A 72,089-nucleotide genomic window follows, 5' to 3' on the forward strand; every position below is an offset into this window, starting at 1 on the left:
TTTAGATAAGTGTCCCTTCATTTGGAAAGACTTTGCCAAACGCGGATACAACACTGGCTTTTCGGAGGATGAGATTGGAATTGGAATTTTTTAGCCTAAACTGGAAAAAGCCTTTCGTGAAACCACCCACAGATTTTTACATCCGTCCATTTTCTTCCTACATGGAAACGAACCTTGTAAGTCGGAGTATAAGAATTGAGCCACCTTTCCATTTTTTGGTACACGTTTAAGCTGATGTCAAAATTAAATTCCTGATGTTACAAATTTTCAGGGGAAAGGTGACGACAACATGTGTTACGGGACTCGCCGCTCTTTCAAAATGTTGTTGGATAACATCGAGAATATCGCAGTTGCTCAAAAAAATCGCCCCTACTTTCACTTCACATGGGCCACAAAACTGTCTCACAACAACTTCAACAAACTTCATCAGGGTGATGGCCCACTACTAGAATTTCTTCAGTTTATGGCCACCAATGGCTATTTAAATCATACAGCTCTCCTCATTCTCGGGGATCATGGTAATAGGTCGCCTACCCAGGCGCAGATGAATCCTGCTGGAAAAGTCGAGGTTCGGATGCCCGTCTTCTACCTCGTGCTTCCCGACTGGTTCAAAGCCAAGTATTCACAACCCTTCAAGAACCTTCAGTACAACGCGGATTCGCTCACCTCCCCTTACGATGTGTACGAAACTCTGAAACTTTTCATGAATTTGAGTCAACTACGAGACACACAGAGTTACAAGAATGCTGATACAATAATAAACGTACGAAAACCAATGAGTTTGTTTCAGAAAATCCCGTTCGACCGTTCATGTCTCGAGGCTGGAGTTTCGCTTCATTGGTGCGTTTGTCGAGGTGCTCGTGATGAACGACCCGCCCCAACCACCACGCCCGAAGTCAGAAACGACGTCACAGCCTCGGTTGACTTTATGAACGTCAAGTTGAAACCTGTAAGCACAAAATGTCACCCTTTGGCCCTGAAGGAAACGGTTTCTGCATACCACATCGATAATAGTGTGATCTCTACTCTCTAGCATATGATTGTATATGAACATTGCTTGCAATTATGTAAATATTTAACAGAATATTGTACTATTAAGGTTGTCACGTTGCTGTCATACTGTCACATACCTGAAAATATCTATTTTTTTAATTTCAAATTTTTACTATTTTCCAAAAGATCTTCAGTGATTAAAACGGGAATAGATCTTATATTCTGATGCATTATGTATGGTTGCACATCCATGCACCTAACCCAAATTGCAAATGTGTCTAGCAAAATTTGACGGAAGTATGGAGTAATGAGTGAATCTTGTGGTGGAGATAATTAATGTAGGGCGATAAATAATGTGAGAACTTGGACTGCTCCTGTGTAATTTTCTCCCCACTTTTTCATTCGCCCTCTTCACCCAACATGGGAAAAAAGGTCCGTTCAGCGTGGTCAAAATCGTCAAAAGTTGACCAAATGTCATTTGTACTCTGAAATTTTGTTACATTGCTAGATTTCATACAATTACAAAATACATCGAACGTATATAGTGGGTTAGCTAGGTCCTGGGAACAGATCCCAAGTATCCCTAGTAAGTACAGGCCGTATTGGTTTCTTGTCCAGTCTGAAGGGTAGGATCACGGTCGAGCCTTTTATATGGAAGAAACTCATTCAAACCTTCAATTTAATCCTATACCGTGTAAGCAGGCTTAGACCTAGACACTACTCCCCAGGCTAAACCAGTACATGTAACCTTTTTAAGTACCTATGAATGGGTTAGTTAGAATTATTGTTTTTTTTGCCATCGTAAAAAAATGCGACCCTTTCAATGACAGAGTTGATACTTGGAAAGTGAGCTCCCCTCGTAAGCCATGCATTATTGCTTCACATTGAATATGAATCGAGGGAAGTAACAAGTACTACATTCTTGATCAAGCCAACTGGTCGTTTGCCCATATTTATGTATAGATTGCAAAAAAATGTTCAACTCTAAATTACTACAATTGTACTTGCGTTTAAATATTTAAATAAGTTTTACATACTTAACAGTGAAATGATTTTAAGGTTTAGAAATTATTAAACAGTTAATCAACTGTTGAACAATACAGGTATATGTAGGGCGAACGTATTTCGGAGTCTATAATAATAAACTTTAAAAATATAATGGACCCAAGTCAACTAAAAAAATACGACTGCCCACATTGCGCGAAAACATTTAAGACAAAACCACATTTAAATAGACACCTCGTCACTCATGAACCTGATGGACAAGTTAAATGCCAGGTTAGTTTTTTCTTCACACTATACATAATCCACTGAACTAGATGTTAACAATTTAAGTATATTTTTCAAAATAATAACACTCCCCAATTGTTAACAGATTTGTGGAAAAATTCTAAAAAATAGAAACTCCATCCCACTCCATCTCTCCTACACCCATGGCAATCAGAAGAAAGTACGTTGTGATATTTGCGGACGAGAGTTTACCTTCATCGGAAATTTGCGGAAACACGTTAAGCTTATTCACAGCACTATCCCACGCGACCGTACATCCTGCCCGTTTGTAGGGTGCGACAAATCATTTCTAAATAAGCGCCATGTCACACGACATTTGAAAATTGTGCATGACGACAGTCCAATCCGATACCCTTGCCCAAATTGTGATAGGAAATTCAAATGTAAGGAATACCTAGGGAAACACATGCAGTCTCACTCCAGGGTTTGGCTACCATGCAGGTTTGTAGGGTGTGAAAAAACATATCTAAGCCAGACCGGTCTTCACATCCATATCAAAATGAAACATGCCGAAAATCCTGTACGATTTCCTTGTCCTCTTTGTGGAAAGGAATTTAGCCTTGAAAAAACCTTACATGACCATATCAACACACATACGACAGAGAAAACCCATAAGTGTCCGACATGTGGGAAGAGCTTCCTTCACAAGAATAACATGATACGACACCAGGTAAGGATCAATAATTAATTTAGTACTATTTTTCATAGCTATTTTGTCGTCCTAATTCTAAAAAGACCCATGATCCATGTACTCTTAATGGAAGATAGGTCTTTGTAAAATTAAGCACACTCTATGAACTGTGGTAATGAATTGAAATGATTCATTACTGTTCGGTGTCTATATATGACTCTACCGCGCTTGGTAATGAAATCAATATTGCTCGGTGTACTTTTGGTAATGAGGTTATACACCGCGCCATATTGAATTTCTACCTACTTGCATTAAATAATTACCGAAATCATTACTGCTGTGTAGTTTATATATGACTCTACCAGTTTCGGATAGTGCATCCATGGAACTTAGGTCTTTTTAGAATTAGGACGACGACTTGCTATCATGTAATTACAAAATTATAAACTAATCTTTCTTTTGCAGGCTACCCACTTGGAAACTGTTGCTCGAAAAAAGTTTCCTTGTCAATTATGTCCTCGCACATTTCTCTCCAGACCTGGCGTTCGGACTCACAAAAAAAATTATCATACCATCAAGAAAAGACATTCGTGTCAGTTATGCCGTTATAAAACCAATTGGTCGGGCAACTTGACGGACCACGTGAAACGTATGCATGAAATTGATTCGAGATCCGTGGAATGCTATTTTTGTGGGCATAAGTTTTTTCATTTTAGTGAATTGGTCAAGCACAGTAAAAGGCATACTTTAGAGCTCGGTAATCCTCTTTTACCACAAAATATTACATAGTGCAGACAAAAAAGGTGGCAAGAAATCCTAACTGAAAGAAATGACTAAGTACATATCTCTACCAAGTTGGTATTAATTTTATGTCAAAATGGTACGAATACTTCGCGCCGAATTCATATTTACTACTACATATGTTTGTAGTACATACAGAAATTATTTCCTTATCAACTTGTTTTCTTTTCTGTATACTTAGAATTATGTGTTATTTGTAACCAAGATATTAATATATAAAAAACATGTAACTAATTTGTGTGTTGATGTCGTGTTTTTCTATCTGCTCTTTTGTAAACGCGAGAACAAGTTCTTGATAGGGAAAGATTTTTTTATGGTGGTATCGGATGTATCCATTTCGCATACATATATCTGTTTATACATTTTCGTAGTAAACAGTGACTTACACCTGGTACCCCTTGGTAGAAAAAATACAAAATGTGATATCTCAAAAATTACTGGACAGATCTTCCCAAATTATTTAACACATCTTCTCTAATATGTAGTGGACCCACCAATGTTACTTAGAATAGAATTAATTCGCTTGGAGACTGACGGTATCAGGTTATTTAATACCTGCACCAATAGCGATTTTCACTTTTTTTGAAACCTTTAGATTCAGTGGTGGTTGGTTCAAGTATTTTATATGTCGCATCCTTGAGAATAGATTAAAAATTCTCCATTAGGTTGAGGTCCTGGATAGTATTAAGCTACACCCCCGTCCACGACATGCGAGACCTTGTACTTTTATAAACTAGCCAACCGGTCATGAAAGGATGGTGTGTGGCACCATCTTGTGGAAGGGTGATTTTTCTTTGTGATCGAAATAAAGCTTTGTCATGCAGGGATAAGACGCACATATGTAGAATTTTGTACTTGGAATATCCTTTTTTTTACCGGCTTGCTTTGCAGGACATAAGGTGGTGTGACCCAATGAGTACAAATCCAGCAGCCACCCAAGTTTTGATGCCATGTTTTGGAGTTCCGACTTCCGCCAAATTTCCTTCCTTCTCTGTATAATATCTCTTATTATGTCTATTGTCTGTGGGGTACAGCTAAACCAATAACCCACCCGTAAACAGCACCTGGGATCCTTTTTGTTGCCCACTATTTCCAGCATGCAAAAATCCTCCTTTTTTGAGATTTCTTCAAATCGCTAGCGGTTTGTGAGGTTGTATTGGCTTCGTTATGTATGTAGAAGCATATGTAGAAGCATTACAATAATTATAAATTCCTGAATAATAATAAAACGATTTTAATATTTTGCTCTTGATTTGTTCTATAATTCTTTGATTATATGATTTTAAGATATTGTGATCTTATTATTTTTAAATTTTGAGATTGTTAGACTTTGAGATTTTGGGATTATAAGATGTTGGGAATTTGAGATTTAACGAATGTGTCAACGGTGACTCGTCTCCCTACATATTCATCCTCTACAAATACAAATGCATGTGCCCATATATCCACATACTATGTACAGTCAATTCATAACCTGGACACACTTATGAAGCAGAACGGCGTTGTTCGTGTTTGTTGCCGTATATCACTCTTTATCATTGGTGTGATAAGATAAACAGCAATTTAAGTGTTAAGTAAATATAAGCGACAGTGCATATTATCTACTTCGGATATAACCAAACCGAAACTTTTTTCGTTAACTTGTTCACGTTCTTGTTAATAAATAATTGTGAAAAAAGACACGTTAGAATATCATCAGACTATCACAGTTACAATTAATCAATTTAAAATTAACGTCATACATAAATACCTTATGGGTTGATGCATGTAAATAAGATTGAAATCAAAATTGATTAATTCTGGTTAGAAAAATACAATCTGTAACATTAGCAAAATAAATAAGTTCATACCCACACACTACGATATGCGTGTAGATCTTGTTTAAGACTGGTATCTTTAAAATACCCGTATACTTATTGTTATTTTTTAAATGACAACAATTATGTGTAGCTTTTAACTATACAATAAAGATTTCAGTGTCTACGACCATCAATCAATAAGTACATACATACATCACTTACATAATAATCAACAATTTACAACACCGCCATGTTAAAATCACGACGAGCCAGGATTCTAACGAGTGTCGTCATTCTGTCCATATTTTACTACCTCGCCTCCTTTTACGGTCATTGGGGTAAACGCCACTGCCTAACCTTCTGGAACGAACATATCACACCCCACATGTTCTCTGCGTGGCGACTAACTTGCAACCTCGATGAGGAAAAGTCCAGGCTAGCTGATATTTACTTACATACAATTGTGTCTTAATAGAATTTGGTTTTAAGAATTTCTAATTGTTTGATACTAAACCAATTTCAGATTGGAATCTTTTCTAATTCGAGGAAAAAATATATATCGTCCATTACTTAATGCAAATAAGGCTAAACCAACTGTCGAATTACTATCAAATCTTGTAACTCATCAAATTGACGCCATACAACAGAAACCATGTGACCAGCCCAATTTCGTTTGTGGACATCGCGACAGTAAGGCAGCATTTGTCCCGAGTAAAATATCTATACGTATATGAATAAATAATTTCATACAGGTTGCGGACTAGCGTGCCAACTTCACCATAGGATTGGCTGCCTTTTAATTTCTTACGTAACAAGTATGCCACTAATTCATACCGTGGAGAGTGACAATTGGCTATATTCGAACAAATGGAGTGACGCCTTTATCCCGATGGGATCAAATTGTACTCCGTGGAAAAATACGTTTCGATGGGATTGGCTTCCGGATGAGAAACCTTGTAAAGTTCTGTTATATGTGCACTCAAAAAAACGTAATAAAGTTATTATTGTTTGAAGTGACCATATGACTCTACGGCGTTCGTAAAAATTTGTCTCAAAAACAGTAATAACAATTGCAATAAAGAACTAAATTTATTATAATAAAGTAAGGAAATGAATATCATCAAGTAACGAATTTCAAGTTCGCTGCAATTATTATTACTGTTTTTGAGACAGGTTTTTACCAACGCAGTAGGGTCATATAGTCATTCCAAACAGTAATAAATTATTACCACGTTTTTTTGAGTGTCGATACTCTACATAATTTATTTTCCCTACATCTATCGAAATCTGATAAATGTAGTGTCAAAGTGTCACAATGTCCTGCTTGACCACGCCGGGACAGCAATTCCATACCCACTCACCGGGGGAATTCCTATATCTCCAGAATTCCAATATATACTCGACTCTGTCAAAGACCAAATTCCTGACCCCTTTATCTGGATGATTGGCCAGTTTGCCAAACATGCGATGAGATTAAACCAAACGCTTGAGCAGGAAATAATACGATGGAAGAAAGAGATAGGATTCTACCCAGAACACGGAACAATTGTGGGGTAATAAATTTATTTTCCGTTCTCATATCATATATGCGTACGTATCTCAAAATTATTACGATGTTGGAATAATGCAATTTTTTTCTCTAGCCTACAAATCAGACGGACCGATAAGACTGAGGAAGATTCCGACACGCTGCACGATCTACAAGAATACTTCACGCATGCTGAGACATATTTTAGAAAACTGGAAACATCTGCAGATCTCGGGGGGGGGGATATCGCTCCCCAGAGTTGCTTACATTTCATCGGATGATACCACCGTCTTGTATGAGGCCAGAAGAAGGTTAGGTGTCAACTATCGCACAAAATTATCTGGTCAGTTTGACGTATTTAAAATGATAATTTTAATTATGGCCTAAGGTATCCTTCCTGGACAATTGTGGGATTTGAGTCCACCCTCTCGGAATCCTTGACTAATAGGAAGCACGGCCTTTTCGAAATCGTCCGAGATATCGTTCTACTTTCCCAGTGCGAATACATAGTTTGTGGATTATTATCAAATGTAATGTTTGCCTTAACAACTATTTACCACATGTACATCTGCAGTAATTCTTTCACCAAAATTATAATACGATATTGCTTTATAATCTTCAGGTGTGTCGACTCTTGTACGAAATTCAGGCCGTTCAAGATTTCCGGTACGATGGTCCACATCTTAAATCGTTAGATGGCACTTACAGTTTCTTATTGCAAGGAAGGCATACCATGGCGAGAGAAAATATGAAGGTTTGGACTGTAAGCGACAAATTTGAGGGGATATGTATGTAGTTGGATGTCAAGTATAGCGGTGCGTAGGTATATGATACATATATATGTAATCAAATTATTGAAATATATATGATATTCTGCACAAGAAGTCTTAATTTATTGAGATAGACTTATTGCCGTCTGTGGTTGCATGTAAATAGAAAAGATTTAACGCCATGAGGTATACACGGGCAAAAATATCTTTTAATAAACTTCTGTCATGTGTGATTGAGCTTTATTTATGCATTTAAAAAAATATCCAATCAGTCAACATTTTCGTGTCAAATCGTCATACTAATTCTGTAACAACCTAAGTGCAGTCGATGCTTAATAACGAAACAAGCTAAGTGAAGTTCTTTTACAATATGAAACTGAATGGTCTCGTTTCTTCCATACCCCCAACTGTTTAACAAAATCAGTGACACGGTTTCATTAATGCAGAAATTTTCAATAACCAAAGGCGTCCCCTTATCTAGACTTTGACGCTTGTGATACATAAATTTGTCACTGGTGATGATAAATTTAACACCTTAGGTTATAACATCGTCACCAGCGGTGATAAAGTTTATAACCTTTGTGGTAGGGTCGTCGTATGCGTTTAAATGTGGGAATCATCATTAAAGGATTTCTGTAAGTGTATTAAAAATTTCGAGATTCATACATTTTCCAGGCATTTTGACAACATTTTCCATGCGTACTTTACGCTTCCGGACACCAACCCTGTAAATTTACATATGTAGCATTTGTGGGTTACAAATACGTTTTCACATCTCCTCCCAAAATTATTAAAGAATTAAAAGAGCTGAAATCAAAATTTAATTAATTAGTTAATCAATCAAATTATAAAATTTTGTTTCTTGGCTAATTACTAATTCATTCCGACGGCTGTGTCAAAGGTAAATTGGCCAACTTACCTCGGAAATTTTGGAAGGTCTTCAACATTTAAAATTTCATGTAACTGATAGCATTAAATTTTGAGATATTATAAAGCCGGGAAGGATTCCGTAATAGCATTGCCTATGATTTTGAGAGCTTTACTTCCAGGTTCCCAGCCACAATCGGTCTCCAGTTTTCTTAATTTTGGGAAAACCACGCCACTAAGTGGAGAAAGCTCATAGCCAGGAGTGCATCGAAATTTTAGTTCAACTAAAGATGGAGCTGACGTGAGTAATATTCTGTCACGTAATTTCTTCTCCCACTCTAGATTTTTGTTTGTAGTTATCCCGATAGAAACTGATCTTATGTTTCTGACAAATGGAAAGACTTCCAGACCCGTTAGCGGCATATTCAATGAATGAGTTTCTGAAATTTCCAGAAGAATATTGACCGGGCTGAAAATCAGTCTTTCTGCAATATCTCTCCATCTCATTTGTTCTCCTTTAAAATGATCACCATCCCTGGAATCCTCTGGATGCAGCTGCAAGACCAACTCCTCTTTAGGACGAAGGTTGCTTCATAATTCCACAATTGGGATACGAGTCGACACTGCTTGATTTCTCTGATCCAAAGGTATTTGCAAAGATGTTGGATTACCTACATACACATGTACAAAGTCTGAATCAACGAAAATAAACTCAGTTAAGACACCCAAAATGAAATTTATAGCCGGGCAGTGCTTTTACCTCTCAGTGAGAAATTAATATACAAAATTCAGAGTTAATTTAAGAAAATCAGAATGCGTAAATCCCAAATGCCAATTTATCAGGTTTCACTTCTCATACCGTAAATGAACATGCTGTTGTCGTTTCTTCTAAATATTTATCTGTTCTAGACAATAGCGTAAATATGTGTTATATAAGTTAATTCAGTTTAATATATTGAGATATCGTTAAATCAAGATTTAAATAAATAAGCCCAGAATCGCTTGGTGTGAATAAAACTGGCAAATTTTAAAGTAATTTTTAATCTAGCTGACAAAATCTTACATCTTCAATCAGCATCAGTGCTGAAAAGATTATCTTAACATGTTTATCTCTATTTTATCTTTATTTACAATACACAATTATTTGAAATGTTGAATAATCGAATCCCTCGCATTGAGGAAAACCTTCAACAACCTCTCGTATATACATGGCTTTATGTGCTACTTTGTCACCATCTTTCTTTCAATCTTTCAAAATGTCAACTTCCTTCACCCAGTCTTAGTAATGGTCGAAAATTCGAGATATCATTTAAATCTGTCACATCAGCTATTGGACATTTATTTGGTAACTTTGAATACCCTATGATGGTATGTTCGCCAATTACTCACTCAAGATCCGTTTTTTTTCGGATTTTTCGGATGACAACGGATTATCCGTTGTCCCACATAATTATATTTCTACGAAATAATCACGTATTAATACTTGCAAGTATTTTCTTTCTTCATTTTTCAAGTTGCACATTACCCGACTGGGACCTTCTATCCTGTCCGCTTTTGCCTATATTTTTAGGACCCGTATGATCTAACCCGAAATAAAATATTACCTAATAATATGTTCACTTCAATTTTACCAAAAATACTAAGGATAATACCGAGAAAGCGCATACATACAAATCTTTAGGTGAGAGTAAACTTTTGACGCGCTGAAATGAACGGTCGAAATCCGTTATGGGGTTAACGAGATTTGACCATATCCTCTTGTGAGAGCAAACTTTTGTCACGGAGTGTATTATGCATGTAAATATATTCCTACCTTGGTATTTGCATGTATTTGCTTGGTACGTACATACACCATTGTATTTATCTCCGAGTTTTAATGGGTTTGGGTTTTAATGGGTTTTAAGGGTAGTAAATGAGTAAACCCCACTGGGTTTTACTATGTAACATAGTCATAACATATGTTAGATGGGCTTATTCGGGAGATTTTAATTATATTTTTCGTTAAATCATATTCCAAAACTTAAATACATCTATCGAATGTTACATGACATTATTTCACTCCGGTTAGAAAGTTTATTAAACAAGAATTGAAACAAAAATTTTTTATAATAAAAAAAAATTACATAATTTCTTGCCATCACAAATTTCAGGCGACGCAAAAAAAAATTATATGGTTGGGAGTGTATTTGCAGTAGTTGCGACCTTTACTCTTGCGTATACTACGAAAAACTCAATAAACCCATCAAAACCCGTGGGTTGTTAATTTTTGATAAAAACCTTTTCCGAACCCTACTCCGTACTCTAGTTTGAGTCATGCAAACATTATATTTACATGATTAAATTTTTGACTTGTATAAGCCTTTATGTGTAATTACTTATGTAAGTCTAATCTATTTTACTTTTACACAAGATTTTTCTAATACAGACATATGCATATGTACTCCTTGTAGCTACGTGTGTGCCCATAGTCTTCAACCTTTTAACTAATCATGTCTACCATTCCTACCTGTTTAACTACCTTGGGGTTTTGCTCGGAAATATATTTCCTTCCCCCACACGTAGTTTATCCCCAGAATGATATCGATCCACAAAAATACTTCAATGTACCCCTGCTCGTGACTACGCTATCATTTGCTTATCACCGATTTGATGCAAATGATACGCACCCCATCTGGAAACATTCCTGCAGCTCGACAACCTTATATGTCGATCATAGTGCGACCTACAGTCCGTTAGTTAACCACATAGTCTCAAAGCTTATACAAAACTCAAATACCATCCTAATCATACAAGCTCGGAAAGACGACCATCCCAGCAACTCCAGTTACTTCAAAAACTTTTGCAATTTATTCTACCATCACGCCAGAAACATGTCAATAATTCGGCCACAATACAATATAGTCCCGTGTAAATTTCCTCCTCCAGATAGAGCCCTCTTATTTAGTCCGACTGCAGGTGAGGCGCACGACATCAAAAATCCAGCCTGCACATCTCAAGATTTCTACAGGTATCGCCCCTTTACCTGCTTCACGACACACATCAATTTAGAAATTGTAAGAAGAAAGATGAACATTTCGTTCGACGCAGTTGACCATCCCGTACCAGTTCAGGAGCATGGGGAAGATTTTAATGCGTCAATAGGCCTCCATATTTGTGCAGTTTGCCACCCAACAGATTTCTTGGAGGAGCTCGACGAACACAATCCACTCTTCTACATCGCCAACTCGAGACTTATAATAATAATAATGAACTTATAATATTGTTTATTGCTTTATTAAACCAACATACGAACCGGCCTCGTTGTCCATGTTGACAGCACCGTTGATGGCTCAAGTATGGTTTCTCTTTATTCTATGTGTGACCCTAGTTTGGATCCTAAGTAAGCGATTAGATGGGCAGGTTTCACTTGCGAAGATATTCATATTTCAAGCCAGAAGTAATAGGTCTTTTATAATTGCATTGTTTTCCTTTTTGTATGTTCAATTAAGTATCTTATATCAGGATAGGATATCATCCGACGTAATTTCCCCACCTCAGGAGAAACCGATAAGATTAGTAGAGGATTTTTTCGAGTTGAGAAGATATAAAATTTTTACTCGTTTTGAGGCTGAGTCTAGTTTTGTTGAACACGGGTACCGCATTCCTCACAAATATAGGAACACAGCGATTGAAGCAAATCCAAAGATATTTCAGGAAATATGGAAGAACGGAAGTGAAGACACGTTCATACTGTTTTCCAGGTTGGCGTTACATAATGGTTTCGCACCTACCTTTGATCTTTCAAAATTTCCAGAGGTTATGCATGGAGAGGTACAGATAAGGTGTGATGTGTATTCAATTATTGAATGTAGATAGTATATACCTGGCTTGTTTGATTTTTGGTTCTGGATAAACTTTCAGATTCCAGAAGATAACCTGTTTGAGTGTTAAAGAACCAGTGTTCATTGATATAACATTGTGGACCTTACGTCTACAATTGGCAAGACAAGCTCGGAGGTACTTGGACCACTTGACTAGTTTCGGGATATCCGTATGGTGGAAGGATTACTTGGATCGACTCAGGCTGAAAGCCATACTTGAGACTAAAATTAGGAAAGATAACCTAACAAGGGCACAATTTTTACCGGGTCTAAGCCAACCGATACCTCTCGTATTGGACTCAAAGCCAACCATAATTTTTCTTGCGTACATTTCCCTAATTATTTGTGCCTCGTTTAATTGTTTTGTCGAATATTGCATGCATTATGGATAACATTTGTAAGTTAGGTTAGCTAAAACTGGGTTAAAACAATGTATACGTGGAAAATGCAAATGCAGGCCATGCTAAGCTTTTATGTCAGTTTATATATTATTTTGACACTTGCATAATGCTATGACAAATATACATAGTTTCGTTAGTACTGCATAACACCGTAAAACAACAGCCCTGGATTTAATCTCATGTGGTCGATCCATACCGATTTTTAGACATGGTCCAATTGAACTGCAATTCGGTATCGTGGTTATCATGATCACTCGAACTAATAACCAGGGGTCGGGCTCCGCAAAGTTTTACTAATACATTTTTAATGTATTAGTAAAACTATTAAATATGTACATATGTGTAATATTACTTAGTGATAATAAAACTAATGGTTGCACTTGCACAAAATACCAGTTAATTAGATCTCATATTTTAAAACTTATGTGTATCTACCCTTCAATTGTTAATGATTTGTTACCATATTTTATGGACAAAATTCAGGTAAGCTATTTAATATTCTTCATTATGGAATCCTTTTCATTGGAAAATATCCCCAACAATTTCGTATACATGGCTTCATGTGCAACCTTATCATCATCTTTTTTGCAAGTTTGCAAAGTGTCAACTTCCTTCACCCAGTCGATGATCTGGCACTTTATATCTTCTGCCGGAGGAAATGCAGCCACTCTCCACATCTCAAATGGCGATACGGAAATTTTCAATTAAATGTAAATAATTAAAAAAAATGTTGAATGTAATTTGTGAATTTGCTTACACTTTCTCAAACGCCGTTTTATCCTTTATAAATGCATTATGCTAGCGAATTTTTATTAAATGTTACAATTATTTATTGATATTATTATGTGGGCGAAAGTTATGTATTATGTCTTAGAAAGTCTTAGCCATATGTTTGCAGGAATATTTGATACATTGAGATATCAGAAACAGCCATCTTTACATTAATGTAAATTTTTCTTAGACAATTTAAAATTTTTTCTATTGACGTATATAAAGGGTGTCTCTCTTATATACAGAGGAAGATTAATAAGAAAGAAATAAGAAATAAGAAATTTAAGAGGAAATTTCGGAGGGATTGATTACAAGCAGGGTTGCAGAAATCTCATCTCACCTTCACAAATCTCATCTCAGTGACAAATAGTGAGATTTGTGAGAAATAATGAGAAATAGTGAGATTTATGGGCGCCATCTAGCGGATAACGTAATGCACTACCAATAGTACTAGTACTCCCCATTTCACATTTATCTCACTCAGGCCCAAATGAGATGATTGATATATATCTTTAAATCTCATTAATCACTTGATGATATATATCACTTGCAACCCTGATTACAAGGTGTGCTTCCCAGTGTTGAACAAGAACTTTAATGGCATGACACATTGAAATATCGGGAAACTATTTATCTATGTATATCTACACTACTGGACAAAATTCCCAGAATTATGAAATTTTCCCCTATAAGTCTTTATCAATTTTGGAACACCATGACGTTTTGTCCTAACATTCTAAAACTGCCTGCAGTTAAAATTTAATGCGATATTTGAACAGAATGATAATATCAAGATTTTATCATTATTCATAAATGGGCTCGTAAAAGTAAAATATTCAATGGAACATGGTAACCAGAGTTGTCGAAGACGTTAAATGATCAATTTTGTAAAAATTAGTCGTGTCTTACAGCCGTAACTTTGGATGTATGTATTAATTACTCGATAACGAATTCAATTGTTAAGGATATATTTTTAGTAATTTTAAGAATTCTGTGCTGCCAATGCCTGGTCATTATACGAGCATGTAGACCTCTTTTTTGAGATAGAATTCCCCATCGCCAAACCCCACCTGGAGGGGACTTAGTTCATTCACCAAAATTTTTTGGTTAAGTTGGCCGTAAAACTGGGGTGAGCCTGTGTGGGCAGCAGCAGTAACAAATCTATTACCACGACGGTAGAGCCACCGCCTGGTAAAAGCTATAACCGGGCTTTTTTGGGCACACGATCTCATAGCTTGGTTGACCCCTTTTCCCTTTACACCATTGAAAACCCATCACATTTTCAGCCTATCGAAATTGAACGTATTTTTATTTTTGTTCCATTTAGAAAGGAGTGGAAGACTATCCGTATTTTATTACTTTTATAGCTTAACTTTTATAATGGCTATAACTTTTTTTATAAATTCCGTTTTATTACCTATCCCTAAGCTAGATATATTCATCGTTTGACCGTCTAAACCAACAGCAAAGCATACCAAGGTCCACCGAAGTATCCATTTATACAGTTGATTTGATCGACAAAAGAATTATGATATTAGTAATACTGCCAAGAATCTACTGCGTACGTAGTTTCAGCATTTCTCGTAATTCTGGAAAAATCATATTTTGATTTATTGCTACATACATGTCTCTCGAAGGATAAAGTAGAATTTGCCATGTAGATAATCCACTTAGATTAGTGGATTAGATTAGTCCTTCGTGGGTGCGTCAACTTCACATAACAAACCAGATAACCCCATACAAAGTCATGACTCAGTCAAGTTGAAGTTGAGGTTGACTGAGTCAGTCTGCATAACTGTGTGGCTTATCAATGTTGATAAGCCACGCATCACAGGTACACTCTCAATAATTCTTGGAACAGATTGTCTCCTACAGAGGCGCTATACGTCTCTACCGTGTTAGTAACAATTTATCAACAAAAAATAATATATTGTCTCCCATCCCATGGGTGATATTTTACCACTCAACGGTAGCATCATGTGACATGATTCATGTCAGCGCTCAAAAAATAAAAATATCACCCATGGGAGACAGTTTATTATTTTTCATTGATACATTGTTACCATCACGGTATAGACGTACAGTACCTCGGCAGGAGACAATCTGTACCAAAAATTATTCACAGTGAACATACGTCCAAACCATTGAGCTCCTGTCTAACAATAAATACTTACAAAACCTTTAATCATGGAGATCACGTAAATACAGCATGTTTACTGATTATAAGGAAAGATAATTCCACGGGTAAATTGCGAACGCATGGTCCAATTTTGGTCAAACTTGGAACACACAATCTCAAGGGTACCTAGGACACACATACCAAGTTACAGGTTTCTATCTTCAAAATCAGGCTCAAAATTTCAATCCAAAGTGGAGAGTCCCGGATAGCCCGTTCCGAAACAATCTTCACCATGTACGATATCAAAACAACGAAACAGATATCCATAACGTATCACATCATATTCTCCAAATATATGGTCGCAAATTGGCGAAGAAAGAAAGAACAATAAGCTATAGCCGATGACGCTACACTGTGTTATATGTACCTCTCGAAAATTACGATTTTCATCGTTTTCAGGGAAATTGATTACTTCCCGCCAATAACAATTTTCGAAACCATATTGATGCAGCATGTCAATACTAGATATCCATGTAAGAGACGAGTACAATCAGATATTTATATTTTTATAAAATCAGTCCGAAAACGGCATGTGTACATACATGAAAATTGTGTCACGTCGCCACCAATATAATTGTAAAGAAAGCGTTGTACAGCTCTCATCTTACATTGTAGGAGTCCAAATTACTCGTCGTACTAAACCGTGTACTCGTCTTATCGATGTACAGTAACGTCGCAAAAAAAATTGCAGCACAACGGACAGGAAAAATTATCAAACTATGTGCATAGAAAATAATAAAAGTTGTTGGATCGGTTCATCGTGATGGGTGCATTGCATGACCGTGGGGCGTAACCACTGATGGGCGTTCTTCCAAATAAAAAAAATATCTTCAACTAATACCATGTCAATCTTTTGCAAAAAAAAACAGGCTTCTAAGTTGAAAACGATGACCGTGACAAGCCGCATAAGGTTATAATCATCATTACTTGTTATGTTCAGATACGCCCCAGTTACCCCCACGGGAGGCTTGAAATAGGAAGTTTAGGACCCAAATGACCTTGGTAGGTCATACAAGGGCCATCAAGTAACCCTACCCTAATTTGGTGGATGTTTCCAGGTTTAAACAGCCAAAACGGTTCCATTAAAAAATAACTCCTCAATTTTTTTTATTTTTCGGAAACTTGAAAATCAAATGTCCGACCTTGTTTCCCCTGATACGTGCCAATGTGGTTCGAAAGCTCATAGAAACGAGTAAGAACAGGTGGTAGGATATCTAGAGAACACACTGACATTGAGTACAAGTTCCGAAATCGCCAGGTTCAGGAGTTATGAGGTAATTTATGCCTTCCTTATAATCAGTAAACATGCTCTGTAGGTACCCTTGAGATTGTGTGTTCCAAGTTTGACCAAAATTGGACCATGCGTTCGCAATTTACCCGTGGAATTATCTTTCCTTATAATCAGTAAACATGCTGTGGTCTGTATAAAAACTAGAACATTTTGTACAATTGTTCTAAAAGTACTACGAGTTTAAATAATTTGTAATGAAACCTCTAAATCTCATTAAACTGACACGCATTTATTCGTGAAATTCAAATAATTTGTACTGGACTTGGTAAATGCATGGAAATCCAAATAAGAGTGAATCTTTATTAATCTTCATCAAAACTAGAACATTTTGTGTAGTGGTTATAAATTCATAGGATTTTCTATAATTTGACGTGAAACCATCCCATCTCAGGAAAATCTGTTGAAGGACATTAAAGCGATTTGTTTCGAAATTTTCTAATTTACAAGAAAATCCTTTTGATGCCTTGCAAAAATGTCTATGAATTCCATAAGATTCTGTATTTACACCCGAAATTATTTAAGCTCGTTTGATTCTGAGAATCATTATTGTAAATGCATACAAGTAAAAATTTGAGTAAATCTGATTTAATCTGAACAGTGGAACATTTTTTGTATTTTCTAAAAATCATACAAGTTTAAATAATTCGGGAGGAATCGTATCATACGATTCCTAAAATGTTTGGAAATGTTATACGATTCGTATGACATTTCCAAACATTTTTGCCTGTAATTTAAGCAATCTGCTTATAAATTGGCATAAAAACAGAAATATCAACTAATCTCATCAAATCCGTATGATCAAATCTGTTTTAATCTGCCTAAAAACTGAAACATTTTGTATGTTTCTAAGAATCATACGAATTTCAAAAATTTGGCGTGACTCAACCTAATTTCATGAAACTCATACACATTTGGGCAGTACATTCAAACAATTTTCAAATTCATGGAAACATCTAATCCGTTCATATTTTTAATTCCATGCATTTGCAAATTCCAACACAAACTATTTTTCTGGCATGCAAAAGTGTGCGTAATGTGTTGAAGTTTCTAAATTAGGAGGTTTTACGCCCAATTATTTAAACACATAAGAAACTTAGAACTTGTGCGTAAAATTCTTGTGTGTAAATTACATGAGATTCGCTGGATTCACTTTACCCCACATAATGGTAAATCGTATGATTTTTAAAAAATTAGTGCAAAATATTCTAGTCCTCATACAGACTAAATTAGATGCACTCATATTTGTACTTCCATGCATTTGAAATTTCGATGCAAATCCTTTTAACTCTTTGCAAAAATTTGTGTAAGTTCCATGAGTTTATATGGATTCAGGCTAAATTATTAAAAAAGTATGTTTTATACAACTATTTTACAAAGTGTTCTAATTTTTATACAGATTAGATAATATTCATTGATATTTAAACTTTTATACATTTACCAATTTACAAGCTAATCGTTTGATTGCCTTAAAACTAAAATGTTTGTAAGTTTCATGAGATTTAGTGGTCTCACCACATTCAAACTTTGGATGGACCACCCACATTGCTTATTACGTGATTTATTAATCATTATCAGGCAGAGTAACAACCATAGATTGTGTGCACAGAAAAAAGTTAATTCTACCTGTTGCTCCTACCCGGATAGCAGAAGGTGGTTTGTCGTGGGTGGTGGGTAAGAGAGAGAAATCGTTCGTGGTGGGTAGTGGGTCGTTCGTCGTGGGTCGGAAGTGGGGCGTGGGGCGTGGGGGGTTGCCCGTGGGTGGTGGGGGGTGGCAGGTAGAGGGTGGGGGTACGGAGACTGCGCCTGACAAGCCGGAAACGGATCCATAATTCCTTAATCCGAATTTAGTCATGCTATCTCTACTTATGTATAACTTCATTACCAAAATCGTAACGCATATGACTCTACAAATTGTGTTAATTTTATGTGCAGTGTGAAGGAATTACTTTTTCGCAGCCTATATTTCACATGACGCAATCTAAATGTGACAGTCATACAGCATTTATATGGCATATTGCAGAGAAGAAAAGACATATCTAATTAAAGTATCAGGAAGGCATACATAAGTATCAGATTTATTTACCTGCATATATAAGTTTACTGAATCTGGGATCTCGCTTATGTACATATGTAGTTCGGATTATGAATTAAAGCAGAAGCATCTCGCTAATGCAAATAATGTTTTGCCTGCTTGGTCCACAAAAAGTACGAAACCCATGTATTACATTCATTACATGCATGCATACATAATATGTAATGTAATGTGTACACGAGTTCTTAACATTACGTACGTAAGTGTCAAGTTTACGTCACTGCCGTTTTTTAAACCTATCATTGCAAAAGTTGGTGGCACACACGCGAGGATTAGATTGGGTGTAAAGGAACCTTAGGAAAGACGGGTACATATTTTCACAAGTTTTGACGTACACCGTCCAAACGTGGTTACATAGATAAGTAACTAACTAAAATAACTAAATAAATAACCAAGTTTAATTTATATGCCAAATTTGTGTAACTTTCACCAACTTTACGAAGTAATTTCAACCAGACAACTATTCTTCCGATATATTTACATATAAGTTATCATTTGCATATGTTCAAATCAATGCTTGCCTACACCTTCCTTTTATAACCCATTTCGACATTTATTGACGCCTACGTGTGAATCAAAGCGTTGATACAGATTTACCAGTAATTTTAACTAAATGTAATCTTTACCATGTGTGAATATTTTATCGGCGCGTGGCATTAATTGACTTTAAACATAACAGATTTATTAACTGATTAACACGGGCTTGCCCGAATACACATATGGGACAATTACAATCATTCGTGGTCAAACATGAAAGATAATGATGTGAAGTGTATACTTTAATGAAGAAATCACGCACGTCGTCAGTGTATACATCGCTAGTGCTCCTCATGAATCCGTCTTAGATTTATACTCCACTATGATGGATTCTGACTAAAACTCCAGATTTGCAAATTGTCCAAAAATCGGACAGACGGAATCGTGGTCGTGACGACTGAGGAACACTTTATGAATGAATATTTTACAGCTTTTATTTTTTTACTCGGTTCTGGTATGTGGCCAGGGTAATCCAGTGTCACTTTTTTCGGAAAGTGTAGTGCCCGGCGTACCCTAAAGATATGAGGATCCAACGGGTACCCTGAAAGTCACAGAGCTCACACTCCTAAACGATGTGTGAGGCAAAAATGATAAGAGACAAAATAGTTAGAGAATTCCATTTCCCACTGCGCATTTATTTGAATTTTTAAAATTTTTAGTATAAATATACAATTAAATTAAAGATAATATGCAAAACTCCTATCCCCCCCTCTCTGATATTGTTACCTATGTAATACATAACTCGCGTTACATAATTTATGAAAAGCCCCTCACAGAATAATCCTACAAAAAGGAATTCTACAAGGCAAAACAATCGTGTTCTACTAAAATAGAAAATATCTGCTACTTACTACATATACCTATATTGCTTATGTTGTGACTCGAAAGATAGTAAAACAACCTAATTAAACTAGATACGTTATACTATAACCTATAACTTTAACCCACCTTCATTACCAGGTTGCAGACCGGGCAAACTATACGATTCTCTCTCGTCATGTATTCCACCCAATTTTTGCCCTTATTAATTCGCCACTTCAAATTTGCCCGGCTAGGACGATTCCTTCCTTTCGAATGGGACGCAAACGAAGGAAAACTTTGCCTTTGTAAATCCCAGAGGAGAGTCCGCCTCTCCCAAATCCAATCCGTTGTGGCCTTGGCGTACTTTCTCATCTTGCTGGGTCACTTTTTCCTGGGCCCCTTTCTTAAACGCCTACAAGCCATTCCATTTCTCATCTGTTACACAATCTTGCTCTCTGGCGGATGGAATGTGGGGCTAAATATTGCTCCGATACAAACGATCAATTCCATTATAACGTTTGAAAATGAGTTTCTTGCAGGTTGGTTAAGTAAATTCGATCTTAACATAATTAGCCATGTTATTCTATTTTATATAACATTAGTCCATTCTCCGTCTGTCTGTCTGCAACGTATCCCTTCCTACCGCCAACCGCCAATACAATAGTTACTACCGCTTACCGCATACTTTGTAAGCCGTATATTTATATGGACGCCGTAATCCACAAGTCCACTGGGTGTACAGTAAATTTTACGCATGTTTAACAAGAGATAATCGTGTACCCGTGTTGTACACGGGTAAATTCTCTAGTTTTGATATATTTGGTGCCCGTTTTTAAATAAGTCTACGTAGCATCACTAATTTTTTTTCGACTAGTTAACAAATTTCTAATTTTAGACAAGTCCAGTATCAAAAAGTCCATTGAGGTCAAAATCATCTCCATGTTTCTGTACGTGTCATCCTTCACGGTGGTCGCCGTTCCTGCCGCCGTCTCCCTTCTCCTCACCTTCGACCCATGCATGCCCCCCTTCCTCCTCTCAATGTCGGACAACTGCAAGGACATCTCTGGACCGAAAGTACTCCTCATCTTGTTCGAGGCGTGGATGGCTCTCCATATGTTCTGCTCCGGCACGACGTGGATCTTTTACATCCTCTCTGTCGGAATTGTCACCATTCTCAACTACTTCCAGCTTTTGGAAAGGTTATAAATACACCTTTTTAACACAGTAGCGCCTGGTTTAAATAGTAAGCTCACATCAGCTCGGTTCACAAGTGGATTTAAACTTACCCGTTGGTGAAAAAATGTACCCTAAATCAATCTTATATCAATCCTCACTAAATTGAAATAGTTAACTTTAGCATGTAACAATTGGCATCCTAATTAGCTAAAGTGTATCAGGTATTAATATGGTTGCTCACCTCATTTGCATAAATTCGATTGCTCGCATTATCTGCATCACATGTCGAATCTCTAAATTCTGTCTGTCGCACAAGCATCCAAATATGCAAATGAGGTGACCACCACTAACAAATAATTCAATCACCCTTTCATTTCTATTGCAGGCGAATTGGAAAATCTCAAACCATTTCGGAACACCTAGCCTGCATAAAATTCTACCGGTGTATTCAAATCTTGGAAAAATTTTTGAATGGATTCCTCACTGTGCGCATAGTGCCAACCATGATATGCTGCACACCCATGCTGCAAATCATCTGTCAATACGTGTGCGTCAAACTGCATGGGGACATCCCAATGCCCGGATTTCTCATCTTTCCCCTCATTCTGCTCGACACCGGGATATTCAACGTTTGCGTATTCACCTTGGCTTCCTGGGTCAATTCCACGTCGACCAAAACGCTTCACCTGCAGGTCCGAAATACAACCCAATTTGGCGGGAAGAGGTCCCTCTTGGCGCGAGAGGTAAAGGCCTGTGGCGTACTAAAGATCAAATTCGGCTCTAACTTTATCGATAATGGGACCCCACTAGTAATTCAGGACTTCTGTCTGAATCAAACTCTAAATCTGCTGCTGATTAGTTCGGGTAAGGTAGTAAAGAGAGCAGCGTAGGGAAAACCCCGGGGGATTCACATCCGATACCTTGGGCTATTGAGATAGTCGGGGTTTTTGAGACAACATGTGCCTATATACTGTATACCGTATTAAGCTCTATAAGCAAATATATTTTTCAGTAGCTTTAGTAAAACTAAGATTTTTAGAAAGATCGACCCATAGTTATATCTGCTTTAATGCTCTAGGTACATAAAGTCCAAGCAAAAATACATTTTTGAGAGGATGCAGATAATCTTATTACGGTCATGAAAGTTAAGAAATATATTTGAAATGAGTACACAATAGATTTAGGCACATGCTACATACATAGCTTATATCATAATTCCAATTGTTTACTACAAATTTACTACATTTTCAAGTTTGTTTAAGCCAAAGTGTTCCACCCTTGAACCACGTTTAAAATTAATATTTAACTTAATTCAAATGACGACGTATAGCAGTTCAAATTTTTGTTTGCATAGCAATTCTAAATACTAGAACTTGTTTTAACAGTCAGACATTTTACAAATATAAAGTCGCTTGTGCAACACATTTCTACGGACAGAAAGATGTCTAAAAGTCAAGTGTTTGCTGCTTCTCTAAAAACCGTCGCTCTCTTGCCAATCATACAACAATGTACCGATGAATTACATATTTATTAGAGCCACAATATGGCCCCGCTTTGAAGGTTTTGTTCTTGTAAATTCACGCTTAAATTGTCCTATAAATTAAAATTTATAAAGTATTATATTTTATAAAGTTACAAACTTGGCCCTAAACTTGAGCAACCACTTAATACAAGAATAATTAAATACATTAGAAGGAATTACAATTCCACTATTCCTTTTCAAATTAACAATATTTCAGTTTAATCAAATTCGTTTGGATCACAAACAATTTAACAAAGAAGTAAAATCGCCCACTTTTAATCCTAATTGCCAAATGGAACAGAGACAACAGCTCATATCAGACGCGTCTCACTACTACCAAGTAAAAAATGTGATTAAAACCATGACAATTAACGCTCATCGCTTTATGCTCGGAATAGTGAACATTTTAAACTTATCTACCATTATCGTATGCATTCACATCTCAAACAATGTTGTTGTGTTTAAGCGAATCCAATCTGACGTTGGTGATTTATAGCCGGCTCCATCCGTCAGAGCCAGGGCGGTAAAATATGTCCTTCCTTTCTTGAATCTGGACTTGGGGAAATAATACCGTCACATTGGCAGAAAGTTTCAATTTTTGAGCCTCGTCGTATGACATACTCTCCGACAACAGCACGTAGTATTGTAACCTATTTTAAAGTACACGTGTAAGTCAAACAAATGGAATACATAACCGTTAAATATGGACAACATGTGTTTTTCTAACAAGGGAAACTACCGACTAGGTGTCAAACGAGTTAAGGGTCGACACCAATTCCAACATGTGCACAAACAATTATCTCTCCGGTGAAGTTAAACCACGGGAATTCCTTCACTTCACAGCAGGAGTCACACCATGTACATATTTTGGTATTGTTGTCGACCCTTAAATCGTTTTACACACCGATAGTATCCCTTGTATGCACGTACTTACCTTCCCCATCGCAAAACTTGAGGTGGTAATTTCGTAAAAGAAAATCCAATCACAACCGAGGTCTTCGTATTTCCCAGTTGCTCAATATTATCAGCAACAGGAATCTCTCCACCATGATACTCAATTACGTCCGAGTAGATAGCTTCTTCATTCGAGGTTTTAATTTTTACCCTGCCAAGGAAAACGTCAAGGTACAAACAGTTTCTTTATAAGGTTAGGCATAATACAATATGATAAAAAATAAAAAATTACTCGTAGGCAGCGCCATACTCACTACGTAGATGAGTAAACAGGTCGCGTTTATTCCCGCCAGTAACCGAAATATTAATCCAGGGTTGGACTTCTTCTTTCCCCGTTTCACGATACGATACCTATTGTTTCAAACGAAATTTATTTGTCAGCAATATAATGAAATCATCTCCGAAATTACATATCCTGGAAGAATGTCAATGATTCCACCGTAATTTATTACTACTCACTAAGTAATCCAGAGGTCCTTTATCAATCACACACGGGGCGTCCCAATTCAGTAAATATCTCATTTGCTCGGAAGGATCTCTATTCACGCTTATTTCGGAGGTTCGGAGGGATTAGCTCCGGTAACAATGGAAATGGGGTTACCTTATGGGTCGCCTCGTTGCCCGGTGTGTGCATCGTATTGGTACACGTCCACATAATATTCTGTGCAGGACTCCAGGTCAGCCAGCTCGTACCATAAACCAGTGGCAGGTTTCTCTGATATTCAACAACAAACAGTGAGCACGGAGTCTTAATGCGACTAAAGTTTTTCGTACATTTTAATATATTTCAAGAACCACCTAATGGATTATGAAGTATTTTCAAATGTCCGAAAAAAAAACTCCAGGAGCCCAAAGATTATCCGAGCTCGTTGTATACAAGGAGAAGAATGGACAAAATACTTGAAAGTAAAATACGCCTCAATTGCCCAAGGTTGCATTTAAAGTTAATTGGGAAACAAATTCTAATTTTAAAATGCGATCTCACTTTCCCAAACAAATGGTTAGACCAAAACCACTTAATAACAAATTTTAGAATACTGCATATTACCCATCCCTGCGTGATGGCTCTTTTCTCTAAAAGGTTAAATCGTTTTACTCACCGACCGGAACTTCCTGATCTTTGATATATTTCCAAAACAGCACTTTGAAATCACTCTTGTTTTTTTGATATTCCCATTCGATTTTAACGGAGGTTGGTCCCGTTAAGTTCACCGTTATTCCAGTCACAGGAGCAGCTCTTTTTCCTGAAAGTGGGAAACATTAACCTTTAAAAATTGTTGCCGATAAAGTTTGTCGTGTCGAAATCTGAGTATACACGCCAACAACTTTGCATTGTAAATAGTTAGGGTAACTATGAAAAAAAACATACCAGTAGTTACAACCGTATGAGTGTGCGGCCTCGCTGAAATTCCGTTCGTGATGAAGGTAACGGTAATGTTGTAAGAAGTCCCAGGAGTTAAATCAGACATTATGAACTCATAGTTGCCTTCAGTTTCAACTGTTTAGGAACACATACATAAAAAATATTGAAGTCCCAGTTTAGCTCTCCTGGAGAGAACATTAACTCTCTTCGGGTCTCATTCATTCTCTTGACCAGCTAATCTCGTCTGTAAAATCGAGATATCTCGTCTGTAAAATCGAGATAACTAAACTCATTCAAACTTGAATGAATAACTCCTCTGTAAAATCGAGTCACGACAAAAATTTTTAGTTCTGTCCAAATGCGAAAAAGTGACAATTTTCCCCAAACACGGACATCTTCAAATAGCAAAAGGTCCAGATCTCATACGCGTTTAAACTCCTCCATTGAATCTACTCCCTCACCACAACCACAAACCGTAAAAAAGTCTAAAACTCACTCAGTAAAATCACCAGAGCTTAGTGATAAAAATGCAAAAATGGGTGACGATGACCTTAAAGCTTACATCTTGAAAGTCGTTACCGACAGTGAGACAAAAGTTCTTAGTCGACTTCACAACCTGGAAACAATAACTGTCCCTCTAAGTGACAATTTAAAACAGTTAACAACAAAAGTTGACAAGTTGCAAAACGCGGACCGACGGAAAAATGTTGTGATTAACGGTCTGGTAGAGAAAAATGGTAAAAAGTGGTCAGATCGTGATAATCACATAACAGAGCTAGCTAAGAAACTGGGACTGCCACACATTGATTATGACCACTGTTTCCGAATGAGAATTTTCAGTGAAGAAGCTACCAGACCTCGACCCTTGCTGCTAAAACTAGTGAGACAACGCGACGCCTTGCAACTCCTATCTCTGAGGACCAAGCTACATAGTTCCAACATCTTTATCGATGAAGATATGACCACAGAGGAAATAGAGACAAAGTTTCATCTGCGAAAATTTGCCAGAGATATGAAAAAGGACAAACCGGACCTGTTATTTCGGATAACGAAAAAATCTCTCAAGATTACGGTGGGAGGAACTACAAAATGGTACACAGTCAACGAAGCAAACCAAGTCGTGGAAAATGACGATACAATGACCTGACGATACGGCCGGCCCCTACAATCTTTACAACAATCAAGAATCATTAATTTTAGGATACTTTCGTGGAACATAGAGGGTATAAAATCAAAAAATATCTTATTTTATAATGAATTAGTCGAATTTGACCCAATGATCTTCTTCCTTTGTGAAACATGGCATGACAACGAATACATATTGCATAGTAAAATAACAGATAAATACACAATTTTTGATACAAAAGCCATAAAAACAAAAGCCAAAGGAAGGGGGTCAATGGGTTATTATATTGGGATAAGAAACAATAGAGCTAGTTTTACCAAAGTAATAGTATGGACAAACGAGTATAGCATTATAGAAATAAACGATAATTTTAGGAAATTATTTATTATATTTAGTTATTTACCTCCAAACAGTAATGTAGACATTGAGGAAATTATTCAGGCAGTAGATCCAGTACAAAATTCTTGCATTTATATGGGAGATTTCAATTCAAGGATAGGTAATCACACATTCGAGCACAATGATATGCATATTTCGAGACACTCCAAGGACACATTCGTCAATAGTCGTGGAACCAAGTTGATTGATATTATAGAAGGAAATAACCTCTGCGTACTAAATGGTAATAATGAGCATGATATAGGAGGGGAGTTTACTTTTGTAAATAAGAATGGTTCAAGTGTTGTAGATTTGTGTCTCATTTCATCCTTGATTGAAGAGAGGAAGGAATTCAAAGTCTTGACGAGCGATCAATCTTATCATTTCCCTATTATGTTGACTCTAAATGCAAAACCATTTCATGAAAAACTCACAAAAGTTCTCAGGGTTGAATGGGACAAAAATAAAACTAACAAATACCAACAAGACCTGGACAATTTCCTAAAATCTCATGACCTAACCCAAATAAAAATTGACACATTTCAACAGTGCATGCTACAAGGAATTGATAGTGGAAATATGCTTAAACAACGTAACTTAGGACGTAAGAATATTACATTTGGGCCACGGTGGTTTGACCAAAAGTGCTTAAATGGAAAGAAACTTTTTAATTCCAGCTTACGTAAATTTCGTAATGCCAAATCTGACTCTGAAAGACTAGAATCTAAAACAATTTTTCTACAGACTAAGAGATCGTACGAGAATCTAAAGAAAGCAAAGAAACTTAAATTTTTTAGTTCGATTCAGAATGCACTTTGCAATGCTAAAAACTCGTCAGATTTCTGGAAGGCCCTGAACTATTACAGGTCAACACGTACTTGTAACAGTGATACAGAAGTTACGCCAGAACAATTTTATGAATATTTCTCTAAAGTTTTTGACTCGATTGAACAGAGAGGAGTGGATTCAAAAGAAACAAATATTTTTAATAATGACCTGGACGCTGACTTTACTCTTGACGAGCTAAATGTTGTAATTAAAAAGTTAAGTACGGGGAAAGCACCTGGCCCAAACGGTATACCAAACGAGGCATGGAAAGGACTAAATGACATGCAAAGATTAATATTACTTGATAGCATAAACTTGACGTGGAACGGACAACTTATCCCAGCAGGTTGGGCAGAAATCACAATTGCACCAATATATAAAAAGGGTGAGAAGTCTGATCCAAAAAACTACAGACCTATCTCTCTAGTAAATACCGGACTCAAACTCTATACAATGCTTTTAACTAACAGACTAAATATTTGGTGTGACAATAATAATAAAATTTCGGAATTTCAAGCAGCATATAGAAAAGGAATGGGCTGTGAGGATCACATTTTTATGCTAAATTCAATTTTACAACATTCTATAAGAAATAATCGGGGAAAGTTATATGCTTTACTCGTTGACCTAAGCGCAGCCTTTGACCGAATCAGTCATGGACAATTGTGGGACAAGCTAAAATTGGCGGGTATGAGTGACAAAATGCTAAACACTATTAAAGACATTTATTCGAAAGCAAAGGCTAAAGTACGAACCTGTGATGGAGAAAGCAAATTCTTTCCCTTCAAAAGAGCTGTACTTCAAGGCGAAACTTTGAGTCCAAAACTCTACACGTTACATACAAATGACCTGTTTGAAATAATGCATAACAGTCAGGAAATTTGCACAATAAATATCGGAACAACTGAAATTCACTTGTTATGCTATGCAGATGATATTATTTTACTTTCAACGCAATTGATTTGCAACAAAAAATAAATATTTCGAGAGATTATTTAATTGGGAATGACATGCAAATCAATTTAACAAAGACTAATTACATGATTTTTCGTAATGGTAAGGCAAAGAAACTTGAACCATTACTATTTTGGGGTGACGATAAGATTGAGCGTGCAGAATCATATAAGTATTTAGGAGTAGAATTTAAGAGCAATATGAATTATGGACAAATTTGTGACTACTTTCTCTTAAAAGCCAAACAAGCTGAAAATCAGCTTTTTGGGTTTTTGGTTTTTTAAGGCAAATATTACAACACTTGATACCAGATTAAAACTTTTTGACTCACTAACCAAATCTGTTCTTCTATATTGTTCTCATATATGGGGTTTGGGCACTTTAGATAAATTGATAATGTTCCAAGCTAAATTTCTCAGGAAGTTATTTTACCTGCCAAATCATACGCCGTTGTGGTTCTTACGACTTGAGACAAATTGTTACCCAATACAATTATGCGTAATTAAAAATGCAATGAATTTTGTACTGAAAATACTTCGACGTTCAGAAAATAGTGCTATGCGACAAGTTCTCCATAATTTAATTAAAACTAGTACATATACAAAGCGTAAAATGAAATATAATTGGTATCGAGATTTAAACGATTTTCTTAAAAAATACGAATGTGATGGTCTATTTATCTTTGACCCAATAAATGTAAATGCAGAAGCGATTAGCACTTTAAAGTTTAATATTAACAAAATAGTTGAAATGATTCGTAATAAAATTGTGGAGGAGGATGTAATTAGAATGCAATCCTCAAACTCACTATCTCATTTCAAATATATCAAATCACATGTTAAAGTTGAAGGATTTCTAAATGAAAATATGAACTGGAATTTAGTCAAATTGGGAATGTAATTGCGAACTATGTATCCTAGATTTTCGATAAAAAACAAAACAGTTATACTTAACGGAATTAATGTTATTTACAAAAATGAAGCCAACACAATATGCAATTTATGTAAATCTGCGATAGAAGATATGTATCACTTTATGTGTATTTGCCCAAATTATAATCTAATGATTAGATTCTAATCCGTAAAATTCTTAGTAATAAGCTCGCTCAATCCGTCCCAACAAACAAGAAAGATTTTGTAACTTTTGTATCAGATTTAAATGAGACAAAGTTACAATATATTAGTCATTACTTAAAACAAGCCAACGAAATACGAGAGATCCATCAAAATATAGTGTAATTATGGGACATTTAGTTTAAATTATCATAAGTATACATTTATATATAACTTACTTTATTATTAATATAATCATTAGTAAATATTAAAATGATTTTATATGACTGTAAAGGCCGTGGCCACATCAATCGAGATTAATAAATACCTACCTACCTACCTACATAAAAAATATTTATTAAAGTTGTGCATTGGTTCCTCTTTGCTTCTAAAGTGTGTCAACACTTCTTCCATCCTAAATTATATGCCACGCGTGGTACATTCGTATGACTTTACACACACTCTGCATCCTATACGTACGAACGAAAATGCACATTCAAACTTTCAGGGCGTGGTTGGCTACATATCTTAAAAATTATTCAGTACATTTTAACAATTTTTGCCGTATTTTGTAGACGAATTAAGTACAGATATTTCATGATAAGTGGTAAAGCTCTCAAAATATAATTATCCAATTACTGATTTATTTACCTGACAATGATTCTATATAGAAACTTTTATCCAACACATGTTGATATTCGTTTAAGAATATTTGTATCCGCTGAAGGTTCGCGCATAGTCCAAAGGTAGTCCAACTAATCGAAATTTGGCGATCAGATATATCTATGGGTTGGTTGAAAGCCGTACATCAATACTTGTGTACATCGAGAAAAATTTGGCAACAATTGTACCCAATTTACCATCCGAACGTGGCTCAACCATAAACTTTCACACCCGAACCATAATATAAGTCGCATTGCGAGACGCCTTGCTTAAATCCTTCCCAAAGGGGTTAAATATCCTTGTTTTTACCTAATAGGACCAAGGCAGGAATAAAAATATCAGTTACGCAGGCTTCAACTACAACTTCCTTCGAGCTATGATGGATTTTTTAATTAGACTCTTTTTTTAGTTGTTTTCAGATTTTGTGAACTAAATTTCTACCAGGTGTGGTTATATCTATAAAATTTTGATTTTTTAAACTTTCCCATTCATTCAAAGTTTCCAAAACCGTTTAAAATTCTGAAATCCTTCAAAAACTCACCGAACGATAGTAATTTAATTTGAGTTTTATGTGTATTTAGAAAGAAGGGTCTAATTAAAAAAATCTACCATAATATCCGCCTGAAAGTTTGATTCTTTTTCAGAATTACAGGGTGAGAAGTTGCTTTTCGTACAGTAGGTAACTTTCCATAGTGTCTACCTCGAGTTTTACATAACCCATCTTTTAAATTTGTGCAACTGATCAAAGTCAATGCTTTATAATAAAGTTTTTTTCCCTTTCCATATCAACATAGGATTTTTCTATGGATTACTTACCCAGAAGGTTATGTTTGTAAAATCTGCAGGGATCTCAATATCTACCCAATTCACGCCATGTTTCAAAATAATCACCACCCCACACGAAATCGTTCCAAATTAATGGATCGCTGTAAACTTGGAACTCTTTAGAATATCCGTTTGCGTAGGCTGGTCGTGCCCAGGATACATTTACGCGATTATAACGTATCTGAGAAACTTGCACTCGGAGTGGCACACCAGGTTCTGTAAGATTTCAAACACAGTTAGCAAAATTAATCGAATCTCCCACAAAAACAAAAACTCAGCGTTTTAAAATTATATTCAGCTTTAAGAAAAATGAAAAATTCTAATGGCTCTTTTCCACAATTTAGAACGCCCTTACTGGTCATCAGGCGACGCCATCACCCCCACAGTAAAAAACGCAACCCAAAAAATCTCAAGATGCATTTTCTCAGGTCATCTGCCGTAGCTGTAAGCCTATGCCTTTATAAACATTGCATTCACGAACCCTCTTTATGTAGTTTGACTCCATGGCCCCATTGGCTCCAGCTACTCCCACTAAATGATAGACTCTACGTCAATAACTAAACGATAACAATTATTGTAATTTACTACTATCCTTATACGTGTATATATGCGTTGTAGTATTATGTAGATACACATATAGTACGGTGTTAATATATACGATGAGTACATTATGAGGTACGCTGACCTATACACGGTGGAGGTGAGAAACCTGGATTCGACCGACACTTCGTGAGTATCCCTAGTTAGCAATTACACTTTGCATATTTACTACCTAGTCGTAATGGTATTTAGACCCGATGCTGTAAATAATTAGATATGCAATTTATGTGCAGTATGAAATTTGTTCAATGTTACCCTTTCCACTTTGCAATAATGTTCGCATGTTTTAATATAATGGACATTTAATAATGCTAAGCTGCATACCTGATTGAGTTGTTTTGAAGTAGTTGTAAACGCCGGGTGGGTATTCCTGCTTTCCAATCTTGACAAAGATTTTCACATAGTACCTCCAGAAAGGAAATATTTCTATGCCGTCTTTTCCATTCCTCATTTCGTAGTGCGTCTGGTTCGTCCAAATTGTTGTGTTCAAACAGGAGTTGGAGGCTTTGTCACAAAGGCTGGGTTTAAAATATGCCAGTGGCTCGGTCATATCTATCCACCAACGCAATTGAATGACCTCATAATCCATATCATCCAGTATAACTTCTATTGTCGACACCTGAAATTGATTTATAAATATGATCAATATACATATGTTACTCACTAATTTGTAAATAAACTAAATCTACTAAGTTTATGCTGGCAAATAAGATATAATTCCCCCTTACAATATGTGGTAATGTACAATCAAATGCACCCTTAAGATATTTATTTTTCTGATATTTAGAGTTCCTTGAGATATCTTCTGTTACGAATGGCCGATTTCATTGCGAAAAATTGGAACTACTTTATTTTGTGTATTCTTATATGCTTATAAGTATTTTTTATTGTTTCCCCACCTCTCCCCAAGCCACCTACTTGTTTTTATTTACATATATCAACCCAATGTCAATGGGAGGTGGTAAACTTCATGGTGCCTGAGTGTATAAAATTAATAATAAATTACCTGGCGCATGGGTAGAAGATGATTCGTACAGTTTGATTCATCCCTTCCATCCCAGCAGTCCTTTAGCTTATCGCAAAGTCGAAACGCTGGCTTGCAAAGACCGTCGCAAAAGAACTGCCCGTAGTCACAATTGCCAATAACTGGAGGACTTTTGGAGGTTGGGCAGTCGAACTCGTCCTCTCCGCCGGGGCAATCCTTCACCATGTCACACCGGGAATTCAATGGGCGACAGATTTTCGATAACCCACACTTCATGGCGTCCCCGTCACAACGTGTATCAGGTTCTTGGCTGCACAACCACAACGATTCGTCCGATTCGTCAAGACAGTCAAAGTAGCCGTCGCAACGCGAAGTGTCATTGAAGCATTCACCTAAAATTAATCAAATAAATTACTCCGTTCTCATTAATATTTTTTTTCTTGATATGTATGTAGGGTTGCCAATTTATCATCGTCCTTCTTGACTTTCTTGACAGAAGAACGTGATTTTCATATGTAAATATATAAAGTGAATATCCCCAAAATGCTAGAAATCACTGTTTATCTCCTAAAAACTCTCAATCTCTGCATAACGCAAGGATAAGAGTTTTACAGAAATTAACTTACAAAAATCAGTCAGATACATTTCGAAACCCTTGTACATATTTAAAGTATGTCTAATGACATTGCATACAATTTTGACGAATTTGGCTTATCCCAATACATATTCATTCTGAAGAGATTTTTCAAATATGTGTAAAAAAAGTATTAGCTCTGTGGCCTTGCGGTGAAGCAAAACTGCAATCACTTTACTTTCTTCGTCACTTACATCTTGTTTAACTCTTTTATGTGTTTTTCACCAAGGAAAGACGATGCTGATTTATTTATGTAATTGTAAAACAAAAGCATACCAAAAGTACTCCTGAAGCACAGCGTCTGTCCATGGTCGCACATTTTGACCTCCTCACTTTCGTTAACCTCTGTATATATTACATTAGAATCCCACTTCCATTCCAATTCCTCACTCCAAGCGGGTGAGTATAGAAGTGTGGACATTAGCAGAAAAGTCGCCATAATTCCCATTGCCAACTAAAAAGTAATAAATTACGACATGTATTAAAACAATCAATTTATTATTGATCAAATCGTTGAAAGACAAAAAGCACTTCTCAATTGCATATATACATATCTAAATTAGAATTTCCAATCTCGGTAATATTTAATATAAACATATTTATATATCGTCGTACTAATTCTGAAATAACATAATAGCAGTCGATGCTTAATTCCGAAATGACATATGTGCAGACTATTTACATGTTATTCTTGTGCACATATGTCATTTCGGAATTAAGCATCGACTGCACTTATGTCATTTCGGAATTAAGCATCGAGTGCACTCATGTCATTTCAGAATTAGTACGACGATATGTATGTACCATCTACATAAAGACGAATTTTTCGCCCTCCAACAATTTCGACTATCTCATAATTTCTGTAATATCTTGAACATTAATAAGTAATCGGTAATAATATTAATCTAGTGGTGGATCATGCGAGGCGCTACCACCCATAACATGCAATTTTTTCCCGAATTGTCAGATATTTAATTTGCGACCAAAACTAAAATTTTAAACTAAAATTTATCAACTGCTATATCAACTACCGTACACTTATGTTTCCCATTTGAAAATTGTTCGCTACCTCTATACCAAATTTTGTTAATGTTGTTTTGAATTCCTGGTAACAACTTGTTCTGGTTTCTTATACAAGATAATAAACTTTTAGTAACACAAGTAAATTTCTTGTTTGTGCAAAAGTTATTAAATTTAAGACGAAATTATTTAGCTCTTCATATCACATCTCTTAATAGAATAGAGTAATAAAACCTTACTTGTGGCTTTGCTGGCATTAACTGAGAAGTGGGCAGTCAATTAAATGTGTATTTTGAATATTTGGTTTCTAATATCAGTAGCAAATATTGTCCAACTCGGTGGGAAATGAAATAACAATGGTAAATACGGATCTGACCACAAGTTTGTATCCAGGGCACCCTCTTGTCATTTTCTTACTCTGATTTACCAACCCCTTAGTAAGGGACCCTTACTATTTACTATGTTGTGTCCAGAAAAAAAACGAGAGTATGTATAGCCATTCTGAGAAATGTGGTTGAATTTAATACTGGTCATGTATACGTAGCTACCAAGTGAGTGGACAGGTATGTACGTCTCTTACTTTCTCTCTTATACATCCGCATATAAGGGAATGAAGGAGTCGAACGAGTTGTATTTAACATATCGTCGTACTAATTCTGAAATAACATATGTGCACTTGATGCTAAATCCCAAAAAGATATATGTGCAGGATTTGTACATGTTGTTCTTGTGCACATATGTTATTGCGGAATTAGTAGGATGATATATATGTATTCTAACACATCTTATTTACATGGGTGAGAATTAGCTTGTGGCAGCACCAATATATATGTGGCAGTGTTTTTGCTGTTAAAAACACCTGTACAAAATTAGTGCATAAAAATGTTTTATGCGTTTAATAACACCCACCAAAAATCCGGCAAAGTGCATAAAAATAATTTAAAGGATTACCATGAAATAACGCTGCATATTTAATTCAGCAAATCATTAGAGGTTTAACGCCGTAATATTTATTCCACATAAAAATTGATTTACTGAACATCAAAGTCAAAATATCCTGGAACATTTTAAAAAGTTTCAGGAAGTGTTATTTTAGAATAATATAAAACCTAGGATACCCTGTCTCACAGTTTTCTAACCAATTAGCATTTCCGCTACAAATAATTACATGTAGTACACTCCTCACATAAATTTTACAGTCATTTGCATACATGCGTACAAACGGGTCATGTATATAAATATGTTTACACCCTCCAAAATGTGGTAATGAATCAAAACCAATAATTCTTGTTTCTAGTACATATACGACTCTTCCGCACTTAGTACTCAAATTATTATAACTCGGTACACTTTTGGTAATGAATTTTACACCGCTGTACCTACTCACTGAAATCATTACCATGGCAGAGTGCATGCATATATGCTCTCCAACACTTTCCGAAGTGTGGTATAGCAAACTAAAAGTAACCCAAATCGAAGCAAAAAGCTACAAGTTACACATTTTTATTTGTATGAATGTATATATTAATCATGCCAGACATAGTTTTATTACTACTTCCCTACCATAGAAAGGTGCAACTTGAATCATCCAAGTATCTTGAAATTACATATACTTAAAAAATAAATATATTAATATCCTATAAATCCAGTAATTAAACTTCCGCAGATACTTACAGTAAACAGCTTCTAAAATCAATACCAATATACAAATTATCAAGCAAATCCCACAGGCATAAAACCCTGTTGTGATCTTTGAACCAAAATCTTGTTCAGCAACCACATCCACATTTAAGTCCGTCCAATTTTGAAATTACAAAATTACTGAAAACATTATTAATAAAATTTTATGGTTACATATGTATGTATGTCCTTATTTGAAGGTTGATAATTTGCAGCTACATCAATAGTTTCCAAATCCAAGAATCGAATAATCTATTTTTGTTTATGCTTCTGTTTTTAAATCAGTCAAGCTGCTTAATGAATTCTATTGAAGTGGACCTGAACATTGTCATTTTTAAATTAGGACTAACCATTTTCATAAATCGATATTATATAATTTGGCATATTCATTAACATTTAAAATAAGTAACTCATTTCCAATAAATAAAATTAATGCAATAATTGAATTATTATTATTAACTACAACATGCTTTTGTAATTCCGTTATTTTCTAGTATATAACATAATCCAGAAATTCCAATACACATAAAACAAAGAAGGAAAAGCATTTTAATTTTGTCCAAGCCAATGGGTTCGCCTTCCCTAACAAGTGATACCGAATTCATCTTCTTACCCTTTGTAATAGCTTTTTGAAAATAGTTCGTGTAATTTTTTGTAGTAATTTCTTCCTTCGCCAAGAAATTATGAGCCCTCTTTAACATATCAAGAAACATAAATATTTGATAGTTCTTTTCCCAATTTTCTACAATCCCAGCTTCCGTCATGTATCCCATATATTCTTAAAATATTACCCCAAACGGCGTTCTAGGAGTTATCCAAGGTGAAACCGTTGTATCTAATTGTGCATCGTTATTCAACACTATAAAATATTTTTTAAAAACACCCAAGGAATTTTCCAGCTCCATCTGTGCCAGTTCAGCATCAATAACAGCAAAAATTTTGTGCTTCATTTGTGTCTTATTTGTGTCTCTTAATGTGTCAATCAGATTTCCATTGGACGATAACCAATGTGCATACACAAACTTATTCGTGCCCCGATCCCACAAGATTTTCTCGTTCAGTGCAATTAGCATTTTACGAAATTCAGGAGACGAATCCGCACTCTCAATTATTTGCGGAATTATAATAGTTTTCAAAGTACTGACCCAATCATTAGGTTGGTCCATATTCCCAGTTGTCCCAAAAGAAATTATCGGAATTTCCCCTGCTTGAAGTAGCTCTTCCAAGTTTTTCGGAACTTCTGGTACCCTGTTTGATGTGAAGAGGGAGAAGAATTCCCCACTAAATACATTTCCAACAAGAAACGCGTTGAAAACCCAAATTATGATTATACAATACATCATAAACACACGGAATTTCGTAATCTTAGCTTCCCCCGTCTTTACCAAAATTTGCGTGCCCTGCTGAATTAAAATGCTAATAGTCCACATCAATGGAACAAATACAAATTCCTTTGCTCGATAAATTATTAGGCTCGACAAACCTCCAAGGCACATTAGTAAGAAAACCGACAAAACATCGAAAATGTTTAGCAAAGCTTTTTCGTTCAACTCAACTGGTTGAGCGTAAATCCTATTCGTCACCTTGTTAAAATCTACGCTGTGTTTTATCCAATTCGATCTTAGAACTAATCCAGGCAGCAAAAATTCACTTTGTAATTTTTCTCCGTTGAAAATAACATTTGACATGACGTAAGCCATAATACCCTGAAGTGACCGCGTAACTGTAAAGTTTAATCTAATCATTAGTTCCGACACTGGACAGGTTGTGTGAGGTGTGTTAACCCCGCAGTGTCTCAAACTGCAAGGAATGTTCCAAAGTTTCCGTAAAGTATTAGTAAAATGTATAGGGTGTTGATTCTTATTTCTATTGAGTGGCTTGTAATATCTTGAGAACTCCGACAAAGTCCTGCCCTTGAAAGGAATTAATTTCTTGGCGAAAATCGTTGTGTCCTTCCAAGCCTTTATTTTCTGAAGGGCAACGCAAGTATTGCAAAAAATTGACAAAGCCTTCGAGCTCATGTTACTATATAGAAAATTCGAAGTCAGCCTGTACCACCAACTAATGGATGAATAATAGTTTAACCATGGAACCAGTAGGTCTGGATTATGGTCCATAATCACGATGAAATCTGGATCCTCATCAAACACCGGTACCCCCCACATTAGAAGGAATGTTTTCACAGGTGGTGTAAATAGAAGGGCGACGTGACAAGTTGAAAAAATCAGGTTGAAATTCTTGTCAGCGAATGGGAAATTCGGAATGACTCCCATTACCGCGAGAGAGCTCGCGTTGGCCCGTACGTATCTATTTTTAAGATCACTTAATTGTTCCACAACAAAATTATGGTTTAGATGGAGATTCAGGTTTTGGAGCTGGTTCGAAATCATTTCCCAACTTTCATAGTTTGTGCGCTCATAAAATACTTGGATTGTGCAATGATCCAATAACTTTATAAACGAAATCCAGCCTGCAGTTTGTGGAATTTTGGGGCTTTTTTCGCTTGAGATACACCACTTGCAGTTATCGGATAAAATGAAGAGTAATATGATGTACCAAATGAAAGCCATTCCAGCTTTGAACTAATTTACAGGATTAAATTATTTCTATTAAATAATTTATGATACTTGTGCATTTTCTATTTTGTTGGCAAATAATCTATGTAGTTTAAGAAAACTTAGAATAACCCACTTTTGTTAGTTTTGGACCAACTGGGTAAAAACATCAAGCATTTTGTCTGAAATGGGCAAAGCCTGTCTTAATAAATTGGAGTTCTAACTACGCCGAACCTTAATACATACTTATGTAAGTAAGTACATGCTAGAAAATTCTTAGAACTTATTGGTTTCCTTTCCTACATAAATAGTAAATTACATCAATAACTTAAATTGTGCAACAAATAAATTACTTGTATTTGTCATAAATAAATATCTCGCAATGTACAACACATGTAAATCCAAAATAGGGTCGAGGCTAAAGAAAAGTACCCTATGGACAAAATATTAAGTGACTCGATAAATATTAATAAGTATTTTTTGGAGAAGGTTCCACTCCTATGAAGAGGAACCGCTCGTATATTAATGTAGCACCTTGTAAATTATTTAACTAATATATATCTTGAGAGGTTTAAATACTTGGAGGAGAAATGTGATTAATACAGACATAAGCATGTCATTTTATATACAAACCTGATAGTCGTATACCTACATACGTACAACAAAATATTGCTTAGCTATGGAAAATTACAGTCTGCATGCAGCTTGTACAAAAATCTAATCTTATTTCCATCAAACAATTAGTCCAACATGAAACAAAAAAATACTCAACTTACAATTTTTATTAAAAGCACACCAATCTACAGTGTAGGATTTTTCAGGATAAAAAATTTGGGCTGGCACCAACAATTCGTTGGTGGTATATTTAAAATGACACAAAATTATAAATATACAATTCCAAATTAAACCTGAACGATTTCATAACAACATTTTACCACATTTTATTAGATTTATGATTATTAGATTTTGACCTGCATCTGTCAATCTCATTTTCCTAATTAAGTTAAGACTACTATCCACTTTTTTATCCTAGGTTGACTAATTTTTAAAATGTCTAAGTACAATCGGGGCTTAATTTAAAGATTTTAATTTATTAATTAATTTTAATTTTAATTAACAAATTTGTGTAATCAAACTTTACCCAGCTAATTTGGTCCCAACATAACCAAATACCACAATCTATTAAATAATACTCTCCCAAATAGTTTACAGCAAATAATTAAACAACTAATGGGTCTGTAGCTAGCTGGTCTTAATTTAGGACTTTTGCCATTTACTTATTCCCTAAAGTCAACAACATTCTTAAAGTTCCACGCACAATACCCTGGACAAATTTAATCACCGTCTTCTTCGTAATCGTCATAATGCCCCGACATTTCAAATCAATGGGTTTACAGCTCTTTCTAAATTTCGACATGTACTTCAATTCTCCCAGCGACCATCCCACCACAGTTCCGCCGCCTTTCCAAGATTTTATGCTAGCCCTCGACTCGCTGTGAATGTTTCCTGCACACGACAACATCACCGCCCATGACAGAATGAAGAACGGGATACACGAGAGCGGAAGTACCGATGCAATTGTATGCGATGCGTCCCCGCCCTTCGCATTCCAGCTAATCATCGTGTACCCCCCGGATATAGCCATTTGTCCCAGAATGGCTTGCGTTAACGGTAAATAGTGTCCAAACACGGCTGAGATATCCTTCATGATAAGTTGCAAACTCCGATACACGATTGCAATGTCCGCGGGGTGCTCGCTTATTTTGGTCGAGCGGGAATTTCCCCGGGTAGTTCTAAGTTCTACCCGTATTATAGTTAGAACGAGTTCAAGTGCGCCAGCGGAAAAGTGGAACATGGTTTTCATCAGGCCTCCAAAGTTTAGCAGACAATAAAGAAAAATTAGCGGATAAATCAAAAATGTGGCGAAGAAGAGGAAACTTTTTGTTGGAAAGACGTTTGGTAGGTGGCATGGATGTCGGGGAAAGAACAGAACGTGCGAGAAGACAATAAAGGGTTGCATGGTGAAGATGAGGTTGGCTGGTCTCGTTAGTGCAAGACAGGTCCAGTTGAAGCGGATGATGGCTGGAGATGTGGCGCTCAATTCCCAGCGTGCTGGTTCAAAAATTTAAATCAAATTAGGCAATCTCCCTTATAAAACCCCAGCGTGTCACTCTCATTCATTCATTCACTCCGAAACCGAATAAATTGAATTGTCAACATTTTTTGTAAAAATTTTGTCAAAATAATTAAGCAAAAATTTAGTCTGGAGATTGCTTATACGGTCGACTGACAAAATTTGAAAACATATCCCGTCGATCTGAAATCTTGTTGACTGTTAATGACCGACGGGAAAATGCGCCAAGCCCGTCCTTGGACAGGCCTGGCGCCTAGTACAAAATAATCTTGCTAACTTAAAATTCCAGTCTATTTTTTCATAATCTTCACAAAAACATCCATATGATATATTTTTACCACAAAAATTCCTTCCATACAAGATTAAACGATTCCAGCATTGCGCCACATCCTCGGATTGACAAGAATAAATGCAACTCCCAATCGAAGTCTCTACAAAGCTGTAGAACACTAGCTGAAAGAAGTTGAACATGGCTAAATCCCTGTTCCTGTAATTTATCATCTGTATGAAAGCAAACGAACTATAGAAGCAGAAAAAGACGTGAATAACCACAGTGTTGGCATGGTGCTTTGAGGAAACGTAGAGCTTGTCCCACTTATCATCCCAAATAAGCGGGCAACTGAATACATTTCCGGTTTTTATAGTTTTCCTAAAATTCTTGACGAATAAATCAGTCAGCATTTTAAGACCGTTGTGTAGTCGCTATTATCACGGTAATTTTAACGAGCTGAAAGGATCAACTGCTTGAGTAAAGAAATGGTACAAGATGCTGATATGGATTCAAAACGTAGTATTTGGAAAGAGAATATTTGTCAAGCAATTTTGTATCCTATACGCAAACCATGTAAACAATTGGCAAAACTAATAATGAACTAATTAGGGCAGACTAATATTGTGGATATCAATTTTGGACAAAGATCAATTTGTGTCAGTATTTAAACCCTTACATATTTATGTGTTTACATAATTCTAAATTGAAGCTCAACCCAAACATTTCGATTTAACCTTAACCTTAATATTTTGTCTTAATCAAAACAAACATTACAACTTCAAATTGTATTTCTTTGCTGAAGCATTGATTAAAATTTCAAGACCATTATTATCCAGTTTTATTAGATTTATTTTATTCTTACGCTTCTTCTACACACGTTTATATTACTTTTAATTTAATATTGCCCACTGTCCTGACCTAATTAGGCTTCCAAATAAATAAAGATGAAAAATAAAAAAGATTAACCGCAGGGTAGGCAACTATACAGGTGGGTTTGCAATGGATTGTAGTTATCACATACTAATAACTTCACGTACCTTCTGCGGTATTACTTAGGTGAATCCCGTGCAGGTCGACTGAACCTTGATTACATTAACTTCGATTATGTACTGTCTAGGGGTACGATAATAACCAATTTAAAGTCAACTGATAAATAGTAGAACGAAAATTAAAAAACCTAAATCATTCCTACTAATTAACTTTCTTGCATTACTTTCATTTCTATATATGTCGTTTATGGTCTAGAGTCTGAGCTGTAGGTTTTTGAACCCATGACGAGCAGTGATATTTGCAGTGTTTCGCTCTGGTTTTTACTACTGTCAAAAATTGCCGTACAAAATTGGTATTAACCAATTTTTGGCACTTGAGATTTGGCGTCCAAAATGTCCAAAAGCGTCCAAAATAGAAAATGGGGCATTGCGATACAACTTCTTTATTATCGAGTTTTTTAATAATCTATTGACGGATATGTGATCTCTTAATTTTAAGAATTTGGATGTATAATAGGCATATTTTAGACATTTCCAGAATTTCACATGAGAACGCATGTTAAAAAAATTTTATCCAAATTTGGTGGTATTACGCACTAAATTTCATAAAATTTAACGTTGAACACATATTTGGGTATAGATTTGCCAAAAAACCGTTAATAAAGAAGTTGTAGCAAATCGCCCCATTTTCCATGATAAAACAATTTTGGACGTCCGAAATTATTTTGGACGATTTTGGAAAGTGTCTAGTCCAAAATCAATTTTGGACGTCCAAAACGAACCACTGAGTGTTTGCATCATCAGCACCCATTTCGATGGACCTGAATTGGCAATTGTTAAAGTACGGTAGAAGGGGGAATCCTCACTCTATTGTTACTGAATCGCCTCTGACTCTGACTTAATATAATAATTCAGAAATGCATGTCACGGAAGTTATCCGAAACGGAAGTGCTAGGTTAGGTTAATCTTAACGTAACTGAAGGGAATATGCCAAATTGGGTTCAACTCAAATCAGTATCTAATCAAGTTGGATTTTGTTTATTATCAAGATGGATTTGTGGCATTATGAATTCGTACATAGGACCGTCGTAAGACGGGCTTACTCGCTAGTCTATATTTTAATTTCCAAAAGTCCCTTCCGTAAGCTCCCATGCTATCACTTTCCGTCACATTCGGGAATTCTGATTGGCTGTTGGCATTCCCGCTCGACCAATCCCAACACAGGGATCGATTCAGATCCATTCTGTTAAATTTATAGTGTCAAATCCTAAATTCGCAAGGCTCACAATATTGCAATCCATAATATTGCACAGCCATTACTACTTTTATCGCCGCACGTCTGGCGACAGGCTTAGTTGCTAGTTATGTATGATAAACAAATTGATGTATGGGTTGATAATTACGTGTTCCGAAAAGAACCCTCGTGTACACGTGTGTCCATATCTACAAAAACATTTATGGTTGGTATTATGTAATTAGACCATTTTTAAAAGATCCTACATTCACGATGTTCCGTGTAGAATAAGCTAGTACTTGAGTTTGCTTTGTGATGCAGCTCAATCTTCGTCTCACCTATCCAGGGGGGGGGTAGTCGGATTAAAACCTCACAATTCCGGTCTATTTAGTTATCCACGTTATACGAAGTGAGAATTAAATATGTCAAAAAATATGCATGAGAGATGCTACTTAAGAAAGTGTGCAAATAAATCGTTAGTACATATTTGCCAATTGTATTTTAATAGCATGAAACGTAAATGCAGGAAGCACCTGCATTCACCTAAACATATGACATATGTACCTATGTGTATTACTACTTAATATATATTGTGTAGATAGTCTAAAGCAAATACTAAATATTTCCATCCTAGAAGCAATTTGACCTCAAGAATTGAGTACCTCTAAAATTAATCACACGCGTTTTCACATATCGCTGTGGAAATTAGGATAAATTAATTTTGTGCGATTTGCCATCATGCCGATTTTAATCCGTCTTGTCCCCTTTTACAGGGTTCACATCAACATACCAAACATCCTTAGGAAAGACTACAGCGCCCGTAAATCTGTTCCTGATACTCCCCCCAAAAAAATTAATCCTTCCCAATTTCTCCACATAAATTGGGGCAGGGGCCCTGTTGTAATGATAGGCTACATCCGGAAGTTGGAAATTATTCACTGGAACAAGTTTCCATTCATGTGAGTCTGGGTTTAATTGCAAAATCCCCCTGGAAACTTCCTCCTCATTGCCTCCAAGTATGTAGATATTCTCTCCGTCATAGAAGGCCTCAGGTTGGTCATTAAACGGGGAGAATCCCACGTCAAATACTTTTTCTTCTAGCGTTTCCAAATCCATGACTAGGAAATAACCATTTGTTAAATAATTTAGGCCGAAAAAGTAAGCTTTTGCCCCAACTCGGACTGACGTGGCTAAATATAGTCTTGTTGTTAGATAGCCCAATTGAGTTATTGACAAGGTGTTCATATTGAAAGACAGGACGCGGGTGTAATGAATTCCCTCAAAGACTAGGATTTCCATCGAGTCCTCCGCTCTCCTAAGGGTTGTTGAAATACTCGTGATGCTATCGTCGATGGGAATTTTCCCAACAAAGTACGTTTCGTTTTTAGGGGATTGGACTTTTAAATCCCGTTGGCTGCAGATGCCCCACCAAAGAGGAAGACTGCGGTCGAGGCGTTCCCTTGGACTGACAGGTCACGGACGTAACCTCGCGTCGTCCCTACCAGGGTTGCTGTTCCGGTAGGGATATCAAAAACAAACATTTCGTCGTCCCGTGCTTCATATCCAGACTGTAAAACAAATTCGGACGGCACTACAGAACCATCGAAAGGCGTGGGTTCATGATGATTAGTTCATTCACTTGCCGCGCTTGGTGATAATTGGTATCTCAAATTGCCCCACGCACTTTCGAGCCAATCATAATCAAGCCACGCCTTTCGATGGTTCTGTAGTGCCGTCCTTAGCGAATTAGTTTTACAGTTTCGAAACGTCAACATCACTTCCGGTTGAGCGTCTACATAACATGGAACAAAACTTTAAAAGAAGAAATGGGCAACAATGCTGGGGCCACACAACGTGGGCATTTTTGGAAATTTTTATTACGAATTTAGTTAAATGTCGAAGCTCAAGTGTTCCATAAAAATCTATAATGTCAATATTTTTACACCATCTATTAAATACTTTAATATTTTAATCCGGATTACAATTAATTTATCTCGTAACATTTACAATGGAAATGTTGATGTGTAGAACTTTATGAACTTATCTCATCTCGTCTAATTTAACTTAAATGAGATGAGACAAGATGAGACGAATAGAATGACAAGTAGTTGATCTTATTTCACAAAAACCCATCTCATCTCAAACATTCATCACATCTATGCCAAAAATAATTTCAGTACCCAACTCGAACGATGCTTGACGATTTTTAACGATAAAAAACAGAATATCTAAATTCGCATTAAATATGCACATTTTGGCTTCTAGCGGAAAAACTTGGTATGCGCGCCCCCAGTATTATTACGGATTCTAACTCTACTAAAAACTACGCAATCAAATTTTAAAACTGTAGGAGCCGTTAAAAATTTGACAATTAAACATTTGATTGTATAAGCTTTAAATTAAATAAACTTATACTTATTCTTCGTGTTGCGTGCTATGAATTCGTCGGTGTGTTTTCATTCGGGTGCGAAAGTCTTTCCAATGTTTGGCTCTTCTCTGGAATAATGTTTTTCCCCTGTGGTAGAAATTTGACAGTTTTATCTTCTTGCTGCTGTTTTGATTAGCATCAAAACAATCTTTTTCCGTTGGAATTTCCAATACTTTATTATACGGTTTCCCCTTTGATTTGCGCTTTTCGTCTCTAGTTAAGACTCTGTTTCTTCTTCTTTCGTTTGCTTCTACAACTTTGGGATTGTCGTGGCGATAATCCTTATCACACTTGTATTCATGACCAAATTTAACAAGTGCGTTACCTGTTTGCTTTATTACTTCAATGCCAAGTTTTCTCTTTTTATTATTGGTTGCTGTTTCTGACGCATGGTTACCACGTAAGTTGAATTCCTTGACAATCAATTCCCGCTGATCTTCGGTTATCATACGTAGCTTAACGTGTACTTGAAGTGCGTCTAAAATTCCTTTCTTATATCTATCCATTGTGGCAGTACGATCTTTTGGGTTGTTTGGTTGACCCTTTGTGAATCCAACACCTAAATTATCCCTATATTGCTCAACCGATAACCGTACAACCTCGTAGTATTCTCCTTCTGCCATGAGTTCTGCTAACTTAGTAACAAATTCGCTACGATAAAGATTTCCCCGATCAACCACTGCATAGGTGGTGGCGAAGTTTTTATGCACCTGGTACGGTAAAGACAGCGCTGGCATGATATCCTCATTATATTGCAAATCCGATATGTCCTTATGCTTAGCGAATTCGTAAATGGATTTAGGGGGGAAGTGATCAGATTCAATTACACCTTCGAGGGAAGCGATTACTCTTAAAACTCCATACGTACCGCCCAAGCCAACGAAATCATCTACATTAAGATCTTCTTGGTTACTTTTTTCTTGCCCAACTGTAGATAGCACATCAATTCTTCCACGTAACTTTTCAAGACGTCGTGAATATGCTTACGAGGCATCCACAAATCCGGAAACGTACAAGAAGATGAGAAACACAAGGAGCTTTGTCTGAACGCATGACATTTTAATCCGGGAAATCTGTTGGAAAATAGAAATGGTGACAACAAGCCTATACTTGTATCTGTAGTGGACGCTTTTTATTCGGTTCATCATTTGGTTAGGCCAACCAGCTTACAACAGCATCGTCAAACGAGTAACTTACCCAAGAAAATGTTTTAAAAAATTTCCAGATGTAGTTTTTACAAAATAATCCAACCAACTACCGCCAATCCTAATTATTTTAAAATTGAACTCTAAGTTTGTGTCACAAAAACATCTTGGATATCACTGAAACACTAAACCGATGTGGCTGCTCGATACAAAACTTTAAACTCATTTTTTCAAGTGGCTTTGGATAAATAGATTTACTACATCACCAATAATGCGGCAAATTTATTACAGTAATTATTTCTGATAACATTTACAACATTTTTTATCTTGATGCTTAACATATTGTAAAATATACATTTCCAGGATTTTTGGGCATGCCGTTAAACACGGCTCTAATCCAATCTAATCTAATCAGAGTTTAACAGGATGGGAATGAAATTTATTGCAATAGGTCGTTAAATGATTGATAGAATGTCTTCAGAACAATATGTAGGAAGGCTAAAAAGGACTAATATGGGTTTATCACATGCTGGGTCGAGTTGAGATTTGTGAGAAAATCTAGGTACTCGAGGTGACGATGATGAGAATAGTTAATGTTAAGCAAGGGCTGATTATTATCCACCACCATCAAACTGGTTGTAGAGGGCGAAAGGACGGATGGGTGTGACTGGGAATGTTTGTGATATCTGAAATTCTCTAGTAAATGAAATAAATTTTCAACTATCTAACAAAGACGATTCCACAGTTACGAAAGTCGTGGAAACCCTTCACATAAATTTCATTTAGTAATCACTACATAATTACAGTCATCATCAACATTGTTTATTCACAAATAATAAGATATATAGTACGTGTATAACAATGAGCAATTGTGCCCTTTAATTCCTGAAATTTGCAATTTTTTATTTGATTGGTAATGTTCATGAGTTTGTAACTTGGGAGGTTTGGGGACTTTAGTTTGCATGGGGTCATGACGGAATCTCTACATATTTCCAACATATACAAACGTATCTATGGTCAAAATTTTAAAATTAGACTGCTTTTTGTATGCATTTCTTATGGAAAAACCAGTCTAATTTTAAAATTTTGACCATAGAAGTGTGTCTAAAATAATTGTAAATTTAACTCCCTCGTAAGAAATTTCGTAGCCATCCTGGTTATCGAGATACATACATACGTGTGTGTATATAAATAACTTCCTATTTTTCTAACGTGTGCATTTTGCCACAATGACGAACCAAATCCGCAAAGGCAAAAAATTTCATTCCACAGAAATAACAAACGTTCCTCTTCACACCGTCGTGCACTCGTTTCACATGATTTGTAAGACAGTGCTTATAACGAGTTTTGTAACTACACTTACCACACGAATAATTCGGACTTTCCTCCGTTGAGTGTTTTACCGCCATGTGGTACCTAAAACCAGCTGAGCTTTGTAGCTGCTTATTACAAAGTGTACATTGATAATATACCCGCTCTCCGTTGTGGTTCTTGGTGTGATTCGAGATTCCTCGCGCGGATAGGAAACTTTGTGGACACAAGTCACATTTGAACATCTTCCGCTCAGATTTCTCTATATGAATTTCCTAGCCAAATATATAGACGGTAAAGTTATTGCTCGGGAATATAGCTATTTTTGCTATCTTCTTTTTTAAACATACCTTGTGCTTTTTGAAATTACCCGCTTGCGCAAAGCTCTCTCCACAGATGGGGCACTTGTAGACTTTTTCCTTCGTATGAGTGGAAATGTGGATGTCAAGGAGGACCCGTTTTTTGAACTCTTTTTCACAAAGAGTGCACCCAAATCGGACAGGATTTTCGGCGTGCTCCGCGTCAAAGTGTTTTCTCACGTCACTCGTGCACCCAAAGGTCTCAACGCAGTTAGGAAATTTGCACGGGAATCGGGTCGATTTTCTTCCGAGGTGAATTATATTCCTGTGTTTGGAAAGGCCACATTTATTAGCAAAGGATTTTCCACAGCCGGAGAATGTGCAGAGGTGTCGTTGTCTTTCTCCGGTTAGGTGAATGGATGTTATGTGTCTTTGTAAAGTCTGTTCACTGCTTAACTCAACTCGACAAATTTTGCAAGTTTGTTTGGTTTCTTGGCTGTGGACGTATTTCGTGTGGACATTAAGTGTAACACGATTTTTGAATTTTTATGAGTGGGTTAATCGAAATCCAAGAAAACTCAGTTTCACCAGTTACATTATAATCCGACAGCAAACTGGAATTAAATAGGAAGGATTTAATTTTCTTACTAAACTTTATCAATAATAACAGCCAGAAATTTGTAGAGCCTCGTCCACCAATTTAAGGCTTTAATATGTACAATTTTACTTGCCACTACAAACATACATAAGGGCTACTTTATTTAAATATTTGCATCCTCCATTTGTATTTTAGTACGGCCAGTTACTTAATTTCCAATTAATTATTTGGAAATTCCATCAATTTCCATCAAATTCCAATCTTACATCAATCAAAATCAACCTTGTCCAGATATCTTGGCCGAGGTCAGAATCCTGCACCTATGTGAAAACTGCAATCGAATCTCCGTCATAATTTCTTCCTCAAACAACTATTAGTAGAAGAATGTCAAAAAGCTTGCATGCATTTTAGGAAGACCTACAAACCAAGAAACGGTTGAATTATTCTAGAAGCTTGCCAATATGGGGAGCATGTTTCTGACTAAATAATATTTTTGTATTGTCACGCAGGAGAGCCTACCCAGCACAAGGTACTCAGCACAAGGTTTCGAGTTTCTAGCCATGGATTGCTATTCCGTAGTTGAACAGTATGAAATTCAATAAGAATTTTCTCAAAGGTTGGCCACATGTATCGCGTGTTGAATTCTGTAAAAGTACCTACGCATGTAAGCTTTAAGTTATATTTTTGTTGGCATTTTAAGATAAATTATTCATAACCTAATTAGCACTTTTGAAATTAAGTTTCATCGTTATGAGACTTCCCAACCTCTGACCTGTGTTTTATAATTGCACATTTTTCTTCATACCAAAGGCTTACAAAATTGTAGCTAATTCTAATGAGCAGACCATACCGAGTTTTTTTATTGTTGCTAGGTCAAACACTGTAATATTAGCGTCAAGTACCAAACCATACATAGATATTATGGCGAATGCTGCCATATCCATTGAGCAAAAAAGTCCCTTGATTCAATCCGATTCAATCAGAAGAAGAGCAGGCTCAAGCAAACTTGTCGTTTAAAAAATATTTATTTGTTTACGTATTACTGTCAGCTACCGTTACTGAAACAAGGCAACTAAACGTGAATTCAGAACATAAAAGTAACCCTCTTGCAACGAAGTTTATGTTTCCACAAACCTTCCCATTCTTATCAAGACTAGAAAAACATATAAACACCTTTATTTGACATTAACTAAATATCGTTACACTGAACACCTACATAAATCTATTTAAATATTTGTATCCAACCCCTAACAATAAGAAATTTCAGTAACCCTCACGTCTGAGATTTCAGGTTAAGCCATTAATAATGTATAGCTAATAACCAATTCATTAAATTTATCAAGTGGACACATAAACTCCTAACATATATCATTTGTTGGAGGTCAGTTAAATATATAGGATCTCTATTCATAAGTGCATGCACACATAAGTACAGAGAATGTGAGGGTATACAATATTGGTAATTATCGGATACATAAATATATTGATCCAAAAAGCGTTATTTAGAATGTGTTCCCGTAAATTGTTTTTTACATTTTTCTGCATACCCATTGTCCTAGGACGATTTGTGCATTGTGTAAATTCCAAGATGGTGTCCAACTTTCCTGACTTACTTCGTAATTTAAGCAGTTGTGACGTGCAAATTATGTATTACAATAATAATCACAACCAGTTGTCTTTCAATGATATAAGCTTGGTATTTACCACAATTTTCATGACAAAGTATGAATATATAAATCGATGGGCAACGATTAAAGGAACATATCCTGTGATTTCCTACGATTACCACCTAGCCCTTGATGTTCTGCGAACTCGAATTTCTCTCTGTCGATTAAGTTTTATTTTGAGTACTAATGTAACTAAAAATATTTCGGATAATTCCTTCCAATATTTCACAGCTAATTGGGTAAAAGCCGCATCAAACAAATATCTTCACTTCACGGCATTTTTGGGACCATGGCGTCAATATTATTTCATTCAAAATACAAATTCTGTTATTACTCTTATTATAAGAAAGTCAACTGTGTCAAGAATAGTTGGACTTATGTTCGAAGTACCACTGTTCTACTATTTCTCTGTGATTCTAATTTCACGAGATAAAAATTTTGAAATGATATTACCATAGATTTTGTCAAGGGATAGGTACTCATGGATGCATGCAAAAATCTCAGAAATAGATCTGAGATATGAGAACTTCGTTTCTGTGGTGGAGAAACACAGCCAGCAGCGGGAGGAGTGGTGCACTGTTGCCACATATGACCAGAATTACGATGAGACTATTAAAGATAAATACCACTTGGTTACGGACAAAGTCACCATTAATCAATTAGTCTGGCAGATTTACTCATGGGTAAACAGAAGCCTATTAACACCTTCTCACATGCCAAGAGGAATTTGCCATGTCCAACTTAAACGCTTTAACGCTGTATATCGACCTGGGAGTGATGCCACACTTATCATAACAAATTATGAAGGATACACTTTTTTGACATGTTACGGAGAACCATATATCAGTTTAAACTTTTATCTCACCCCGTTTAAACCTGAACTTTGGGTTACGTTGGGCATAACGATCTGCACAATTATCGCCTTAGTGATAGGGGCTCAACGTATTTGTAGTCTATTGGAACAACAGCCATTCTCCATTTGGATGTTCGTTTAAGCCTCACTTCTTGAAGAGACGGGTTTCATGCCTAGTAGAATCGAGAAACATACCTTCTTCCGAATCTTGCTAGGGGTATGGACCATCATGGGGGTGATTCTGACCAACGGTTACAACGGGATTATGATATCCGAATTAAACTCGCCAAGGAAACAATCACATCCGAAATTCTTTGACGATCTAATTTGCAAAAATAGGTTCAGAAATTTATCCAAAATATGGAACCCTGATAATAGAATAGACGATGAAATGGTGTGGTATTTTCAATTTCATGACACCCACGAGGAGATGCGTGACCTCTCTCATGTACTTTATTTGATAAAATACTTCAATATGAGTGTTGACATAAACACAACAAATGTGGATAGTTCATGCTTCCGGCTTCTCTCGCAATTCAAACCCGTCCCCGATGAACAAGTTCAACCTGAATTCTTTTCACTTTTGCTAAATCTCGCTACGGATTCACAAGATTCCAACCTTAACACATATCGTGGTGCTTTGAAACTCTTCGCTTCAAATGGTGCCTTCTTTCCCGTTGGATTTAGCTATTTGAGCCAAAATTTAAATAGTTCTGTCCTACAGAAAATTATTGAGCGCCAAGTTGTAAAATGCGAGAAGACCGTTTTTATAGCAAAGTCGCCCAAGATTAAAATTGAGTACGAATTCTTATCAAGAAAATACCCTCACACACATTTTGTGGTTAGTTCCCAAACCCTACTTAGTTACCCAATTGGTATATCGGTCCCAAACGGATTGAATCCTCGAGTTCTTACGGGATTTAAAAGTCAAACTGAAACCGGGGTTTGGGCCCACACAGAAGATTATGAAATAAGGGGGAATAATATAAATCGCACCGCCGCAATTCCAAGGAACAAGGGCGAGTACTTAAAACCCAAAAACATTGCCTCCCTTAAAGGTACATGGATAACTCTATTCATCCTTGTCGGATTTTCAATTAGTTCAACCATTCCCTTGTTTGCAATAGAATGTAGGCGATACGTCGGTCTTTTAATTAGTAAAATATATCGAGTGTTTTTATTAAGACGTCATCAAAAGTCTACAAAAATGGCGCTCAATGATGCTATAGGCATCGCTGTTGCTATTTGTGATGCAGGAAATATACACAACTAAATAAACAAAGAAATAAACAGTACATTTGTGCATGCTTGCTTATAAAACTCAGATTTAAAAAATATTTTTTGTTTCTTTCTATCTAGTAATATGTCATCGCTTAGACAAAAATTAACATCTTTATATTATAGTGCACCATGTCCAGTCTGATTTTACATCACCTATAAGTAGCAAATTTTTAGTGTTATTATATCCATAATACCTCAACCCACAAAAACCCGGGGTAGCGAACCCTGCCGACAGGTGAATTGATTTACATCCGAATTTTCCGCAGTTTCCGAATTTGCCACATCGAGACATTTATTTCATAGTTTTCCAACAATTTGGAATACAGGTCGACCACCCGGTTCGGTTAAGTTTCCCTGTAAAATATATTCACAATTTTTTTACATCTTGTAAAAAGTTAGCTTATGAGGGGACGTGCATAAATTGTATGTATCATCGGTTGAGGAGGCAAAAAGGTCAGGCTGATTTGCCTCACATGTTAAAAAGCCATGTAACTCATGACAAGGGGGAAAGAGGATCTTTAAAATTTAAATTTGTCCGTGACACAATTTATGCATGTCCCCTGATTAAATGCTTCAAAAATTACGGTTATGGTGTCAGGCGACATCATTTCAGCATAAGAACGTGTTCAAAATGCAAAAATTATTTTAAGAGTTCAATTTTTTTAATAATAATGGTCATTTAATAATTATTGCTGAACTTTGAGGAAGTTATAACAGTTTCAGGTCAAAACTTAATACATACAACATGTGCAAAATGTAAAAAATGCAAATTTTCCCACTATAATGCACACTTTGCTTTTTTCCTTTATCAATCAATCCAGCCATGACTTAATAAACTCGTTAACAAAATCAATTTACTATATGAATGGCCTAGCGAGATGAAATTTATTCCATTTACAATAAAAATGACCTCATGACGTTTATTATTGTTGCTTATCTTTGAGGAAGTCGTTCCACATTAATGCAGGACAGGAGTATCTGAAGAAAATTAAGATTGCAAATTTTTGAACTATGAACGCACACTGTCATATTTTTTGTAAATTAAGTTTGATAATAAAATCAATTAATTTTATTCATATCCCTCATCATGAGCACGCATTTCTCAGTCAGTGATCTTATCTCGGAGTTTATTTATAAATGGGTGACTTTTGTACAGTAAAACAAATTATAAGTTCAGAATATAAGTGGATTTATTTATTTCATCAAGTTATCAAACCAGAGCACTTTTTGCAGTGATGTCATTAAAATCAGGGAGCATCCATAAATTATGTAGCGCAAAAAAATCTTGATTTGTCACACCATATGCTCCCCTTTTGTCACGGGTAAGACCACTTTTTAACATTTGGCGTAAATTAGGCCTGTCACTCCCACCCCTCTCAACACGTGACATAATTTTTGGACGCCCCCTCTAATAAGTGCCAACTTATTGCTGTGCAATCATAAAACCTATGGACAAAGTGATGTGTTCAGTTTTTATTTATTTAAATAAATAACATTATTATTCCTATTTAAGTTTATTTATAAATAAATAAAATAATTCTCATTCATTGAAGGACATTGAACTTATTAATTGAATACTTGGCGTCATATTTTCCTTAAATACCAGTGTCTTACTTTGGCTGGATTTATTTAATGAAAACAAGCGTCTTCTTGCGTTCACACAATTTTGGTTCTCGTTAAGATAATCAAATTATTTTTGGAAATTTTTCATTAACTTTTCGGATTTTGTTAAATTTGAATTTCACTCTATTTTTCGATCCTAGTTCATGATGGGTAAGTATTTAAAAATTATATTATATTTATTTATTTTATTTTTTTATCCAAATTTTAGCCCATGCTAAAATAATTTTTATCAAAGTTGATTTGCAAAATCAACCGAGGTGGAAGATCGAGGGGACATGGCGCCGTTTTACTTTTAATTTTAGTTTGGCATTAGTAACTTCGTTTAATTTTAATTTTTGTTTATTAATTTTTAGAAAATTTAAATTAAATTTGTGACGCATTTAGAAAATTGTAAAGTTTCATTTTTTTATAAATGCGTCACAAACTTAATTTAAGTTAAAAATAAAATATAAAAAGAAATTTCATTTATAGGATTTAATGCAAAAATTTTATAATTATGTAAAACGATGCCATGTCCCCGCACGCTACCGCTGCCTGGTTAAGGTAGGGGGCGTTCATAGATTATGTCATGTAAAAATTCCATTTTTTCAAACCCCATCACCCTTATCTCGGGTTACATGTCTTTTAAAAAGTGGCGCAAATCGGCCTTTCACGCACACCCATTACCCTCCCACCCTTGTGAACCGTCACATAATATATGGATGTCCCCTGACCAAAATTTGATTAATTTTATGTATTATTCTATTCCAAACTTTTCGCCAATAGGCCACCAAAAACTTTTATTTTTCGCCGTCTCCTCCATTTTGACGACCCTCCTCCACCCACCCCCAACAACGGCGCAGCAAATGGACCCTCAGAATTTGGCACTTTTCATGACCATGTCGGATTTCGACAACAACAAAATGTTCTACAAACCAGGCGAAGAAACCTGGGAAATGGCCGATTATGGAAAATCCCTCAAATCCATTAAAGAATACGAATTCATAGTCAGTGTATTAAAAGCGGGGGGGAATGATTCCACAAATCGGTGTCGTTTTCCAAGGTTAAATCTTAGCAGATTGTCTAATTTCCATAATTACTTAAAGGATTTTCTGTTTCCCTGGAACTTTTAGTTGAGCAAGTAACGGAATTCACTGGTCGCAGGATTTAGCCTTACCTGTTAAATCCTGCGAGAAGTCGGTAACCCTTCATCACTCGATTAAAAGTTACAGGGAAACAGAAAATTTGGAGCCTTTCTCATATTCCACCTTTCCTGGGATTGACTGATATTTTAATTTAACCAATTAATTTAGAATTTTAATAATTTTCTCTTCATTAAGGTCTCTCCGGTGCCCTTGACTTCATCGGAGCTCTCACCCTTCACAAAAACCAACTATTCTGGGACACTATTCTGTACCAAATCGACCAACGCATCCTCACTCAATCCATGTCCGACATGAACGCCAAAATCCAAGCCTTCAAATCCACCTTCCAACACCTTGACGAAAACCCCGTCGGCTTCACAATCACCGGATTTCGACAAATTGAAGAAATCCTGGCCCTTTTTTCCGAACAGGGCTCAATCTTCAGGAAATACCCCTTACACTCGTCCCCCCTCGTGTTAGGCTTCCTCCCCGTCATGACCGTCTATGTCGAATATGCCACCAGAAAATTCCCAAACATCGAGCGAGACTGGCGATCAATCCTCCTAAAGGAATCTATGTGTTAGAAGTCTACATAAACCTCGCAATCAAGACAAGGATCGATGCCGCGACTTCTCGATATTCTATCACTAATTCCCCTAATGGTTATTCTTTCGGCGATCAGCGTTTTGCTCTCAGGGATTTCGTCACCTCAAGCCATGCCTCTGAATTGGGAGATTTCCCCAAATATGTCCGATGTCGGAAGGTCGATCCTTCCGTGGGGTGTGACAGAACGGGTCGGAAGTACTGGAAACATTCAGAAAAGGAGAAAACCGATTCTCTCAAATTCAGCGTGGAATGCATCACAGACAACTTTTCGGGACAGGAAGTTCTCGCAGAATCCGCATTTACTGTTTGGAAAATAATTGGCTATAGTATGGAGACAAATTGGAATGCGGATAACAGAATGAATTGTTTAATCGATTATGTCAAAGTTATCGAATTCTTGTATGGAACCATGTTCTGGAGAGTGGGGTCGTTAATGATTTAATCAGTTTTTTTAACATAATTTATCCATAAAGTTTTAAAAATTCGAATTGTATCGATTTGCCAAAACTGTCCTCTTAATTTTTTTCAAAAATCTTCCTAAATTTACGTTGTGATGATTCCACTTTTCTTCAAAGTTATTAATAATTTGACAATCTATTTACAATAAAAATTCACCCAAAACTGCAATCTGCACGATAGATAACATTTGTAGGAAAATTAACTTCTAGCAATTTATTCTGCGACGCATGCATACGATTCTACAAACAAAATGGTGCATAATCTTTTACCTAAATTGTAATAAAAAGTGAGAAATAAAGTTCTAAAATTTACTCTGAGGGGACGTCCATAATTGATGTCACATGTTGAGAGGTAGTGCTGTTCACGAGCTCGAGCTGGCTCGGCTCGTTTGTCCGGAGCCGAGTTTCGAGTCGAGCCGAGTCGTCTTGAAAAAGCTCGATAAATAATCGAGCTAGCTGAATCTCTTGATAAACGAGCCGAGCTGAAATACGAGCGACCCGAGCTAACTCGCGATTCGGTTCGACTCGTCTACACTAATAAAAGATAGCATTTAAAATAGGAAATTGTGAAATTTCGTATTAAACTGTAATTATAACAATAACTTAATCTTCCACTTCACAATTGCAATATTTATTTTCTTTAAGATATGTAAGTACAACATTAAACATTATAAATCATTTACTTATGTCTAAAGATTGCACAAAGTTTCCATACCCTACTGCCTGTAGTAAATCATTTACTTGCCCAACCCAATCAATGGACCATACTCTCCATAGTTGGTTTTGATTAGTTGAGTTAGTTTTGTTACCGCGAGTGATGAATCCCATGGGCCTGCTTCATTGCTGCTGAATCGTATCCGAAGCGGAGTCGTAGGTGAAAGTGTTGATGATTATGCATTTAATAAATATTAAAATGCATTGAATATGTATATTGTAAGTTACAACAGAATAAAAAAAGATATAGACAGGTTTAATGAGACAATTTGAAATAGTTAATAAAGATCATTATAACCTGACCAAAAAAATATAATCCAATAAAGTAGTCTACGTTAAAGACTCCTTTTCCTTGTTGTTGCACTGTGTTGAGCCATACCAAAAAAATGGTTTTGAGGTTTCCTGCCATGCAAGTTAATGTAGGGTTTCGTTTGGTAAGAATCAAATTTGTCAGTGCAGTGGGAAAAAGTGGGAAAACAGCACTTTTTACCACCAACCTAAATTAAGCTGGAAATTGGAATAACTAGATATTATGGCATTCAGGAATCGGAACATCTCCTTCCAAATTTTCTACTTTATGAATCTGAAGGTTCATGTTATACCTTCAATTAAATTGTGAATAAAAGTTGCTGACAAGGTTCAGTTTGGATAACTTCTAAATATTGAAAAAATTAACATGAGTGTGAGAAATTGAGAGAAATTTCAAAATTTTTATATTGCCCGTGTAGCATATCAAAATTTTGAAAATTTCATGGCAATGACGAATATGAAGCAGAATTCAGAAAATACTGATTATTTAAAAAGTTATTTTTCCGCATAAGACATGGGCACTATATTAGTAGGAATGGCGGCTAACAATGGTCATAAGTCAACCAGCAATGGATAATAATTAACGGACTGATACATTTTCTTGATGCTTATCAATATCAGTATACTTGGGATATCCTGCCACCAGCGTATAACAGACCCTTCCAAAGTTTCTTATGTATTCTAGCTTCAACTACCAACGTTATAGCAAATGCGACCACCAAGAGTATCAAGTATATCCAAAATATTGTTTGAATATTCCCACCCAATGAAACGTCCTTTACAACATTTTCTCTTGGCTTCCGTTCGACCAAGGTATGCACCTGCTTGGTAATGTTTTCCCTCAATTCAGAAACTCTGTAGGGCCAAGCCTCTAACAGCTGGACAATTCCTGCCACATACAATCTCTCAATTATTTGAGGAGTCACTGGTTTACCATTAATATCAAAGTACCATCCTGACTCGGACGGAAGGATAGCAGAAGTTGCCTTAAAAAATTTTAGCCACGGGTAATATTTCTCGAAGTAGCGAATTTCTCGATTAATTTCAATTTCATCTAAAACTAGAGCAGTTCTTTTACATTTAACGAGCTCGTGTTCAATATCCCATATATTTTCGAGGTTTCTCATGTTCGACAAGTTTCCAAGTTGTGGGTGTGGAATGCGCCAAGGCTCAAGGAGGTCAAACATTCTCATTGCATGTATTGAATCCTTAGAAATTTTACCGGAAGACTCAAATAATGTCAGGACTATTTTGGTAGTCTCCCTTAACCGGAATAGTAGCCGGTTATAAAACACATTTGGTCCTATCTGGTACTTTGCTACGTCAATCTCAATTGGATATGGCAGCAAGACAAAATCACTATTTACATCAAATCTTCGTACAGATTTGTTAATAATTGATTCAAAAGTCTTATTAATACTGTTCGTCCTATCACCTTTGAAAAATTTTAATAAACCTTTGTAATCGAAAAATCTCCTCAGAGATATAATCTGCATATGCTTCTCAATGGTTTCTAAATATTTCTCGAATCTCTTCAATCTATCTATATGACATTTCCCGTTATCCCCGTTACACACGGGTTTGCTCAGCTGATCAAACCTAGTAACAGATATGTGTTCTAATGAGGCCGAAATCGACGTGATACTTAGTCCGAGGTAACCATTTGTCAATATCGGAATGAGCAACATCAAAACTCCAAATTGGATCCTAAACTGAATAGTCGTTTCTATTTTACCGTCAACCGTGGTCGGCTTTTCAAACATGTTTGATATCACGACCAGCTGTGCAAACGATATCGCTTCTACCCATTTCCATTTCAATTTTGTTGTCAGAATGAGAACTAACACAACTACTAAAATTGTCATGGTAAACAATATGATTATCCAAACTTCGAACTCAAATGGGTTTAAGAAAACTTTGAATGATACTGCCTCTCTAGAATAGCAGGTCATAAAAGAGAATCCTTGATTTATCGTTCCTATATAAGGGTTTATTGAAAATCGTTGGTGACTTTGAAAGTCCACCTGGATACGTTCGTCATATGTTCTACGTGCCTTGCCCCGGAGTTTAAAGGGAACATGTTTTCTTTTGGCATCACTTTCTGCTAAACCAAAGCTATAATTTCCTATACAAATGAGGCTAAAAAATATGGTGGCCCTGGGACGATATCGATCTTCACGCACTAGTCGAAAAGGACCTTTCCTGTATGCCTCGCAGGCATAAACTTTATCAAAATAGCCGTGCAAATTGAGAAATGATTCCCGTTTACTGGTCAGTACAAGATCGCTTGGTGGTTCGGTCAGATGGTGAAACTTCTCATGGTTACTAATTTTTTGGATGACGTCTTCACGTGAAATTAAAGTTAAGTCTTGTTGCGAGGGGAAATTCAAATGCCATGTTTCAATTCCATTCCCTAGAATCAAATATATAATCGACATAAAGATTATATCGCTGCCTTTAAGTCTGAAGTGGTTAACGGGCTGGCGATAGAAACCAATCTGAACTCTGACTATAAGAGAAGCCTTCCGATTTGCCCAAGTGTATAAGTAAAACACATGTCTGTGTTTTGAGTATATAGTATTTAATAAGGCTTGTGTTTGGTGTGTCATGAGGGTAGAATATTCAACATCCGAGATGCGTTCAAGGGCAATTTTAAAGTCGGATCTATGTGTTATAATGACACCGATTAAACAAGGAAATTGCCCCTTGCGTAAGCTTGCGAACATTCCGGTGGGGTATTTATGAGAATGACTGGTTTTCCAAGATGATGCATTGATTTTGGGGAGGTGGTAAATGTAGATTCCTTTTTTCGAGGGAAGTATGGACGAAAGCAGGTCAGAATTTTGGAAATTGTTATAATACGAGAGAACTAAATGACACTCGAAGTCAAGGTGTTGAAATAACGAATTAGTCAAATTTATATCAGATTTCTGAGAATTTGTGCATACTATACCAACAATAGCTAAGATTACAGATATACAAATATATCTTTCAACAAAAACTAACATTTTGAAACTTTGGGGGCACGGGATGCTTAAGGCTGCATATGCATATGTGAATCACATGAAAATCTATCGAAAATTATTGAATTTAGAAATCCCTATATATTTTAACTGGCTACATTTACAGGTAAATACCGGGCAGCTCATTCAGATTGACTGTAGGTTGGTGATGACATTAAATAATGGGAAAAGTTGCAGCACTTTTCGGTTAGCGTTGAATAAATTCTTTTTAATTCTATAGCGTATGTATGCTGTTGATAATGCCTAAACTTAAATGCCAAAATTGAAACTATCGTCTAGGCACTGAATAATTTATAATTATCAAACCCAGAGACGGACTTTAATTTGCTAAAATTGTCGAAATTGAATCGGTTTGCGACAATAAAGCACATTGCAAATTATGACTATGTTTGTAGTCTTTCTTTGTCCCCCTTATGCATGTCGAAAACATGCACAACACAAATTCTGAACATGCTACAGACAATCCTAAACGTATGTATGTACATAGGTACTATATTAATCTCACATTCTTATGGGTCTTGGCCCATTGGGTAGTAAAGCAATGAATACATCGATTTCTAAAGCTGAATCAGAAACAAAACTTTTTAACATTCAACTTACCTTTTAGAAAATTTGATTCAATTTTCAAAGAACTAAAGTGAAGGAATGTTTGACAATCATAGTGAACATACTAGGTAGTAGGGTATACATAGTCCATATAAAATTTGAACGTCAAAGTTCGAATTTTATAAATAAAATAAATATAATAAAATTGATATCAAATTCTGTTCATGGGAAGTGGAGTAAAAGCAGATTACACAGGGTGTACATACATTTTTTAAATAGGTAAATAGTGATTTATGGTATTTATTGAGCCATGTCAAATTAACCTAATTTTGTTACAATTAGATATATTGTATGGGTAATATACAAATATTTCAAACTTCATAAAACGTTCCGTGCAAAACTACTCAAAACCTCACACTAAGCAGTAAAGTAATCGTGTAACTTATCACATTCTGAAAATATTGTACCTTAGTTTCCCTATTCAGGCAAAATATTTTGCTCCCACCTACTCCCGCATACAATCTTAACGCCCTCACAGATAATATTTTCCTCTTAAAGTATATCACATCCTTTTCCAACACCCATCTCAATATTCTACCAAATTCCATCGAATTTTCATAAATTTCATGGGTAAACGGCAACGTCAAATTCACAATTAACCCCACCATTGCAGACAGTGAAGGGAAAAACATAAAAACTCCAAACGGAACAAGTTTAAGGAATCGTATTGTTGCAAAATTTGTAAAAACAAAGACCAACAATCCAAGTAACATTAACCCCAAAGTACCCAATTCTTGAAAAGGAGCAAAATTGTTAACCGCCATCTGCACCCGGATATGGGAGTGAAGCAAGTAATTCATCTTACCCTGATTCCTACAAATCTTGGCTTCTTGGATAAAAATCCTGAAAATATTTCTTACCATTAACAAATACGAAATGAAGGACAAAATAACCAGAGCAAAACTTGAACAAATTTCCACCGAAATGGAGAAACGTATCAAAAAACGGACCATGTGAAGAATCATGGTCACACCAGAAGGAAGCTGGAACGCTTTGGCAACATCGCGTATCAGAACCAAGAATTGTGCAGTGGTGTGTGTTACCAGTTGAACTTGGCGCTTGATTACACACGTGTCTCACATTGTCCAAGCTAATGTCACCTAGCGGCAGTTGGGTCACTATGTTACATTTTTCGTTTCTAGAGGGCGTTTTTCGCTAAAGTGTCAAACGTTTCCAAATCGTTGACTAACGCTACACGCATTTAGATCCGACTTGATCACATGAACGGGCACGCCCTCCAGAGTTGACATTTTACCTGGGACCTAGGCACACCCACGTAACGTGACATCTGACCTGTGACCTCGATACCCCCACGTAACTTGACATTTGACCTATGACCTTGGCACACCTACTAGACTTTGGATTTGACCTGTTACCTGGGCACACCCACTAGACTTTGAATTTGACCTGTTACCTGGGCTCACCCACTAGACTTGATATTTAATCTGTGACCTAGGCACACCCACTAGACTTGACATATGACCTGTGACCTCGGCACACTCCCCCGAGTTTACACTTAACCTGTGACCTGCGCACACCCCCCTGAGTTTACATATGACCTGTGACCACTGGGAACCCAAGCAATGGTTGACACTTACAACTTTAATTTACCTCCCGGCGCCACCTACAGGATGTGGGTTGTTTTTCAGCGCTACAGGGCGGGCTATCGCTTCAAGTTCTTAAACGTTTTTAAAACGTTAGAACAATTGAACGCTCCTTGGAATTGACTACGCCTCTTGATCTAGACACGCCCTGTAGAGTTGTGACTGAACATTTTTACGTGGTCACACCCTTTAGAGTCGTGACTGAACGTTTTTCTGTGGTCACACCCTTTAGAGTCGTGACTGAACGTTTTTCCGTGGTCACACCCTTTAGAGTCGTGACTGAACGTTTCTTCGTGGTCACACCCAATTATAGTCGTGACTTAACGTTTTTCGTGGTCACACCCTTTAGAGTCGCGACAGAACGTTTTTCGTTGTCACCCCCTTTAGAGTCGCGACAGAATGTTTTTCGTGGTCACACCCTTTAGAGTTGTGACTGAACGTTTTTCTTGGTCACACCCTTTAGAGTCGTGACTGAACGTTTTTCGTGGTCACACCATTTAGAGTCGTGGCTGAACGTTTTTCGTGGTCAGACCGTTTAGAGTCGTGACTGAACGTTTTTCGTGGTCAGACCGTTTAGAGTTGTGACTGAACGTTTTTCCTGGCCACACCTATAGAGTCGTGACTGAACGTTTTTCGTTGTCACCCCCTTTAGAGTCGCGACAAAATGTTTTTCGTGGTCACACCCTTTAGAGTTGTGACTGAACGTTTTTCGTGGTCACACCGTTTAGAGTTGTGACTGAACGTTTTTCGTGGTCAACCTCTTTAGAGTCGTGACCTAACGTTATTCGTGGTCACCCCCTTTAGAGTCGCGACAGAACGTTTTTCTTGGTCACACCCTTTAGAGTTGTGACTGAACGTTTTTTGTTGTCACACACTTCGGAGTAGTAACTGAACAAATTTGGTGGTCACACCCATAGAGTTGTGACCTAAGGTTTTTCGTGGTCACACCCTTTAGAGTTGTGACTGAACGTTTTTCGTGGTCACACCCTTTTAGAGTTGTTGCTGAACGTTTTTCGTGGTCACACCCTTTAGAGTCATGACTGAACGTTTTTCGTTGTCACACCAATAGAGTTGTGAACTCTATTATTAAAGATCGTGCTATAAAACGTGACAATCAAGTCAACGCTTCTTTGCTCTGTGTGAAGATAAATGTGTAACAATTATTCAGCAGGAATTTGTATCGCTAAACTAAATAAAATTGTTTTGCTTAGAGCCCGCATTGCGGGCTTAAGAGACTAGTCATGTAATAGAATCCATCCAAATTTAGCGCCATGTCCGAGGTAACCACGATTATGGGGTAGGCTGACAAAACGACGACTATTGTGTGCAAGAGCAGTTTCTGTCCGCTGAAATACTTCCCTGATACCGTTTGAGTTTTCTTTGATGGATGTCTCGCAGGTTTTAGACACCCTTAGGAAAAATGCAAGTGTTTTCATTTATTAGGACAAACTATTTCATAAACTGGTTGTAGATCAAACTTTATAACTCATAATAATATATTTAAGGTCGTTTAACCAAAAACTATTCAAATCGACCAAACCAAATTATGTTATAGCAGAAATTTTATTAATAGACCCTTTTTCAAGGATTTTCGTAATTCTATGAATTTGCACTAATCGATCATTGTTTGAATGATTTCAAAAATTGGAACGGTTACGAAAACTGTATTCAATAGCAAAAAGTATGAATTTAAAATTCTTGAAATCTAAAAAAATGATCGATCAGTGCAAACTCAAAGCACTGCAAAAATCCTTAAAAAAGTGTCTATTAATAAAATTTCTACATAGGAAGCCTTAATACTTACCCAGATCGTTGGCAATTACGACTTCCATTGCCCTCCCGTTATTCCACCCATTCACAGCATCTCTCCCATACAACGTGATCATTACGTGCAACACAGATCCGAACCAGTTCAAAATACCAATTAGCAGGAGATAAATCACGTTCAGCAATTCCTTCTTTGGTCCATATCCGAACAACTGTTGGACGAGGAAGTACACCGTGCTCAACGTGTAGGCAAAGTGTACACCGAAAATGTAGTTGAAATGCCAAAGCATGATTGATTTCCGTTTCGGACTTTTGTGGCAAGATTCCCAATGAAGTTCTTGTCTTCTCGAGTCCCAACTCATCGGACTGGTGGATGGGGACGTTCCAAATATTTTGGAATATTTGGTGAACGCAGTTGCAATGTTGTCCCATGACATGGTGCTGATTGAGATGAGCTTTTTTTAGATATCGTTTTTGTGATTTTTCTACGATTATTTATACGATTTTTGATGCGGATTTAATTGGTTGCCATGGACACGACTTAAATTATTATGTGAACTCTGCGAATACAATTCTGCACTAAGAAAATATTTATTTATTTATTTTAGACCACCATCCAGATGCCCGTTCCAGAAGAAAATATTTAAATTTTGGAGACTCTCCGTAATAACAAAACCAACTCCTTAGAGCAGTAATTACCCAAACTTATTTTTCTTGTAAATCAGGAGATTGTAGATGACATGAATATTGTATGTATGCTATAATTTTTTATATCGACCTATTTCCTAAGCAAAGGATAGTATCGGAAAGCAAAGCCATATTTAAGTAGACTTACCGACATCGTGAAAAATATTAGTTAGGCTATTTAAATTTATATCTCTATAAATAAATAACTCGGTATAACTTGACTTCTAGCTCAAGTTCCATTTTGGTAGATTTTCCACCCAACTTGCTCACAACATTTCTACAATTTACATGGTACATACCATTTAACGTACATATGGACGTTAAATTATCTTTTTAGATTGTATATACATATACAAGTATACACACAAATATTTGAACGTGATTATTTATGCATGTTATTGAGTTATGAATTCTTCGATTTGATTGAACCTACGTAAACCATATATTTCACTAACTAATAAAAAAAATGTAAGGCCATAGACGATAGGATTATTTGGGTTAGCTTGACAATAATTTTAAGTATTTTAAATTAAATCGGTGAATTCTAGCGTCAATCTACTTTAAACAAACGAAAGCATACGTTTGGTGTATTCAATTATGTGTTTAGGATTGGTGACCAAATACTTGTCTCTCTTCTTACCACTCTCTATCTTAGACTCGAACTACATATTTCCACAAATTTTCTGGAAAACCTTGAAAAAAATTGATATTGTAGATTTAGAAAGTCTGGCAGAAAACATGTCTCCATAGTTGTAGACATGCAACAACTGTCTCTCATAATAAAAATAACCCATAATACATAACACATAACCCCTGAGGTCTTTTCGAACCATGTGTTGTTCTTTAAACAATGTAGTTTAGTTTTAACCGATGGTCCTTTTGAATAAAAATATTAACACCCTTTCATTTCAACTCTCAACTCCCAACTCACGTCTAGCATATTAAAACAATAATATTTTCACCCTCATTTTAGAATCTGTGCAAATATGTACTTCCACGACACGCTCAAGAATTACCTTGACATTAAATTTTGCAAGTCTTTGTCTCATACATAACACAGAACGCAGTTGAGAGATGTGGGCCAGGGTCAAGCAAATTCTTGGAAGAGAGCGGATGTCCCGTCGAGAGATACAAAAGTCCCAACTTCCTGCCTCTTCTCCACATTCCAAGCTCAATTCCTGCCACTAAAACACATGTCCTCAACTTCTTGCTTACTAATTCTTAATTTTTGAATTTACGCATGTGCAGAAGTCAAGGTACGTAGTTTTTTTGAAATTATAAAATAAATGTCGCAAAATTGTCAACCGTTGGTACACATGATTTGAATATCATATAAATACGTTCAATAATTTCAAAGGGTCGTTTTAAAATTGTGAAATTTGAACTATTGTTCTTACTGAACCTAGTCAAGCTTAATTAAAGTATCATTTAAGTTGATAATTCCTGCTAATACGGAATTCAAATCTAAAATTCTCTGTCCACATATTGTAGTAAGTAAACCTTTAAGTTTCCATTTTATAGATTGGCAACAAAAATGTCAACCATGAGAAAAAACATGGGACCAGGATTGCTCTTCATTTTTATCTTGCTCTGCACCACAACCAACGCGGATCTTACATATCGGCGCCGATTCATTTTGAAACACTTGACTACCGCAAAATGCCTGGTGGGCCACCGTGGCGCAACTTTTATAGACTATTGTGACCCTACCGGTGAGTTTGGACCTAGCCAGGCCAACAATGCCAACACATAAATGTTCATGTAACATGCTACCCCTAATTGTGTGCAGCGTGATTAAGAAATATTTTACAATGGAGTTGAACGGATATTTTTTTGATCACATAATAATGATTGAAGTATTAGATTGATAAAAATTAAATTTGGCAAACATGTTTTATAATCTCCTTTACTGTGATATTTAGTATTTCTCAACCACCCTGTACATCAATCATTTTCTACATATGTCCGTTGAGGAGTCGTGTACACCTGTTCGTAGCAATGCAGAGAAATACCATCTAAATCTCTTTAAACTCCCCCCTTTCACAGATAAATTACAAGAGTGGGTAACCCTAGGCCCCCAATGGGGTGGAACAATTCGCCCCTACCTCAACCAAGACATATGTCTCGCATCGCCCCCCGACGGTTCCGGATTCTACACACACCTACAAAATTGTTCGCAGAAAGGATGTGCCGCCAGTTTCAAATGGACCATCACCCTTGACCCCAGACCAACCCCGGCCCCCAGTCTGAGCAAGGTCATCGTTTGGAACAATGACGTGGAACGGTGCCTCCAACCCAGCGGGGGGTATGGCGACAGGGTCAAAACGGGGCCTTGTCCGAAACACGACGGGTGGGTCAGGGTCGACAGGGGAACGAGCGACAGCTTCTTCTGGGAAGTCATCCTCATTACGGAGACCGCGTAATGAGACTAATTAATTTGTAATCAATTCTTACTGTTATTGATTTCAATAAATTTTGCAAATTGCACAGACACATAGTTATTATTTAAAGTTAGACGCATTTTTTAGTGATTTCTGACTTTCTAAATCAAATTTCTAGCGGGTGTGGTATCTAAAAAAAAATTGATTTTTTAAAACTTTCTCGATCTTTCAAAACTTTTGGAACTGTTTAGGTTTTTGAAATTCTTCAAAACCTCACCAAGGATTTGCAATAAATTAAGAGAAAGTCGTTAAAAAAAAGGGTCTAATTTTTAAAAATCGATCATAGATCATGTAGGATATGTTTCGACAATAATTGGTATTAATTTTGATCAGTTACATATGTGTGTATTTGATACAGGAAACATATTGTTAATTCAACAACCTAACATATTTGAAGGGTTTGTCCATATCATTAAGTTAAAAAAAGGCACATAAGGAACAACTAATAATTAGTAATAATTAACAATAATATAATAATAAATGCAGAATAAATATAAAAAGGCGGAGCTCTTGTTGCCCCCAACTCAATCAGTACAGAAAAATCGATACGACTCTTTACTTGAATCACTTGGGGAAAGGCTCTTAAAAGATTTGAAAGAGAAATTAAAGAAGACAGGTTACAAGAAGAATCTTGAGGAGGAGGGGAGGCCAAGACATGAAAACTCACAAAGGGAGAAAGAAGGCCAGAATAAGTAGGAAGGTTATTTTAGGTTAGGCTACAAACCTATTCCACGAATTACAGATATAAAAGCAATAACGTAACCAATTTGTCCACCGTGAACAGCGAGATCTCCATAGATGTTAATTTATCAAAAAACCGTCCGTCACCCAGAAATAATTTTATCGGTGAACAGGACCTAACATAACTTCTAGCTATTCGATTTCTACATCGTTTCTTAGAATTTGTCATCCTCTTAGACTTAACATAGGGATACGAGATAATTTTAAATATGATTTGAATCATGAGACCAAAATATATTCCAGCCACTGAAAAAAATAAAAGTAACAAAGATGGCAAGACATGGTGCGACGTGATGAGGATGTGCAGGCTGAATATTTCGGCCAGGGTTGTCCCACCAACCAATATCTGAATCCAGGGCGTCCCAATTACTTCATTGTGTAGATTTGACACGATCTGGACGGCTCGGTATGAACGAAATTGGGCAAAACCGTGACTGAAAGTTAAACAAATAGTTTTAAAACATCCAACATATTTTGCAAAAACCGACAATATGTATCCTTCCAAAAAAATATTTCCTAAACTGGCGTGTAACGATATTAATACATATTCTAGACGCCTATTATGATACTACTTTATAAAAATCTAAAGTCATATTTATCTACATTGGAAAATTTTTCATGATAAATCCTTGCATAAAGAATCAATTTAATTATATAACGCTGTTTGTCTTGTACCACTCAGAATACCAATAAATATCTGCTAGGACGTAATTTCTTAAGCGCTTGTCAAGTTACCTTACTTGCCTCACCTTTCAACCTCTCCCAGCAAAAGTAGCTCGACTCTCGACGGATGTATGGTGACAGAACACAGGACGAGGCCCACCAAAGCACCAATGGAGTTACACAAGTAGCCAGCCAACATCCCCGCCGATAATCGCAGCTGGATACTGAGGTTGCCAACATGTCCCAATGTTGGACAGATCATCGGAATTACACTGCTAATGATAGGAGGACTGCAAGGCGCTATGATACCCATTGGAAAGAAAATCAACGGCAACCCTATCCCAGCTAAAGAACTTAGCAAGGTATACATTCGGTAGATCCACGTAATTTCCACTTTTTGAGCTAGAATTAATCAAACATTTTTAGAATTATTAGAGTAGTGGATTCTTCGTTATTGCACGGTTGCTGGTAGCGGTGTAATTTGTCAGATTACATAATGTTAGAATTTAAGTATTATTGTCAATGTAAATTCTAGTGATAAGCCAAAAATGTAGGTATCATCATCAGCTATTTAAATGTAAGATTTATGGTCAGTGAACTCAGAGTGAGAAACTCTGATGTGACAGGAATTTGATGACTGGGATCCGTTCCTAATTGAGTTATGAACTTTAGTTATAGCGTAATAGTTAGTATTTACTTTGGGCGTATTGTTTTAATTGTACGGGTATAAATATGACTTGACTTCTTATAATAAAGACAGTTGTCGATCTAACTCTCTCTTGCAAGGATTTCCTACTTTAATACGTTATCAGCACGGAGCTCTAGACGAGCTGCCGTAGAATTTAGAAAGAAATGTTTTCAAAATTTCGAGAAGATTTTTTGAAATTGAGAAACGGCACAGGGAAATATTGCAAAAACTTGTGAGTTAGTTTTGAGGAGAGAAAGAGAATTGTGAGAATTTTTGCAGTAACAGAAAACTGGTAAAAATGTCAAAAGTAATTAAAATCGATCACGGGAATGTTAAAAAGTTAGAAGGGTCTAGAAATTTTCCTCTGTGGAAATTGACCTTAGAAAATTTATTCTGGGCTGCGGGTTTAGAACAGGTTGTTTTCGGGAAGGAAACAAGGCCTCCTTCGGATGCCGACAAACAAAAACAATGGGATGTAAACAATCGAGCTGGGATGGGGATAATTCTTCAAACCGTTGACGAGAAGTTAACGAGCTATATTTTCTCCTGTGACACAGCAGCAGCGATGTGGACAGCGCTTGACCAGACTTTAGGCAGAACAAATAAGTGGACGAAGCAGCAACTGCTGCAAGAGTTTTACCAAGCGGATCTGGGGGGAAAGACACCCACAGAATTGGTAAATAATTTGCAGAGTATAAGTGGGCAGCTAAGTACCATGGGTTATAAAAGTTTGGATGAAGACACTATAATCTGCAAAGTGTTGCACGAGTTAAGAGGACCGGGATTTGATAGTTTTGTGTCTTCTTGGGATGTGGTTCCCGATACAGAAAAAACTATTGTAAATCTCGACACGAGATGTGGGAGAAAGAGGAATATTGAATAACAGCCATCTACAAAAAGTACACAGCATATTGAACAATTTTATATATATTCTTATCTCCACTACCAGTATATGAATAATTGACACCAATGACAATGCTGAATACAGCCAGAATATCGTTTGGATATTGCCAACCAATGATATCTGCTTAACATTTTCCACACGTATTCTTTGCACCAGGGTGTGAACTTTTTGCGTAATATTTTTTCTGCTCTTGCTCACAAGGTATGGCCAGGCCTCCAGGAGTTGAATTATACCCGCAACATACAATTTTTCAAATATTTTCGGCGCCACTGAATGCTTGTCCAGTCTACTACTTTTAGTTCCACTTGCACTTTCCAAATATATTCTGAACGACCACCCAGATTCTGCAGCAAGAAGTTCAGATTCAGATTTGAAGAATTTGATCCATGAATAGTGCTTCTCAAAGTATCTCATTTCCATATTGATTTCTATATCATCCAGAATTAAAGCAGTTTTCCCGCATTGAACTAGTGTATATTCCTTATCCCACAGATTTTTTATTTGTTTCAAGTTAGACAATTTTCCTACAAAGGGGTGAGGAATATGCCAAGGATCAAACAAATCAATTAGTCGCAACGTTTCCATGGAACTGGTAGAAATGGTTTTGTTGCTAGGTACGATTTTTTGCAAAAGTTCGTTTATTTCCTTGCGAATTCGATGTGTTAACTTCGTATAAAATAAGTTCTGAACTAATTTGTATTTAGTTATGTCCCTTCAATCGAATAAGGCATCAAAATAAAATCTTCGTTAGCATCAAATCCTCTAATGGATTTGTTCTGCACTGCTACTAGCATCTCATCTGTGTTAGGATATTCTGAGCCCAACCTATCGTACAAACTTATAATTGTCCCCATTGTCAGTATATGATCAAAAACAAGATCATCATATTGCATGAAACCTTTCGACCTCTCAATGTGACATTTCATATCTCCCACATTACAAAAACACGCGGGTTTTGCCAGTTGGTGGAATTGTGTCACGGATTTTGACTTCAA

The 72,089-nt window shown here is 36.4% G+C and overlaps 6 protein-coding genes and 1 long non-coding RNA gene across 7 annotated transcripts; 4 read left to right on the forward strand and 3 right to left on the reverse strand.

Moving 5' to 3' along the window:
* Window positions 1-10: 10 nt before the first annotated feature.
* LOC110859706 lies at window positions 11-1,033 on the forward strand (the record flags this gene model as incomplete). The annotated part of the gene is made up of 3 exons (XM_022108679.1): window positions 11-93; window positions 182-218; window positions 272-1,033. Coding segments are annotated over 3 exons (882 nt in total), but the record flags the coding sequence as incomplete, so codon positions are not given.
* Window positions 1,034-1,899: 866 nt separating this feature from the next.
* On the forward strand, window positions 1,900-3,914 carry LOC118438868 (oocyte zinc finger protein XlCOF26-like). Its single transcript, XM_035859669.1, has 3 exons — window positions 1,900-2,271; window positions 2,369-2,953; window positions 3,380-3,914. The coding sequence occupies exons 1-3, from the start codon at window positions 2,152-2,154 to the stop codon at window positions 3,701-3,703; spliced, it is 1,029 nt and encodes a 342-aa protein (XP_035715562.1). The 5' UTR covers window positions 1,900-2,151; the 3' UTR covers window positions 3,704-3,914.
* Window positions 3,915-5,266: 1,352 nt separating this feature from the next.
* LOC118438856 (alpha-(1,6)-fucosyltransferase-like) lies at window positions 5,267-8,057 on the forward strand. Its single transcript, XM_035859648.1, has 7 exons — window positions 5,267-5,949; window positions 6,038-6,204; window positions 6,267-6,470; window positions 6,815-7,067; window positions 7,158-7,353; window positions 7,431-7,572; window positions 7,665-8,057. The coding sequence occupies exons 1-5, from the start codon at window positions 5,765-5,767 to the stop codon at window positions 7,321-7,323; spliced, it is 975 nt and encodes a 324-aa protein (XP_035715541.1). The 5' UTR covers window positions 5,267-5,764; the 3' UTR covers window positions 7,324-7,353; window positions 7,431-7,572; window positions 7,665-8,057.
* Window positions 8,058-23,203: 15,146 nt separating this feature from the next.
* Window positions 23,204-24,511, reverse strand: LOC118438833. Its single transcript, XM_035859615.1, has 3 exons — window positions 24,471-24,511; window positions 24,244-24,414; window positions 23,204-23,959 (listed from the first exon to the last, which is right to left on the reverse strand). The coding sequence occupies exons 1-3, from the start codon at window positions 24,509-24,511 to the stop codon at window positions 23,800-23,802; spliced, it is 372 nt and encodes a 123-aa protein (XP_035715508.1). The 3' UTR covers window positions 23,204-23,799.
* Window positions 24,511-25,497, reverse strand: LOC118438880. The gene is made up of 3 exons (XR_004837105.1): window positions 25,364-25,497; window positions 24,723-24,978; window positions 24,511-24,614 (listed from the first exon to the last, which is right to left on the reverse strand). It is a non-coding gene; the product is annotated as an uncharacterized LOC118438880 (long non-coding RNA).
* A 5,955-nt stretch (window positions 25,498-31,452) lies between these two features.
* On the reverse strand, window positions 31,453-33,682 carry LOC118438834 (sortilin-related receptor-like). Its single transcript, XM_035859616.1, has 4 exons — window positions 33,664-33,682; window positions 33,059-33,429; window positions 32,377-32,671; window positions 31,453-31,668 (listed from the first exon to the last, which is right to left on the reverse strand). The coding sequence occupies exons 1-4, from the start codon at window positions 33,680-33,682 to the stop codon at window positions 31,478-31,480; spliced, it is 876 nt and encodes a 291-aa protein (XP_035715509.1). The 3' UTR covers window positions 31,453-31,477.
* A 21,093-nt stretch (window positions 33,683-54,775) lies between these two features.
* LOC118438854 lies at window positions 54,776-57,126 on the forward strand. The gene is made up of 3 exons (XM_035859646.1): window positions 54,776-54,909; window positions 55,525-55,801; window positions 56,079-57,126. Exons 1-3 carry the CDS (start codon window positions 54,903-54,905, stop codon window positions 56,095-56,097), a joined length of 303 nt encoding a protein of 100 aa, XP_035715539.1. The 5' UTR covers window positions 54,776-54,902; the 3' UTR covers window positions 56,098-57,126.
* Window positions 57,127-72,089: the final 14,963 nt, after the last annotated feature.

This window comes from Folsomia candida, unplaced genomic scaffold (genome assembly GCF_002217175.1).
Source record: "Folsomia candida strain VU population unplaced genomic scaffold, ASM221717v1 Fcan01_Sc027, whole genome shotgun sequence".
Taxonomy (NCBI): domain Eukaryota; kingdom Metazoa; phylum Arthropoda; class Collembola; order Entomobryomorpha; family Isotomidae; genus Folsomia; species Folsomia candida.

Excerpts from the sequence above, each read along its gene's own strand:
- LOC118438868 (XM_035859669.1), top strand. The coding sequence starts at position 2,152 with ATGGACCCAAGTCAACTAAAAAAATACGACTGCCCACATTGCGCGAAA. Across the intron at positions 2,272-2,368 it reads ATGGACAAGTTAAATGCCAG|ATTTGTGGAAAAATTCTAAA; the intron begins GTTAGTTTTTTC and ends AATTGTTAACAG. Across the intron at positions 2,954-3,379 it reads ATAACATGATACGACACCAG|GCTACCCACTTGGAAACTGT; the intron begins GTAAGGATCAAT and ends TTTCTTTTGCAG.
- LOC118438856 (XM_035859648.1), top strand. The coding sequence starts at position 5,765 with ATGTTAAAATCACGACGAGCCAGGATTCTAACGAGTGTCGTCATTCTG. Across the intron at positions 6,471-6,814 it reads GCTTCCGGATGAGAAACCTT|TGTCAAAGTGTCACAATGTC; the intron begins GTAAAGTTCTGT and ends TGATAAATGTAG. Across the intron at positions 7,068-7,157 it reads GAACACGGAACAATTGTGGG|CCTACAAATCAGACGGACCG; the intron begins GTAATAAATTTA and ends TTTTTTCTCTAG.
- LOC118438833 (XM_035859615.1), bottom strand. The coding sequence starts at position 24,511 with ATGGCGCTGCCTACGAGTAATTTTTTATTTTTTATCATATT. Across the intron at positions 24,415-24,470 it reads TTTTTATTTTTTATCATATT|GGTAAAAATTAAAACCTCGA; the intron begins GTATTATGCCTA and ends TTTCCTTGGCAG. Across the intron at positions 23,960-24,243 it reads CAAGTTTTGCGATGGGGAAG|GTTACAATACTACGTGCTGT; the intron begins GTAAGTACGTGC and ends ACTTTAAAATAG.
- LOC118438834 (XM_035859616.1), bottom strand. Across the intron at positions 32,672-33,058 it reads ATCTTCTACCCATGCGCCAG|GTGTCGACAATAGAAGTTAT; the intron begins GTAATTTATTAT and ends AATCAATTTCAG. Across the intron at positions 31,669-32,376 it reads CTTCAAAACAACTCAATCAG|AACCTGGTGTGCCACTCCGA; the intron begins GTATGCAGCTTA and ends GAAATCTTACAG.